Source organism: Akebia trifoliata, chromosome 3 (assembly GCF_017979445.1).
Source record: "Akebia trifoliata isolate Shusen 1 chromosome 3, ASM1797944v1, whole genome shotgun sequence".
NCBI classification, from domain to species: Eukaryota; Viridiplantae; Streptophyta; class Magnoliopsida; order Ranunculales; family Lardizabalaceae; genus Akebia; species Akebia trifoliata.
The window spans coordinates 4202121-4267823 of record NC_141377.1 but is presented as its reverse complement, the minus strand read 5'-3'; the positions used below and the strand labels follow the sequence as shown (position 1 = coordinate 4267823).

The following is a 65703-nucleotide window of genomic DNA, read 5'->3' as shown; positions in this document are numbered from 1 at the left end:
TTTAAAAATATTAAACAAAATATTTATTGGGTCAGGTTCAAGGGACATATGAGAAAACATATGTAAAAACAATGTAACATTAATAAATTTTCAAAATATGGGTTAAAAGTTTTGGATTGAGCTGATTTTTTGTGAGGATGATCTCTATGATGGGAAGATCATCCGAAAATCTGAAACTTCTAACCCCATTAAAAGTGATTTAGAATGTGGACCGTCGATTTTTTGTCAATTTTGTCAATAATTTGTAAATCACTTTTGATGGATTTAGAAGTTTCTGATTGAGCTGATTTTTTGTGAGGATGATCTTCTCATCATAGTGACCATCCTTACAAAAAATCAGCTCAATCCAAAACCTCTAACTCATATTTTGAAAAACCATTGTTTTTTCATATGTTTTTACATATGGCCCTTGAACCGCCCCCATATTTATTATCTATAAATTTTTATTTGACTTATCCACAACTCGTGAGCCATTCAAACCAACGCGTGAGTCATCAACTTGACTTGATTTAGTGGACATTCGAGTTTTAAAACTACATATATATGATGTGGACATCTTAATTCTTAATCATCTATTAATATTTTACATATTTTTTTCCTTGATTTCTATTAATTATACACATTTAGAAGTATTTTCTTTGGAGCATGGTTTTATGTTCGTGGAGTATGATATATGCAAAGGGATTAAAAATTAAGAATAATAAAAAAGTCTGTGATTAAATTAAGGACGGAAATTACGTCACGTTGACAACGTAAATAAAATATTGTCAAACCCTTAACATGGATTATTTATTACTAAAATCTACTAAATAAAACCAAAATGATGGAATAAAATTAAACAACCATTAATTTAATATAAAACTTCAGAGGTACACATGAAATAAGGGTTGTCAAGGGATTGGATTGGACCCGAAATTCAATTTGTTCTGATACGATAATTTTGGATTTGGATGAATGATTTAGTTTTAATAAGGATTCGAATGGATATATAATCTATCGGATTGGTTCTTGATCAACCATGTCCGGATACTTTAGGACCCAATCCAATAGAATGAGAGAAAGAAGAACGTAAATTATATTATATATTTTGATTGGATATATAAAGATTATATATATTTTGTATATCAAAATGGATTCATTCAGTATTCCTGACTCGATCCAACTATTATCGAAGGATTGGGTTAGGATTTGATTAAAATAATTTACATTTAAACTCATTAAAAATTGTTAATTATATTTTAATAATTTACAATCAATAGTAACATTAAAATTGATTTCTTTCGGGACATTGTTGATGTGGAGGTGTCTATAGAACCATAGATGATTTTCATTGAGATACGAGAGGGAAGTATGTATGGTTTTGCGCACACCAATGTCCCAAACGACGTCAATTTCAATGTTACTCCAGCATGACTCTTTTGAAGTATAAATATTTTTATGATTATAATTTGATTAATAGGATACTTAAATTTCTTTATCAGACAATGTAATGGGGTTAGCAGAGGTGAATGTGGATTCAACGGCATTTGAACCTAAGTCGTGGGATCAACTCTCCTCAAGTCTTAACAATTTGAATTATTATTATTATTTTTTTTCTATTTTGACAGGGGTTTCAAACCCATAGACCCAACTAGGGATGAGTTTTGGAAATTAAAATGAACAATATTGAAACTAGAATTTGGACATAAGTTGTGCACATTTGAAGAAAAATCCCTAGAGAAAATAAGTGAAGAGCTGAAAATAAATAAAAGTTGGGGTGTCAATAGAAACTCTTCATTTTTTATTATTAGATTTCTATTTTTTGGCCCTAGGGTTTAATATGAGCCAAATCATAATTGTAAATAACTATTAAAATTGTTTGAATGAGTGTTATAATGTTTTGCAACGTTGAGATTATAATTGAGTCCTGCAATTCGTGCCCACCAAATATGCCTCCGTGTCCACTGACTTTCCACTAATACCCTCATCAAATTACTTTCCACACCCACCTTCTCCATGGCCCATCAAACAAAAAACCCACTTCATCTCCTCCTTCTACTCCTCCCTCTTCTTCTCTCTCTTTTCATATTTATCTCTTTTTGAATTTTGTGAGAGATAGAATTTAGATTTTTTTTTTCTTTCAATTTTTTTTTTTTTTTAATACTTTTGTTGCATTTAATCATCAATGAAGATGTAAAAATCATTATTAAAATCTTCATAAACGAAGATTTCGAATTGAAGAACTCAAAGTATTTTTACAGTTCTGTTCGACAGGTTCAAACTGAACTTGTTTTAGCAAATTCAATAGATAATATTGAATATAACTTCCTATCGATCATTATAAAACCGTTTCATTAGGTACGTATCGAATTTGTTACAATATATTCAGTCTAAATCTATCAAATAGAATTGTAAAAAACAATTCAAGTTCTTCGATTTGAAATCATCGTTTTTGAAGGTCTTAATGGTGATTTTTTCATTTTTTTGATAATTAAATACAAAAACTCAAAAGGAGATGAATCTGAAGTAGAAGAACAAGAAGATTGCGGGGGGGGGGGGAGAGAGAGAGAGAGAGATGGTGGAGAAGGAGAGAGTGGATAGAGAAGATGGTTTAGTTTTTTTTCTTTTTTTTCAATCGATAGATGGAGAAGGGTTAAAATGTGACTTTCTATTTATCTTTTTTATTTTGTAACTTAAGTGGGTGTGGAGAGCATATTTGGTGGTCATTAGGAGCATGACTCATTATACTTTGAGCCAAACTTATGTAACGTTTGAAGAGGTGTGTTTTAATCCTGGAGAAGTCATAAAGGAATGTACATCCAGAACCATGTTATGTGCCCACAAAGTTTGGAGTGGACACATAACCGAAGGGAAATTGGGGTGTGATCAATAATTTAAGAAAGTGGAGTGTAATAAATAAAAGTTGGGGTGCCAATAGCAGTTCTCTAAACTAAGGGGGAGAAACTAAAAATCCCTAAATTTTATTTTATTTTTAATTTTTCTGAAGACCTTACTATTGTCCTGTCTCCTGACTCCTGACCTGTCCAATAGAATCTTTCCCCACATATACCCCATTTAAAAAATAAAATAATCCCTTCCAACGCCATCTATAAGTTCTCTTAACAAAAAAAAAAAAAAAAAAAAAAAAAAAAAAACATAACCACCCCACTTGTAAGAGTTGCAAATCACAAGTTTCTCTAAACCCTGTAATGTCACAAAGGGAACCACCTCTGTTCTAAATTTGAGAATTTTTATTTTTATTTTTTTCTATATGTTTTCATGGTTTTTTCTTTCCCCCCTTGTTTGGTATTCTATTTGAGTGGTTTTTTTCTCTAGTGTCTGCAAACATTTGTGATGAGAAACGAAGTTGTGGGTATTGTAGTACAAATCATGGTGATGGCAATTGTAATATCTGTGATTCTATTATTTGTGGGTATTGGAGTTCTAGTCTTTATTCATGTTTGTATTGTTGGTAGAGCTTTTACAAATATGGTTAATAGAAACAATTCTAGAAGCAAAAGCATGTCCCATGATGATCTAGAGAAGCTTCCATGCTTTGATTTTAAGGTTGAAGAGAAGGATAGTAGGAGTCCTCTTGAGTGTGCTGTTTGTTTGGAGAACTTCAAGTTGGGTGAGAAGTGTAGATTATTGCCAATATGTAAGCATAGTTTTCATGCTCAATGTGTTGATTCATGGTTGTTGATGACACCCGTTTGTCCAATTTGTCGAACAAGTGCCGATTCTACGAAGAGAAACGACGAAATTAATCGTTCAGATGAGGTTGGATTTGAATTAAGAGAGATTCAATCAGTTGTAGTTGGGACTTAATAAATCAGTTCCCATTCATCTTTTGTGCATATGAGCATGTTTGAATTGTGAGTTATAGTTATGATTAAGCGAAGAAGATCATGTTTATAGTATTTGTGTTAATTATTTTATCTTTTCTTGTTTTTGAGATTTGATCTAGTGTTTTGTGTTCACGTTTCAACACTAAATTAGCTCAATGGGTTTGCAAATTTCCATGATTTTGAGGAAATTAAGTATGATTATATTCATCAGTTTTACTTTTAGTTCTAAAAATTAGGACTACTTAACACCTTAAATTTAAATTCATATCATACGAATTGTTTATGGCTTAAAATGGGTTGGATTTTTTTTCGAAATCCAAGTGATCCCAATATGAATTTATTTGGTCCGGACAAATCCGGATATGGATTTGGTAAAAACAAAATAGTTCGGATATGGTTTTAGTCAGTAGGTTTCGAGTCAAATCTGGATCTAGATCCGAATAAAAATTTCAAATATGGATATACTCAATTTATGTTTGACCCAAATCCACTAACTTCGTGTTGTTTTTCGCGGGTTGTGTTGTGATTGCCACCCTTAGTTTTGGGGTGGTTTTAGTATTGAAAACGAAAAATCAAGTCGATTTCAGGGCAGAGGTGATTTTAATATACCCCAATTTGCTAACTTGTGCTGTCAACTTAACCCGCCCCAATATATATACATTATAGTTATTAGCAGGAACTGCCACTTAATTTATTGATAAGGTGTGTGGAAAATTCTTCTTATGTTCTGGATTCAAATCTTCACCCATATAATTCTTATGCAACGGGGATCAAAATTATTAAGAGTGGGGATGGGTCAAAAAATATAATCGAGTCAAGGTTGGGGCAGATTCGGGGTAATCAATTGGCCTGCCCCGTTGCCATCCCTAGGTCACATGCCCTGAAATTTCCCGACACGCAACAAGGTAACAAATCCCTTCCACTAGTTCTACCAATGAGTTGGGGATATTAAAAAAAATAAAGACTGATGTTGGCATGACACAAACGAAGACACAAGAGAGACACAAATGACGTGGTGGTGTGCATATAACCGTAGATGTTTTTTACTCGTATCTCGTAAAAAAACATCTACGATTATGTGCAAGCCACCAGGTCATTGTGTCACCTTTGTGTCCCTCTTGTGTCAAGACTCAAAAACAAAAGTTAATTGTGGTGATCTTGAGAAGTCAAAATCAAATCAACTCGATAGTTGACCATGTACCGAGTCATCTCGTCTATGAGAGTAGCCAACATAACTGATCCAGATAGCGACAAACATCGGATTCCCTTATTTTCCTGAGAGGATCTACGACTATATTGACCTCATGATGGCAAGTAGATTGCTTTTAATATATTTTATTTTTCTTGCATGTTTATTAAGCATTTAAAAACAAAAATCGCAAATTGATTAGAAATAGATTAGAGGAAATTACTAAAACAGTTATACATATTTCCAAAATTATGGAACCATCTATGTGTTTTTAATATTTATGAAAATGGTAATATACCTAGTTTCATAATAATTATTTGATATATTTGTGAAAAAGTGATCAACGTTTGATGAATTTATGATTCCGGCCGATTGTTCGTATTAATTACCAAAATGTGAACGATAACGAATTTGGAGATTTTAAAAGTGACTATTTCATAGGTTTGAGGTGACAATTTCATTTTAAACCTACGAAATAATCACTTCGTTCTAAATTTTTATTATTATTATAAAAATGTGATTGTTCACGTTTTGGTAATTAAAATGAAAAGTGGCCAGAATCATAAATAACTCATTTTCAGCTCACGAAATAATAATTCACCCTAACTATTTTTATGAAAAATTTGACCTCTTGAATTGAGTGTAAGTTCCTATAAAGGGTAAATATGTGGATGACAAATGTGAGAGTAGAACATATAGCCATTTTGGTAAAAATACAAAATTACGAAATTTGATATGACCATTTTTATAAATATTAAAAAACTTAGGTGCTCAACAATTTTTGCAAAATATTGTATTGGGTTTGGGTAGAAATCCCAATAAATAAAGCAATAAACTAATTTTTTAGGGATTTCTGTAATACCCTCGGCAAAACCTGCAAGATTAGATGTGACTAATGATAATCGAACTCCCTTTTTTGTACATTCCCAGACCTGACTGTTAACAGAACCATAAATCTTTGTACTTGTGTATCTCAAGTAAAGAATCTACGATTCTATGAAGGATGCATACAAAGTGTGTACCAAAAAGGGAGTCAATTATCACAATTCATTAGATTTATCCTCTTTACCAAAACTTAATATATGTTTTTGATTGATGAATGAACGACCAGTTGAAAGTTACAACTAATTCATCAACAAAAAGAGACGTTGACTTTTGGTCAAGGATAACTTAATCTTGCACTTTGAATTGAGGTAAACCTTATATCGCCAATTTCACATAGGTATTATTAAAACTCCCAAACTTTTGTGTGATGGGTTGATTTTTAAGTAATTCAGACATACTCCTCTTTTCAATGAATATTTGAGATGCCCTTTGCATTTTCATATTGATAATTACACGCCCCTTCACCATGATTTATGGGATTTGGAGGACAAAAGACAATGACCTAAATGACCTTATCTTCAATCTCTCCTCAAAGTTCTTACTCTTTTTTTTCACCAACAATTTGTTGTCTTCAACCTTAAAGATATCCACATAAATTAAGGATTAAAAGACAATTGATACATAAGGAGAAAAAGTGAATTTTTAACCAAAAAAGATCAATGGCTACCAAATAAAGCAAAAGATTTTACTCTAAAGGTTGAACCGTGCGATTAGTCTTACTAACTTAGTAAGATTTTGACTCTTACTAAGGGTCATTGAGTTTACCTTAAACATGATTTAAAGTAATAAGGTTATAGAGGACAAAATTCTACGAACTTTGAATTATCAATTTTTTTTTTTAATTTATAAAAAAAGGTTATTTTTCAGCATTGAATTTTAATTTCAAATTGAGAGATCTGTAGAAGTCTGGTTGCCATCCATTTTCAGAACCTTGGTTTAATTTGAATATATCAATTTTTATTTTTTTCCTAACTATGCCATTCATTCATTTCAAAGCCTTATTTCTATCTGAAAGTTGATTGTTAACAGCATGATCGTTATTAATAAATTTTATCATGTTAATAAATTGAGCACAATAGATATGAGAATGTTGAGATGGATGATTTGAATGGTTAGAAAGGATTTTTTTTTAAGAAATAAATATATTTGAGAAAATGTAAGAATAATTTCTGTAGACGATAAACTAAGAGAAAATCGACAAAGACAATTTTTGGCACATGCAAGGAAGGTTTTTTATTTTTTTATTTTTTTTTTTTTTTTTTTTTTATTTTTATTTTTTATAGTATCAGTAAGTAGGGGCTATGAAGGGCCCCATCCTATTTATTCAAAAAGAGTTAAACTCTCAAAAATGTGCAGTACGAATCCTCTAACAAAATTCGAGATAGTTCGTGAGGAATTTTAGAAACATCTAAAACAACCAAGTCATTAAACAATAAAACACCCTTTTAGCTAATCAGTCTGCAGTCTGGTTCGATTCACGCCAAAAGAACTCAAAGTTGATCGTAGAGAATCGAGTTTTAAGCTCAATTATCAAAATAAAATAAAATGTTGAAAGTCTTTAAAAAACAATAGAAAGACAATGATTGTTTGACGCCCCGTCTAACATATGCTCTCTAACGTGGCAAATGCCAGAATTATAATTTTTTTCCTCGGGATACACAATTGCATATATTTATGGAGATGTGCACTTTTGTATCCCAAGGAAAAGATCTATGGTTCTGGCCCATGCCACGTGGGGGAGCTTATGGGGGCGTAAATCAAAGGGGTAGGTTATGTGAACTGTCATGCTAGAGAATGTACAAAAAATAGTGTCATATTATCAAAATTCATTGAGATAGGAGTGAAAAGTATCTATGGTCAGGGGTGGGGCTAGTAAGGAGCTACTGGGGCAATTGCCCCCACAGAACTTTGAGATACCCCTATATTTTTAACTAATTACATGCTCCCATTTGTCCCCACTCCCTCACCTCACCTCCCCATTGGAAATGACTTAAATATCATTTTCTTCAACTTCTAACCAAAAACCTTTGAATTTCTCCCTAAACCCATTTATCTTCAAGTTCTTCAACTACACAACTAACCATAATTTACCCCCACTATAAGAAAATCTTGGCTCTGCACTTGTCTATGGTTATGTGTGCACCACCTCATCATAATGTACAAACCGATATACATTTGAGTGTTACTTCAACATGACTCTTTTCAATTTCTCCTATTTCACAAGAGTCGTGCTGGGGTGGCACAATGGGAGACACAAAGGTGACACAATGATGTGGTGGTCCGCACATAACCATATATGCTTTTCCGTGAGATACGAGTAAAAAGCATCTATGGTTATGTGCATGCCACAGCATCATTTGTCACCTCATTCCAGCATTTTCCATTTTGCAATGATTAGAATGTCACTCTTTATCACCAAAGTTCAAATGCTTTGATAATTTTCAGGTGCCCCTTTGAGTTTTGGTGAATACATATCTGAGACACATCTGTTTCCAAATTAATGACATGCCCCCGTTAGACCTAGGTTTTCTCTAATAGATTAGTATAAAATGACTTAAATGCCCATGTCATCAACCTCAAGATTCTATCTACTTTAACCTTCAAATTTATTTTGCAGATCCTCTCCAACATTTGATTCTATCTAGTTGAGCCTTCAAACTTCAAGAACAAAGTAGGATTTTTGAAGTAAACGATGATGGAACTTTGGACTTAAAGATGGGGTTTGAAATGATTAAGTGGAGTTCAAAACAATGGATTGAAAATGGGGTTCAAAGGATTAAAAATAATCTACTGTAAAGGTTGAAGAACTTGAAGACGAATGGTTTTAGGAAGAAAATTGTAGTGCCCCAAGTCCACACCGATACAATATTTTGCCCTTTCGGGTTTTACTCCACACGACTTTAAAAGTTGTCGTAATAGATAGGGTCAAACTTTCCCTTATAACTCATGCTCCAAATTTTTACCCCATTGATGTGGACTAAAGTCACAACTCCTCTTACCATTCCATTCAGTGCACAAGACGATTCCAATTCAATCCCTCGATTTCAACAGTCCTTTCTCTTTCCTAGGTGTGGGTAGGAGCGTCGATAGCATCGTGGCATTCTTCCCACCCAACAAGATGAGCCATCATCAACTCTGATCTAATTGTAGCACCCCTTGGCCCACACTAATACGATATTGTCCGCTTTGAATTTTACCATGCACGACTTTAAAACACGTTGTACTAGATAAGGTGTTACTTTATAACCCAGACCCTGAACTTCTACCCCTTCAGTGTGGGACTAGACTCCCCTTCCATTCCATCCAATGAATAGTTCAGTTCGACTTCGATCCCTTGATTTCAATAGTCCTTACCTTGTCTTGGGTAGGTGCACTGGCATGATCATGACAAAATCAAGGGTCATTATTACAAATTGTCCATTTAGGTCATTTCTCATTAATCTATATGAGAAGACCTAGGTCAAGGGAGCATGTCAGCAATTTGAAAGAGGGAGGGGGGCATGTCTAAATCACCTAGTTACATTCTTGCATTGGCCGGCAAAATATCCAGAAGAGCTAATATTTATTTTTATTTGATTCTTCTTGGACGATGCATCCAAAAGCCAAACCAAAATTTCCAATCACTTACATTAAAAAAATGGCTTAAAATAATAAAACTGAAACCCAAAAAATGATCTTCAAATGCAAAAAAAACAAATTTAACATCATAATCACCTCTAACAACCAAAAAAAGGTGAAATTCAACCAAAACCCACAATTAAAGTTATATTTTCTTTTGTAAAACTCACCTTATATATCATCTAGGATCGCTCAACAAGCCAAAATTTCATTCTTCATGTTTCTTAATGTGTTTTATGCAAAAATAGATTAAATAGAATTGTATCCACAATTCTTTTCCATGGCTAACATGATCTTACCTTCTCAAAAATGCCCAACACTCTCTTTAATCTCCATCTTTTTCTTGTTGTTCCTCATCAAAACCATGAGTTTTTCAGTTTCTGACCCTTCTGTGACTGTCTGTAATCTTGATTTTCAAGTTTCTTCTTTTGGGAACATTTCAAATTGTGAAAATGGTGATTGGGGAGGCTTTCTACACTCAAATTGTTGCAGAGTAGCCTTCAGTGGGTACCTATATGCATTGGGTCAAAGGGTGAGTCAAAATGGCAAAATTTACTTGAATTTAACTGAGCAAAGAAACTGTTTGATTTCATTGAAGAGTTTTGAAGGAGATGTTATAGGTTGTGGAATTGAGAGACTTACAAGTGGTGGCGGTGGTTGTTCGGACTTTTCCGTTGGTGATGTTGCAAGTAAATTGGGGGGTGAACTTAGAAGTTTAGGGGAAGATTGCAAGTTTTTGGGGAGAAATGAAGAATGGGATGAGGTGTGTGGTAGGTGTTTAATGAGGTGGGAGGAGATGAGAAGATTATTATTATCCGAAAGAAGGGAATTCGATAAGAATGAAATCGATGTTTGTAGATTTGCTGTTTTGGTTTCATTAACAAGTAGTAGAATTGAAGATGTGAGATGGGTTGAAACAGTTTATAAGTGCCTTGGAGAGGAAAGTCTCAATTTAGGTAAGTAGTTTGAGAATAACTTCTCTTAGTAATTTGAATTGGCTCATCTGAAAATGCACATTTTTTCACATAATTACAAAATTGGGTATAAACCCATTTACTTATATATGAATTAGGGCGTAAGTTTTGATTCAGACATCGGTTTTATTATTATTATATATGCTTTTGTCTAGCCCACAAAGATAAATTTTTTTTTTGGCATTTAAAGATTATTTTTGTAGTTTTTGAGCTTAATTTTTCAATTATCCAATCTAGTTTCAAGTCCAAAAAAGAAAAGCAACGAATTCACCGTTTTACCCATTTTCATAATAATAAAAAAGTTTTCTACGAATGGCTAAATACCATTTTATTTTTGTAATTAATGAAATAAATTAAAGTTCAGACCCGTTATTTTAAAACAACCTTTTTATTTTTCTTGCAAAGAAGAAGAAACCAATGTTAAAAAGGGGTATAAACCCATTTACTTATATATGAATTATGATGTAATTTTTTTATTCAGAAGTCCGTTTGGCTATTATTATATATGCTTTTGGGTAGGTCACAAAGATAAATTATTTTCCTTTTGCATTTAAAGATTAATTTAGTAGTTTTTTACCGTAATTTTTCGATTCTCCAATCTAGTTTCAAGTCAAAAAAAAAAAAAAAAGCAGCGAATTCACCATTTTACCCATTTTTGTTAAAAAAAGTACGAACGGCAAAAATCTATTTTTGTAATTAACTATTTGACATACATTCTGTAATTTTTACAAAGCTCATAGCCATTATCGTAAAACACCCTCTTTTTTTTTTTTTTTTTCTTGCAGTGGAAGAAGAAACCAATGTTAAAAAGAAGAAAATAAGCACAGGTGACAGCTCTTTTTTAATTCTAATTTGTGCCCAATTTTGATGTTGTGTTCTTTGTCTCAACTTGGGAATGTTTATACATGGAAACAGGTTTGTGGATTCTAATTGGAGGCCTCACAGGAACTATAATTGTAGTACTTATCATCATATCATGGATGTTGTTGAGAAGGAGAACTAAATCAAGTTTTACATCTAAGAAAGAATATGGTATTTGATCTTTATTACCTGTAATCATACACCGTGATTTTTAGTATGCCAATAGTTCTAAATTGATTTTCTTGTTAATTTGTTTACTTGGACAGCGTCGAAGGATTTGATGTTAACCGAGGAATATGGGTGTCAGAAAATCCCAATTAAGGATATATATACTGCTACAAACAATTTAGATGCATTGAACTTCATCGGTGAAGGCATAACGGGTAAGTGTTTATGTACGACATCAGTGCAACTAGTCTTGTTCATTCATTCAAGTTAGAAATTTACTCACCAAACATCTTGGGAATTATTCAATGGGTTTGGGGAATTACTTAATCTGTGGAAGAATCACTCTCAGTTGTACTCTTGTCGTTATTTTCATGTAATTAGGTGAATTATAAATGTTGTGTTAGATGTCTTGAATTAATTTCCTGGTGGGTATTATTAATCAAATACCTGATATGTGTTTCGATAATTCTCAAACATAGTGAAGCTTTCCCATCACTCATCTGTGGACGTAAGCTTAGCCAAACCACGTAAATCTTGTAAATTCGCATGCAATTACAATATACTTCTGATATTTTTAGATTATTTCATACCATCTTTAAACTTGTAAAGTAAAAAACTTTATGAATCTAGAATTAATTAAATCGAATCCTATTCCTTATGATTTTATGATCCAATTCGATTCTAACAACATTGTTTATAGATTTAATCCCCAAGACCACACACACAAACATCTATTGATATTGGGTTCTGATGCAAAATTCTTTCATTATGTCAGGAAAAGTGTATCGAGGGGTGTTATCAAATGGTCAGCAAGTCGCGGTTAAGCACATAATCAATGACGAGTACGAGGAAACATTTGTAAGGGAAGTTACAAGCATGTCACACGTTAGACATCCAAACCTTGTGGCTTTGTTGGGATATTGTGAGGAAGAAGACGAGTGTTTCCTTGTTTACGAGCTTTGCTCGAATGGTAACTTATCAGAGTGGCTATTTGGTATTCTCTCTCTTTCTTTTCGTGAAGTTCTTCCATTCTTGTGTTTCATTGTATTTGAAGCCAATTTGCAAATTTGCACAGTAACTTAGTAACATAATGATTAGAATAGGGTTTGATTTATTCGCCTAGTTATTTATTACAAGAGCCTTAATAGGATTTATATAGAAAAATAATAGAAGCAAATTGTAATCAATCTAATACTATATATCTTAATGTATATAAAAACATGAGTCCATGTATCACAATAGGTACACCTTATTACAATTCTTCATATCTAATATTAATTCTAACACATAACAGGTAAAATCAAAGTTCTTTCATGGATTAAAAGATTGGAGATTGCGATTGATAGTGCTCGAGGTCTTTGGTTTCTTCACACATATCCCGAAGGTTGTATTGTTCATCGTGATGTCAAGGTAGGTTCCAATAACATAACCTCTTATTCCTCATACTTAATGATCAATATAGTCTTAATACATTAGAATAATGCTGAAGTAACCTCAAGATTGGACCTCACATCGCACATTCTGACGTGAAAGTGTATGGGAACCATAGACTTTTCCTCGAGATACGAGTGAAAAAGCATCTATGGTTCCTACCCACTTTCACGTCAAGATGTTCGATATGAGGTCCATGTGGTCACTCCAGCACGACTCTACATTTATGTGCATGTCATGTATTGTGGAGATTAACCATTCTTATTTGTTTAGCATTTTGGGGTAATTTTAATAGTTATTGGGGAACAATTTCTTAGTTATCCAGTTTAGTTTCAAGTTCAAAAAACTACTAGAGTAACCCCGAAAAGCAAAAATAATCATGGTTGAACCACTTGGTTACTGATTAGATATTTACAATTACCCCAAAACCACATATTATAATAGTCAAACGGATGCTTGGATCGAAAGTTATGCCTTGTTTAGAGTTGGATTTTGTTGCTTTAATAAACAAAAGAAGAAACAAATTTTTCTCTTTACCCATTTTCGTAAAAATGTAATTTAAGAAAATGGATATATACCCATTTTGTAATTTTTAATACCCTGCTCTGTAATTTAAACAAAATTGATACCTGTTTTTGTAAAACACCCTTGTTTATATATGGAACTTTAAGATATTTGAAATCTATAAAATACTATACTAAGATGGTTATTTCTACTACGAGCAAATTTCCTTGATCCTTATTCTGACTTGAGATATAAGGCCATTAATCAAAGAAAAACCTTCTACTAGCTAGAAAGTAGTTATGGAGGACAAATATACTAACAGTTCTTGCTCATCATAGTGGCCGAGTTTATAAAAAGTGTCTTCGTTTAATCGATTAAACGAGCTCTGCAAATACTTTAATGGACACAAATATTTGTGCAGCTTCAATGTTACTTCCTTGAAATCTTTCAAATCATGCATCTCAAGTCCAGCTTACCCATTAAAAAAAAAAAAATGTCTTCATGAGAAGGGGAGAAAGAACTATGAATATAAGAGGGTCATAAGACTTAATTGAAATATGACACACATGAGAGTGGAGGAAAATATACACTCAACACTCTCACTCATAAGGGTGGAAATAATCGAACCCATGACCTATACGAACCGAACGCTCTGATACCATATTAACGAACCAACTATTCCAAAAGACCGATTTGTTTGAGAAGGGGAGAATAATGAATATAAGAGGGTCACAAGACTTAATTGGGGTATGACACACCCCAAGAGTGGAAGAAAATATACACTCAACACTAGCAAAGAAAAAAGTATTTCCTTCTCAATAATAGAATAATTAGTTTTCGACAAAAATATAATGGATGAACATGATTCATTTAGCTAAACCCAAATCCTTTTGATTAAGGCTTTTTTGTTGTTGTTGTTGTTGTTGTAATAAAGAAGAAACCATTATATTTGTTTTCTTATATATCAAAATTCAAGAAAGAATTGAACGGTTTTTGAGATATTGTTTTTCGTCGTTTGAAATTACAAATGCCTATTTCTTTTGCAGCCAACCAATATTCTTCTTGGGACTAACTTTGAAGCTAAACTTTCGGACTTCGGTTTATCTAAGGTTATTGAATTGGATCATTCTTATGTGAGCTCAGAAGTTAGAGGAACTTTTGGTTATGTCGACCCCGAATACCAATTGAATCACCATGTGAATTCGTCAGGCGATGTATATAGTTTTGGAATTGTTCTTTTACAAATCCTCTCTGGCAGAGGAGTTATTAATCTAAAACTGAAGAAACCAATGCCATTGGATAAAATGGTGAGGAACTATACTACCCATCATTCTTTTATGAGTCGTGATAATATGACGCCCCCGTCATAGAACGGTAGATCATTTGTCTCGGGATACATAAGAAAAGAGTCTTGGTTATGCGTATCCCAAGGCAAATGATTTACAGTTCTGTGATGGGGGTGTAGGAAAATCATTACATTTCCTTTATATATTCCACTTTTATTTCAAAAATTAATTTCTTACTTAGAAAAAAGCAAGGGCTTATTGTCATTATGAAATGGCATTTTTGTAATATTTATGTTACTGTCATTAAATGATGGTGAAAATTATTTGTCATTATTATTTTTAAAGGGTTTTTTTTTTTTTTTTTAAATGTAAAAAAGAGTTAATGGATATTGCTATTTCAACATTACGAAATATATCTTATAATATGATCGATGAGATACTCTAATAATGTACCACAGAACAAAATTAACTTACTTTCTTTCATGCAAAAATATTATTCTTTTCAGGCCAAATTGCTTACTAAAGGTGGAAATATAACAGAATTCGCCGATCCTAAACTGAATGGAGAATACTCAATCGAAGCTTTTGAACTTGTACTCAAGTTAGCGCTCTCATGCACATCACATAAACAGCAGCGGCCATCGATGGAGCAAGTCGTTCGAAGACTAGAAAATGCTCTTGATATATCAACAACGGAGATCGCTCTTACTCCTCGTGATACACCAACTCGGGACTCAACTTCCTAAGAGACATCTTTTCTGTTTTATTGTTTATGAAATGTTGTAAATACTTTAAAAAAATATAATATTCATACTTAATTATGTAATCTACATTTTACTTCACAAACAAAATAAATTAAGGGTGTTTTTGAAAAGAAAACCTACTTTTATTGATCCCTAAAACCTTATCATGGCCCCCACCAACTAGGAGTGTGAAAAAAATTAGTTTGATTGATGATTTTTAGCCATTGGATTCGATAATTTCTCATCTAAAGCTTGAAATCTTTTTTTCTTTTTTAAGAAAAAAAATGTTTTACTGGTGTGCAACGACGAAAAATCCAATAAACTATGCTCTGCTGGTTATGTTCGGTAAAGCACAACTGTACTTGTACTTCGCTTTCGAGAAAGGCTTTGATGATGAGGAAAAATTTGCAGAAGTTTAACCACATATATATGGATTTAGTACTGTTGTAAAAAACATTGTATCAAAAAATCGTCCCCTGATCCGGTGACCCTATATATACATTGAATCGCCCTAACATGACAAGTTCGGGAGCTGTAGATGAGAACTCCTCGGGATACACGGCACACTTTCCCATTTAAAAAAGAAAGTGTATCTCAAGGGAACTGTGTACCCCAAGGAGTGTAGATCTTAGGTTCGAACTTGTCACATCAGGTAGTCGATTGAGTATGCCACGACTCATAAATTTTGCCTGGTGAGCAAGATCAGTGGCCAATAATTAGTAGGTGAACACAAGATCAACACTAACAAACTTTAACCAAACATAGCAAGGCCTCCACCTTCCGCATCATTTCATTACATAATCATTAACAAAGTGGGAAACATAACCCAAATATTATTCGAATATGAAGTCCGACGACAGCAAGAAATTACAACTTTTATTGTTCGATCACATACATAATTGACATCGTGGTGCAAGAAGAGAAACTAAGAGCGCGCCATTAGATCATAACCATGCCGGATTCTTCAAAGGTGTAACAATAGCCTTCACTTGCAGATAATTATTAAGGCTATAGATTCCTTTCTCTCTTCCTTGCCCACTCATCTTGTATCCACCGAAAGGAATAGCTGCATCAAACACATCGAAGCAATTAATCCAAACTGTTCCAGCTCTCAATGCGCGCATCAAGGTGTTTGCGGTATCTATATTCTGAGTGAAGACTCCTGCAGCTAACCCATATCGAGTTGTATTTGCCCTTTTAATCACCTCATCAAGATCCCTGTTATCCCATCAAACATTAAAATTAAAATTTTTTTTCTTTAAAAAAAAGAAAAAGAACAGCACTTTGACGACACAATGGATGGTTCATAGCTCACTTGAATTTCAAGATGGATTGCACAGGTCCAAAGATTTCATCCTTCGCTATTGGCATCTCATCCTAATTTTGATAAGAGTGGAAATCATGTCAATCCAACTAAAAGATGCATGCGTGCATATGTGCGTGACATACATACACAAAATGGTGTGGTGCAGTAGACAGTACCTTGACATTTGAGAAGACGGTCGGTTGAATAAAGTAGCCCTTGTCACCAAACCTTCCTCCTCCAGTTTCAAGGGTAGCCCCAGTTTCGATACCTGATCTTATATACCTCATGACCTTCTCAAACTGTTCTGAATCGATCTGCGATTTACAAAAGGGCGATGGAACAATATCACTAAACAGTCCAAATGACTTGTGGAGGTTACAATATTTTCAAAAGACGGGGACATTTAACGACATAAATCAGAAGCATGGTTTCAAATCTCGTCTGAGAACGAGAGGATAGACATGGCGTCTCCACTGTGCCGTATCTTGCGAGATAAACGAGATGACTAGGATGAAATTTTCGGTAAAACTTGGCCGAGTCAACAGGGCTTTTGTATATTTTACATAAAATAATTATTTTTTCAGTATTTAAGCTCATATTATCTTAAATAAGATATGATGTTATAACTAAACATCTTCTAATCTAAACTATTTTATATAAAAAAAAATTATAATTACTTACAAATAAATATATATGAATAAATAATTGGAAACTGAGTTAAATGGTTTATCTCATCTGAGATGAGTTTGAATCGTCCAAGATAACTCGGTCTCCTCCATGAACAAGACGACATCAAACCTATTTTTAATGGGTGCCGATTGTGAGGAAGGAAAGTTAGATTAGATTAGATTACCTGGGGACCTTGTTCTACACCCTTCTTGAAAGGATCACCGACGACTCGTCTCAGGGCACGAGCTTTTGCTTTCTCTGTGAACTCATCATATATGCCCTCATGCACAAAAGTGCGAGACCCGGCACAACAACATTGTCCCTGTAGGGGATACAACCTTCATGATTAATAAAGCCAATTAAAAAAAAACAATTACTACATAAACCCATTTATTGTTATGGGGAAAAAATTATGGGACAAATATACCTGGTTAAAAAACAGGGCAAAATGTGCAACCTCCACAGCCTTATCAACATCAGCATCTTCACATACAATGAAAGGAGATTTCCCTCCAAGCTCTAATGTCACCGGTTTAAGGTTGCTTTTCGCAGCCAATTCAAGTACAACCTTTCCTGTATCAGTTGATCCAGTGAAAGCAAGCTGCACGGAAGGAGTACAAACAATTTCAAGAGAGGTACAAGTGTCAAAAGTCACAAAATCTATTTGTTGATATATCTGATGTGTCATGTGTAGATTGGGTCCCTCGAGTTCTATCTCATGTGACCCAATGGACCCCATTAATGTGTGGATCTAAAAGCTTATGTTGTGCTTCTCTTTTCAGTTTGTATATGGTGAAAGCTATCGATCATTGTAGTCCATAGGCCCCAATGGTGAATCACACATGTGTCTTGCGTGCGATTGTTTTATGTAGTTTCTCTGTTTTGTTTCTTTGTAATTGCCATTAAACATGATCGATCCTCAATTCTGCAATATGTTGCAACTAAAACTAGCACTTACCTACATTTCAAGGGTCAAAGATGCCTGTAACTGGTTTGGTTGAAACTGATAAAAGATGCCAGACATGGAAATGAAGAAAACATAAACACTGACTGCAAGTTCAGTGGAAAATCTCTCTCTCACAGTTCTTGTACTTTTTTTTTATATTTATAAGTCAAAGATCTTTATTGAAAGAAACACAGTCGAGATGACGATGAAACTGTACAAAAACTGAAAAAGAAAAAAGAAAAAGATAAACCAAAATTACACTTCAATGCCACACACCCAACCCCACTTGGTTACAAAATCTTCAAAGAAGACCCCATTCAACTCCTCTAAAACCTTACTCCAAAGAAAAATAGATCCCAAAGTTGAGAATAAAATTCCTTGCAGAGAGGTCTCATTTCCCCCAAAAGTTCCAAGGTTTCTCTTTCTAGATCTCCCAACAAATTGCAAAAGGCGTCAAACTCCACAGTTTACTCTTGAAGGCCGAGAAACCCACTCCAATGGCTAACCACTCAACTACTAGGCCGAGAAAACTCCAAAGTTTACTCTCACTCACAATTCTCGAATTTGAAAAAAAATGTATTCTTCATTGGAGAACTTTCTCAGATGCATCTCAACACTGACTTCAGTAGCTAAGTCTCCAAACTCAACATACGTTAATACATTGTTCTAACTATTCTAACATGATAGACATCAAAAGCTGCTTTTCCAGTATTTTTTGTGTGGAAATTTTCTTAATAAATAAGCCCTGTATGGAAGCTTAGAAATTGTTTGTTAAAAAAGAAATTCTTACTGTTTTGGCAGTCCCTTTGGGAAAATTTTTTGCTCACAGAAATCTGGGATCCACCAATCACATGTACCCACGTGTATTGAATGGCATTCCTAATTTACAAACGTACCCTTGTTAGATACAAAACTACCCTTGTATGCTTGATGTGGCAAGCACTGAGGAGTCTGTGAGCAAAAAAAGACTCATCCCTTTGGTATCACTAAACTACCTTCACCCAATATATTTTGATGAAATTTTTTAACCATTATTCCTATCCAAGAATCAATTACTTCAAACATGACTTGCTATGTCCTAGGTGTCCATATTTATGTTACCAAACCCTGCAACTGAGAAGTATTTCACGAACCAAGTTCACTTATTTTATACTGTATTGCCTTTTTATCACCTTGGACTCTCTAGGAGTTACATGGCTTAAGAATATAGGTTAGATGGATCAGATAGGGGAAAAGTAATCAAGACGGCCTAATTGGCCTGAAAAATGCTCTATAATCTGTTGAGCCCAAGTTTTTTTTTCTAGCAAGGTTGATTGGAGTCCAAATTCGTAACTTTTCAGAGATCTAGAAGCAAATTGCACAATTAAACTATAGAGACACAAAACAGCCTGCAAGTTACTCTTATAGATACCTTGTCCACATCCATATGACAAGCAAGAGCTGCACCAGCAGTTGGACCGTACCCAGAAACCACATTTAGAACACCAGGAGGAAGCCCAGCCTACATGAATAATACACATAAGTATGCAAGATTGTCCCATAGAGATATTGTACTACTACTACTACTCTGCGTGAAATTTTCATTGAAAGTAAAAGGAATCAAACTATCAAAAGAACAATACAATACAAAAAGAAACTAAAACTAAAAGAATAAAAATAGTAACTTGTCTACTTTTAGCACCCCCACCCCCCAGGAGCGGATCCTCTATAGTACGTTTTCCCTGCAGTTCCTTGTAGTGGCATTTGACGGTTGAGGGAGAACCACGTCACATATCCACAAAAATCCACTTTGTTAAAAAATTGGAGGTCATGGATTGTCCATTTTCAAAGCCTTAATCAGACTTGAAGAAATGTGTTTATTTTTCAATTTATTCATTTTTAAATCTGATCTACACCCTGATCCATACAAGGTTGACGTGTTATATTTTGGTTTCAAGACTTCAATTACTACTTAAATGTCACTATAGGAAGAACGTACTACAAAGGATCCGCTCCCCCACCCCCCACCTACACTTAAAAAAAAGTAGTATTTACTTATGGTTGGATTATTTGCACCCACTTTTTTGCTCGTCTCACCCACTTAAACGCTATTTCTAATAAATAGCGAAATTACTCACCACACCTACTTAAAAAAAGGCTAATTTTTGGTTCGGTAGGAAGCTACTGAAAATTTACATTGCGACTTGGTAGGATCATACCGAATCCCTAAAAGGACTTGGTAGGAACCCACTGATTGGCACACTGTAGGAACCTACTGAATCCTTTTAGGTGGATTCGATAGGTTCTTACTGAATCAATGTTGGCAAATTCTATACTGACCTACCGAATTAAGCTTCACTTGAATTCATTTTTTTTTTTTGCTACCGAGATTTTCTAACAACTACTAGATTAGGAGTTGAGGTTTCCACGGTCATTGCTAATCTATTTTACAAGCTCTAAGGTTATTGCTTCTGGTACCACAAAACCCTAGTTGAAATTTACGTAGGTTTGAAGAAGAATGAGAAAGAGGGAGAGGTGAATGAGAGAGAGGGGAAGAAAAGAAGAAGGAGGAGGAGGAGGAGACCGAATCACATCCGGTGGGGGATGGTGGGTGAAAGAAGTAAAGTGGGCGAGAGGAGCAAATAGGTGGGTGGAAATAGCGCGCCCCATTTACTTAGTACTTTTTAAACTAGCCATCTGCTTTCCTCAAATTCTTGTCTCTCACCAACAATATCTAGAAGTAGACATTAAAGCATCTAACCTCTCATTCTTGCAAGTCTTTAAAAGTATTTTTCACCCTGTTTGGTACCCAACCTACATTAAAAGTTAACAAACATACAACTCATGTCTTACTTCACGTACTACCTTCTTCGATTGCTTTTCAGAACTTGAACAATTTTCATGTAACATGTGCTAGAGGTATCAAACTTGAAAAGGAAATACAATTATGAACTCATATAGAACAGAAAACTACCTCATGGAGCAGCTTTGCCACATACAAAGCGGATAATGGAGTCTGCTCTGCAGTCTTTAAAACAATTGTGTTACCGGTAGCTAATGCGGGCCCCACCTTCCAAGCAAACATGAGAAGAGGGAAATTCCATGGAATAATCTGCCCGGCAACACCAATTGGCTCATGAAGGATTTGCACATGATGTGGTCCATCAGCTGGAACTATGAGACCATGAATCTTGTCTGCCCATCCTGAAGATTTTGCAATAAAAAGTCTTAGAAATTTCACTCGTTTACATATGACAACATGTATACAAGAAGACAGAAATATATTCCTTCTGTTTTCCTCACCAGCATAATATCGCATTAGACGTATAAAAATTGGCAATTCAGCATTAGCAGCTTGTTCATAAATCTTCCCATTGTCCCAAGTCTCAAGTGCTGCAAGTTCATCGCTGTGCTTTTCAAGCAAATCAGCAAAGCGGGAAATTATCCGTGATCTTTCCTGGAAAAAAAATACAATAGAGAGAACAAATAAAGGATTTTAAAATAACCCAGTTAACGTAAATGTAATATCCAGTATCATGTTTGCCTCACTAAAGAAAGAACCTACATAAGGGGTCATCCTTGGCCATGGTCCCTCATCAAATGCCTTGCGAGCAGCAGCAACAGCCCGGTTGATATCTTCTGCCTCACCTTCAGCAACATAAGCTATTACTTCTCCTGTCCTAGGGTCCAAAGTGGGAAACGTTTTTCCTGAGGCCAATTGAATTTCAGACGTCAGTTCCACCAAATGATTTAGGAAAAATTTTCCTTACTTCGTAAGATTCGAAATCTTACTAAGGGTCATTGAGATCAAATGGATAACCAAATGGGCAATCCAACACCACAGCCCCCTAGATTTCATGGAAAAACTATGCATGCAACGTGCATTGGGAGGTTACAAATCCTTTTCTCTATGGTCCTATCTATTGTGACAAGAAAACACTCTTAGTTCAGTTTGGTAGACCATGGGTCTCCAAAACCCGATGTCATAGGTTCAAATCCTACAGAACGTGATTTCATTCTTCTTATTTCTTAAGTCGAATTACAGATCGAAAATTTTCTTTTCAAAAAAACATTTTTTGGGCTTGATCCGACGTTTTGAAAATGGATGGCTACTAAACTCCCAAATTTAAAATCAAAATTTAATGGTGAAAAATAACCTTTTTATATGTATATTTATATAAGTTATCCCTGTGGCATCATATCATGTTTTTGGATGCCACAAGGTGAGTTCAATGACCCTTTTTAAGATTTGAAATCTTACTAAGTTAGTAAGGCTATCCTTAACAATTTATTGATAAAAGTACTGAAGCAGTGCTGTAAGGAGAACTGGAGAAGTAACTGGTTAGGTACTCAATCAGCATAAAGATACATACATGGATAATTGAGAATCAATGGCCTACCAAAAAATATAAGTATATATTTGAGAGACCAATGGAATTACATTCGTGATTATGAGTCTAAAATATGGTAAACCCACCTGAAGCTGAATCAACAAAATTTCCATTGATTAGAAGCTGTGTATGGTTTACTTGAACCGGTGGAGTGATTGGTTCTTCGATTTCCGCAGCAGTGCTAAATCTACAGATGCCTCTGCCCAAGGTAGAATTTCTGCCTGAAAATTACATTGTAATGTATCAAGTTTTGAGTGAATAAATATGCTAAAACACCCTATTAAACGAGAAAGGAAAACTCACAAACGGAATATCTGAGAACTAGAATGGCTTCAACTCATAGGATTTAAAACAATTGGATTATTTGAAAAACTAAGAATGGAAGAGTTTCAAAAGGGGAAGGAATCCACTGAAGTTGTTTGATCTTAAAACATATGGATCAGTGCGAAAATCCTTCGTAAGACACTACAACATGCTTCCTTGGTCTCTTTCAACATAAATCAAGAAACGAAGAAAAGATGCACTAGTCCACAAAGAGGGGATACCAAGTTCAAAAAACAATATTAATTATTTACTACAAAGAGACCACTTATTTTTCTCTTATCAAAATGAGAAACTTAACCAAAAAAAAAGGTATAAATGTTTGTGAATTTCATTGTTTATACTCTAAAGAAACATTAGCATATTGATATAATCTATCATTGAAAGGGAATCATGTAATATTTCTCTTCCTTCCAACATTGTTCTTGTTTCAATCCAATATTTCCCTACTTCTCACTGTTAATCCCTTTTTCAATTTCAAAACAAACACTAAAATTTGAAATAAATTGGTGTTTGAAATACACCAACAACTTCAATATGGGATAACTCACCATCTCTTAACAAGACAAAGAAATGAAATCTAGACGATAAACCACATGTGCTTCCCGAAGAAGTTGTATAGTTGATATCACAAAAATAAAATTGTTAGACTACACCCTATGATCTTAAGTATAAATCAAACAAGAACACAAGAATCTCACACGACACAAGATATACATGGTTCAGTTAAAGCATCGACCTACGTCCACGGGTGAAAAACGGCAATTTCACTATATTAACCAAAGAAGAACTAGTTTCTCTCTGTCTCTTGTATATCTCTCACAACCCTTTTGGGTTTCATCTCTTACCCTTTATATACTTTACAAAGAGAATAAACGGGTCGGATCCAAAACCAAACCAAATGGGCCCAATATTTTTCCCGAGGGCGAATTAAATGGTTCATGCGGGTCGCTAACGGATCATCAAAAGATCTGGTTTGAATCCACGACAATCTCCCTATACAAGAATAGAAGACATAACCCAACAAAAATAAAAAGAAGGAACTAAACATCTGGTTTTTTTAATCCCCATAACATAAAAGAAAGGAAATAACTTGTAAAATCAATTCTCTTATGGTAGTTTACTCATGTCCATTACGATCATCACACTATTATTTTGTTGGACAGTTTTTCTCTTATGTGTTTAATTTTCTCAGATTTCAATCTACCATAAGGGAAATAGTAAAAATCTGCATAGTATAAATTGAACATGTGGAACTTCGATATACACAATCACAAAAGTCCCTGATAAATCTGATTATCATGGCTCAATATTTGATTTAAGCCTAAAAGCTTTCAGCTACCCAATCTCAAGTTTGAATGGAGCCGAGAAGCTACATTTGAGATACATTCAAAGTATTTTACAAGATATTGTGAACTTTTAAAGACAAAATAATGTGACAAGGCAAAGTGACAATCTACCAACTCTTCGATATGACTGCTTACTTGAAAAAGAATATTAAAAGACACACTGTTTTGATGTATTACTTGCCCCACCAACCTCTTGTATGATAAAGGGTGAATTACTATTTCGTGAGCTGAAAATGAGTTATTTGCGATTCCGGCCACTTTTCATTTTAATTATCAAAACGTGAACAATTATGTTTTTGTTAAAAAAAATTCAGAACGAAGTGACTATTATGCAGGTTTAAAGTGACAATTTCACAGGTTTAAAGTGAAATTGTCACTTCAAACCAGCGAAATAGTCACTTTAAAAACCTCCGAATTCGTTATCATTCACATTTTGGTAATTAATATGAACAGTGAGCGGGAATTGTAAATTCGTCAAAAGTTGATCACTTTTTCGTAAATATCTCTATAAAAAAGGGGACCTTAGTCTCCAGGGAAAAAGGGGTGGATCTATATCAAATGTAATAGAAAAAATTATTGCAATTTAATACCATAATAATAGATCAACGCAGCACAATCGTCGTAGCTGTCGGGAACATAGCCAGCCTTATGCAGCCAAGCATATCAACATCTCTTTGTTTTCTTTGCATTCTTCTCATTTTTAGTTATTTCTTCATGATATATGATTTTCTATGACCATCAGATTTAGAGAGATGTTATTGGAACCCCAACTTTTACTCATTACACCCGAATTTCTTAAATTATTTATCACCCCCTAATTGAAGATTAAAACATGCCCTTCAAACGTTACAAAAATTTGGTTCAAGTTATTACCTCAACATTACAAAGAACTATAACAAATTCAAACAACTTCAGCAATTGTTCATAAAAAATCCTAAATTGAATAGATAAAAATCTTAAAAAAAAAAAAAAGAGTTTCTATTGGCACCCCAACTTTTACCATTTCTCAACCATTGACTTATTTATTTTAATTGGGATGTGAATCATGTGATAAGTAAAACAAGGAAAATATACAATTAGAAAACAGACTTCGTTATCCAGCTTTGTAAACTACACACTGATCTCTAAATTCCTTAATTCAAAACAAGATCAGATCACCCAAATCAAGAACTACACATCAAGTAACAAAAAATTAAAACAGAACATCAAAATCCATTCCACTTTCAAAAAAAAAAAAAAACGACATATTATTGCAAATCTAGCTTTAAATCCTTAAAAAAAAAAAAAACTCGAAAACGATCGAAAACAAGATGAAATCAACACCAACAAATGAAGAACTATAAGAACAGAATCCAAAACTACAGAGACCTCTGAGTATCGTTACCTCGTGAAAGAAACGAAGCAGGGAAGGATCGAGAGAGAATCGATGAGATTCTTCGAGCCGCCATAAACAGAAGTGGAGAAAAAAAACTCGAGCTTGAGAGAGAGAGAGAGAGCTTTCGATCTGTGTCACTGTGTGTGTCTGAATGTTGTCTGATAAACTGTATCGTCCCCTCCTTTTATCTTGTTTATCTCTTCGTAAGAAATAATAATTAAAGGAAATATAATAATAAATGAGTCAAGTTCGTGTGCACGCTCGCGGGACGAATGAAACCCTCCTCTCATAACTCAATACATGCCACGTAAGCCTCTATCCAAGACTTTAATTTTTTAAGATGAGAGACCTATCTGACACAATTTTATTAAACAATCTCCCTTGCTTTTCTCGCAGATTTTATCAACAACATCATATGTAAAGGTGCCTACGGGCACATCTATAAAAGAATGTAAGGGCCTTCTTTTTTCTTGTTGGGTCTACTTAATTTTTTTTAAAAAATCTTATTTTATAAATAATACTATCATAACTAAATTAGTAAAATTTCAAATCTTATTAAGGGCCATTTATCTCGCATGGATTATTAAATTAACAATCCAACACACATCCTTATAAGTTTCATGGAAAATCTTAGATTTAAAAAAAAAAAAAATCTTTTTGAGTTTGGTGATAAGTATTGAAAATGAAAAACTATCAAATTCATAAATTTAAAATTAAAATTCAATGATAAAAATTAATTTTTTTTTAAATTTCTTGTAAAGTTCTTAGAATTTTTTCATTAATGATCTTGGGACATCAGATCATGTTTTAGATGACATAATTTACATGGTTAGAATCCACTCCAAGGTATGTTATGTAATAAATTATCTGCATAAATTTGAATTTTATGAGGTTTATCACTTCAGATTTTGATTGATAACAAACTTGATAAAATGAGATTTGGATTGTTAGAGCTCTAAGGGAGTTTTTGTAATAAAACTGTAACAGGTGGGATTATCGGGTAAATCTCTATTTTAAGATTGTGACTTACGTGGCATTTATTGAGATGTGGGAGGAGGGTTTCTCCCTCTACCCTGGTTGCATTGGATCGAAACTCAAATTTCAAGACTAGAAAGTACTAACCATTGAGTTGGACTTTTAAGTGGGCTATCCAACATTTTGGAGAAAATCTCTCCTTTACACGACACGTGGATTTTTATATTTTTTTAAATTAATACGTGTCCTAAGGCACTAGTTAAAGTGCAATAAATGGGCTTTTGGAATTGGGAATATGCATCTGATGGCATGTCATTGACCTTGACTTTGGTCTTATTTTATTTACTAATGAAAATGATCTTAATGCCCCGTAGCATCGTCTTCTCATCGTTAGCGTAAACGTTATCAACTTCATCATCATAGCCTTCATTGTCAAAGCATTTACATCATGATCATGTTATTCAAGAAATTAAAATGACCGATTGCCAAAAAGAAAAATAAAGGGTTTATAGGTCATTTTCTTATTATTAATTTATAAAAGGAAATCAAGGTCAAGGGCATATTATCGTTTTGAAAATAATTGGTATTTCAAATAATTACCAAAACGAAAAGAGGTCAAATGTCATTTAAATGAGATAATTCTTTCAATTATAGTTTTAATAATTTTAACTTATATATAACCAAAATATATGTGACTATTTAAATAAATAAATAATCATAATCATAAAAGGTTTAAATGACTATTAATCAAGTTTTAACTAGAACTACTTGTATTTGAAAATCATAAATAAATAAATAAATAATGTAAATGTTGATTTATTGATTGAAAATAATCAAGTACAATTTTTAAAGAGATTCTATAAGCATGCCAACTTTTACTTGCGACACACCAATCCCATGTGACATTGCCATGCGTTTATGACAGTCTGGTACATATATTTATTTTTTTAAAAATAAATCTATTATCGATCCTGGCCATTTTTTTTAATGAAAATATCAAAATATAACAAAAAGCGTCGGGATACATAGACACGTGAAAAGTAAACCCGTACATTCACGAACATTCTCACTTGTGTATATGTGAGATCTAATGGTTGGAGGTAAAAGATGTATTCTAAGAATACATTGCAAATCTCTAAGATAAATCCTAACTATTGGATTTCTCATATACATGGTCAAGATTGTGTATGAACATATGAGTTCACTTCCACTGGTCTACAGATCCCAACCCAATAAAAAATTGAAAGAGCTTATTGGTACGCCAACTTTTACTTATGACACATTGACACATTGGTGGGTTAATAGAAACTTTATATATAAAAAATGTCCTTAATTATTTCTTTTTTTTATATACACTAAAATGTGGCATGTGCAAATGCACACGGATCAGAAGGATTTATTTGTAATTTAAAATATTAGTTAAAGGATTTTATAAGTTACATTGTAATTTTTAAAACTAATCAACGATATTATAGGATCGGGGGAGTGTACTTTTTTAGTTTGACCCAAATTACCTTGATTATATTAACTTTAAATGTAAAAGTGGGGGTATTTGTAAAATTCAAATTTTGGTGTCAAATCACTTCTACTCTCGCTTTTCTCGTTATATTAGTAACTAGAAGGTGGCATATGCAAATGCACATGGCTATGAAGCGCTTATTTGCAATTTAAAAATTAATGAAAAAATCGTTTTGAAGATTATATGGATATTTTTGTAATAATATTTGAAGTGCTTATTTGCAATTTAAAAAGTAACTAAAGGGTAATTTTAAAGATTAGATGGATATTTTTGTAATTTTGAAAAATAATCAACGTGATTTCAAGGACTATGTGATTGTAGCCTTGTAAGTTTTTTTTTTTTTTAATAACCCAAATGACCTTGATTATGTTAAGTTTAAATGTTAAGAATGGAACATTTTTAAAATTTAAAATTTGGATATTTTTATAATTTTGAAAACTAACAAATATGACTATGGGGGCATATCATAGTCATTTTCTTTGTTTTTACTAAAATGACTTTTATTATAATAATTTTAAATATTAAGATGGGGGTAGTTCTGCTTTCTCTCATTATAATAGTAAGAGTTGTGATAATCTAACATGCGCCCCCTCTCTGACATAAGCTCCTGTCATAGAACCGTAGATCATTTGCCTCAAGATACACAATAAAAAGATTTATGATTCTACGCATCCCGAGACTAATGATCTACAATTTTGTGATGGGGGCATCAAAAAATCATTATACTAACAATAATAGTAAAGAACATGTAATCAAAGTTCTAAAACGACTTTGTTAATGTGTGCTCTAAGGGCGCACCTTAAAGTGCAATAAATACACTTTCAAAATTTATTTATTTTATTATAAAAAATACCCTCAGATTTTAATTTTCAAGGTGTATTTATTGTACTTTAACGTGTGCCCTTAATAAGATCCGTCAAATAAATATGTTGTACTTTAAATTCATAGATTTTATTGTTATACATTCATAAGTTTGGTGCATGTGAGTTCTAGCACTCCACCAACCCAAAATAAATCGGTTTGCGGTTCAATCTTAGTGGTCCTGTACTTCTGGCACTGTTTGGGATATTGCTGACGTGGATGTGTTTATATAATCATAGATGATTTTCGTCGAGATACAAGTCACATCATTTATGATTATGTGCACACCAATGTTTCAAACGATGTCGATTTTAATGTTATTCCAGCACGACTCAAAAAACAATTCCAATTATTATAAGATAAAAATAAAAAAACACAAACCGTTTATTTACATGTGGAGCTCAACAAACCCATAGTCATAGTCAGTACATTTCCTTTTATAGGAAAAATCCTAACCATCTAATAATTGACAATTTAATAAAAGCTAAAAAAAAAAAAAAAGTAACAAAATTAGCAAATTTTCTTGGAAAGGAAGTTTTTCCAAAGAGGGTAAAAGACACGTGGACAATGACCTAACACAATTGAAGGTACACTGTCAACATTTCACTTTAAAATGAAAAGCTTCTTTCTTATTTTTAAGTTTTTTTTTTTTTTCTTGGATAATGATTTTTTAACTAAAAAGTCTTCACTCGATCAATTCTTGGTGTATGTATTAGATACACGAATCATAAATCTATTTTTTCAGGATACACAAATGCAAATCCTTGTAAAAGATGTGCATTTGTGTATCCCTAAAGAAATAGATCTTTGGTACCGTGTCTGTAACATGATCAGCCGAGTGAAGATTTTCTAGTTAGGATAACAACATTTTTTTTTTTTTTTTTTTGTGACATATGATATCTATATGTCTAGCTGACTGAGCATGGTCCATTGGATTTTTCCCAACCCATGGGACAATCTTATCCATTATAACTAATCTCTGAGTGTCATGTCCCATTTAATTTCTAGTTAGGATAACAACATTTTTTTTTTTTTTTGTGACATATGATATTTATATGTCTAGCTGACTGATCATGGTCCATTGGATTTTTTCCAACCCATGAGACAATCTTATCCATTATAACTAATCTCTGAGTGTCATGTCCCATTTAATACTTTGTCACGTGACATCATTTACGAAGTCACATTACTATGGAAGGACATATAAAGACTCGAAGTTAGGACATGGGAAGCATACCCAGTCCCCCCTTACCATCTCAGTTAACCCTCGATGGGTATCTTATCTTTAAGTTGTTATAATAAATGAGACATTGAGAGAAGGTTGGGCATCAAAGGGTGGAGCCACGTAAAGAGACATTGAGAGGGGGCATAAATGAATTTTTTAATTAACTTTTTTATTCCATATTATTATTATGACTTGTGACAATTAGTTAATATTAATGTGAACTTTTGTTTAGTATTCGTTTGTCTAAATATTCTCTCAATGATGGATTTGAAGGTTGTATGTGAATTTATTTAATAATTGTTTTGTTTTTTATTTTGTATATCTTTTTTTTTTTTTTTTAAATATCAAATTTATTTGCTAATCAAAATGAAATTATGATTATTTAATGAGCCCAACCTGACCAAACCAGCTAAAACTATTTACACTTGGGCTAACTTGAATTCAACCCAATTTTATAATATTAAGCTCAGATTGAGCTTGGGTTAGTGAGCGTAGGCCTGATGATCAGGTTGAGTTGAGCTCGGGTTGAGGGTTCTACTACTTGGGTTAAGCTTGGGTTTACCTTACAACCCACCCAAGTTACAATCCTAACTGGATGGACTTCAAAGTGTTCACTCTTACATTTTATAATTAAAATGCCTTTGGAGTTCTAACAATTCCAAGAGAAACCTTCCTTTATCAATTTTGCTACAAATGTTGGATCGATATTCATATCCTCTTAAAGGATTAAAGAGTAAGGTTAGCCTTACTAACCTAGTAATATTTGAAATCTTACTAAGGTGGTTGACCTCACCTTATACATGGAAAAGTATGATTCAGTGCTATAAGGATTTAGAGGAAAAAATTCTTTGAGTTTTGGAAAAAAAAAAACTTATTATTCACCATTGAATTTTAAATTTGGGAGTTCGGTAGGAAATAATTTTAAAATCCTTGGATCAAGCACAAAAAATTGTTGTTTGTTTTAAATTTTTTTTTAATTTCCTTCATGTTATAAGTTTTTCCATGAAATCTAGAGGGTTATGGTGTTGGATTGCCAATGTGGCAATCCATTTGAACTCAACAATCCTTAGTAAGATTTAAAATCTTACCAAGTTAGTAAGAAAAATGCTTTTCAAGATTAAATACTTATAAATACCCTTATTCTTTAAATTATAAAAATACCTATAACATCATCTCTCCCCTCAACATCAATTATCTCTCCCAAAATAATCATTAGGCCACATTCAAAGATTTTATGATAAAACTCTTATTAAAGAAAAAAACTTCTTAAGTTTGATTCATAATTTTAGGAGAGAATAGATGTTGAGATATATATATGGTGGCGTTCGGAAGTTTTAAAGAGAGCCAAACATTTTTTTAATGTATAGGTTAGAAGTTTCAGAATGGGCTGATTTTTTGTAAGGATGATCTCTATGATGAGAAAATCACCCTTACAAAAAATCAGCATATTCCGAAACTTCTAACCCCATCAAAACTGGTTTACAAAAATAGATGGTCCATAATTCTTTAACTTGTAAATTAGGATTAAAAGTTTTGAAATGAGCTGATTTTTGGTAAAGAGATCATCCCTCACAAAAAATCAGCTCATTCTGAAAGTTCTAAGCCCTATTTTGAAAAATGTTTGACTTTCTTTAGGGCCTCCGAACACTTCCGATATATATATATATATGGGTGGCGTTCTTTTGACAAAATCCTAGACAACATTCTAGACAAAGTATTTTGTTTTATATGGGCTAAATTTTTTGGAATTGGCTGATTTTTTGTGAGGATAATCTCTATGATGAGAAAATCATCCTTACAAAAAATCAGCAAGTTTCGAAATTTCTAACCCTAGTTTATAAGACGAAGAATCGTGAATCATCAATTTTTACCATTAGTTTGTAACCACTTTTCATGGGGTTAGAAGTTTTATAATTGGTTGATTTTTTGTGAGGATGATAGACCGACTATAAGATCATCCTCACAAAAAAAAAACATTCCATTTCGAAACTTTTTAGCCATATAAGACAAAACTTTGTCTAGAATGTTGACTGTTAATATTTTAATATTTTAAAACGATGTCGTCTTTAAGGTATGTTGGGTAACACACTTGATAAAGTTTAAAAAAAATACCTTGAAGCAAAATGGAGTTTTTGTAATAAAAATGCAATAGTGAGGTTTGCCCGATAAATCTCACTAAAAAACCGTGATTTACCCCCCAAAATTTTAATCCACATTAAAGATGCTCCTATTTTTCAAAATTCAAACTTATAAAATGTATTCTTTGACCTTGAGCCATCCATAGTCTCCATCACTATAATGTAAAATTACTTTAGGGCCTTCATATTTTCAACTTCTATTAAGTTTTTTTGAAAAAAAAATCCCCACTGATTTATTGTGTTTAGTGGAAGAAGAGACCAATTCTTACCTTCCAAAAAAGATTTGGAATCTTTGTCACTCTCATAGAGATTATTGACTAACCACCATTTGTACTGACGAGCCCAATATTCACATATAAGGAAACCAAGATTAATCACTTAGCCCCCACTGACCAAAAGCCCTAACTCCGCCCCTTTATAGAATAATAAATTCTTTTCACTCGTATCTCAAGGAAAAGCATCTATGGTATTGTGCACAAATCTACGTCAACGCAATGTGAAACATAGTATCTTGCACAACCACTTTAGTATTTTCCAATCAAAAATAAATTTAATATGATCTTCAAAAAAATTTCTATCTTTTTATGAAAATTTTTCGAATTAATTGAATTAGACCCCTATCAAATAATTACTAGATCCAAACTTTGTTACTATGACTGCCACACCTAGAAATGGTTCACGATAGTACTTAAAATGATGAAATATGATTTTATTTTATTTTGAATGATAAGAGATAGTAGTCAAGAAAGCATCACACAATATATTTGACCTATTACTATTATTATTATTATTATTATTATTATTATTTTTCTTTGTAGTCATGAAGTCATGGTAAAAATATTTGACCTAATTTTTTTAATTATTAATAATTAAAAGAATTTTAGTGATTTTTCTTTGAAAATTTCCTTGTTCAGGTAAGAATTTGTGAGTGGTGAGGTAATGTAGTAGGTGATTCCATTATTCTTTCTTGTTTGTATGCTTGTGTTCTTTTATACTTGTAGACAATCTTCTTGGCCACTTTTGTTGATGTATGTGGCTCATATTGAGTGGAACACGTATATAAAGAATACAAGCAGATGCCGGAGTGGAGAGAGGAGAGTTTTATGTTCCGAACGAAGTGAAGAACGCATAAAGTATTGAACGACGGCATTTGCTAAAAACATATGTTTGCCAAGGACGAATTTTGTAGGTTGGGGTGCGGGAGCAACGCTTCCCCGATATGGTACAAGGGTATTATTAGAATTTTCTAATACCTATTGTACGACTAGGATTTATTATAAATTCTTATGATGTAATCCTAATTTGACTGTATAGTAAAAAATTTAATTTCTTGTTTTTATGGATGTAGGCACATCACCAAACCACGTTAAATCTGTGTGTTTATTTTTATTTCTTTCCTATTTTTCTCTTTCGTATTATTCATCAAAATTGCTGCACGTAGTACAACAACCTTTGTCTTTTGGCATGTCTTGGCTTTTATAAAGGGAAAGTGATTGAAAATACTAGTTTATTAAAATTCAAAATCTTCACTCAATTTGGATGCCTAACCAGGCTGAGTCATTAACTTATGATGAGTTTACTTGGACGAGTCAAATAAAATATATTGAACTTTCAAATATTTAGAAATACTTGTTTTTTTTCACAAAATTAATATATATTGACAAATAAATTGATCGTTGAGTTAACAAGTTGCTTGATGGTTTGTTTGATTTGGAAAGTTGATTCCATTGAGTTTTGGTCCGAATCACCTTGAAACCTAATCGAGTTCACTCACTCAACTTTCAAGTGGAGATGATAAGTTTTAAAACTAAGCTAAAAATTAAAAACTAACTCTCTTCTCTATGTTTTACTTGGTGCAATCTTTGTGGTAAATTAATTTTATCACAATTGTCTTCCCAAGGAATCTGTTTTCCCTTGAAAACGAATTCGCTACAATCATACAAACATAACTGACGTAAAAAAGAATTTAGACAACTGGAAATTTGGCATTAATTAAGAGAGCTGATATTGTCACACCAACTTTTACTAATGCCACACCAATTCCTATGTAAATCACCTAATTGTCCACAATTGGTGTGGCTTTAGTAAAAGTTGGTGTGGAAATAGTAACTCTCTTAATCAAGATGTGAAGTGTGAATCATTAAAAGACTAACGTTGTCTTTGGATTGTGAGAAATGGAGAGAAGAGAAGAAAAAATAAATGACTTTTTCTCCATTTTTCATATTTGGATTGTTAAGTGGGGGAGAGAAGAGAAGAGAAAAAAAAAAGGTGAGTTTTCTCTCTCTCCAGAAATGGAGAGTTGAGAAACCCTTTTAATATATTTTATAATGTCAATTCTACCCCTAGATCTTTTTTTAGATATTTTAAAATTCTAAAATTGTCCCAAGTTCTCTCCCGTCAATTCAAACATGATGGAAAGAAATTGAGTTTCTCTTCTCAATTCTCTCCACTTTTCTCAATCCAAACATAGTCTAGTGAAATCTACTAAAATTTAATTTAGGCAAAGATCCAATAACATTGAAAGAGAACATTTAGATAGATATCTAGGCAATTGGGGTTAAGAGAACTGCTATGCGGGTTGCATTTAATGGTGGATTTCATTCTCACTTGCATTGATCTTGTCGAAAAAAACTTTGAAGTGAACAGCCCGCTTCAAAATTTTGAAAAAACCCTCTCCATTGGATTACACATCTCATTCTAAGGAGGTGTTTAAAATTTTGACAGGAATATAAGGACGTGAAATAAATTAAAAACACCATGTGTCAAGTAACAAAGAGGGTTTCTTCGAAATTTGAAGCGGGCTGCCCCGCTTCAAAGTTTTATGTCTGCGGTAGTAGTGCCTCCTGATGTTATGGTGGTATTGTAGTTGCAAAATTGGTTATTTGGTAACTGTAGAGGGATAAATTATGCGTTTGTGCTGGAGTGACCTCATATGGCACCTCTTGACGTAAAAGTGGATAGGAACTATAAATGCTTTTTCACTGGTATCTCAATGAAAAGCATCCATGGTTTCCATATACTTCCAAGTCAAGAAGTGCCCTATGAGATTCCAGCTTGAGGTCACTTCAGTATTATTTATAAATTATGTGTCTTTGGATACGTGCATACTTCGATCAACTCATTCTTACCTCAATATGAATTATCTGTCCAAGTGTTGTGGGGATGTGTGAAAAAGTCACTCACTGCAATAGCAATTTAGGTGGTGTTTAATAACGTTTTTAAAAGCTTTTTATTTAGCTTTTGCATTTTAAAACCGTTTTTTCATTGGTGATTGTTGTTTGATAAGAAAAAGTGCATTAGAAATTTGCGTTTTTAAAAGCAAATATTAAAAGCGGATGAAGGTTGCTTTTACTATTTGCATTTGCGGGAGAAGCTATCAAAAAAAAGAAAACAACTTGTGAAAAATTACTGAAATGTCCCTGATCCATTTTTTACTCTCTTCTTCTTGATAGAACCTCACACAACCCACTATTCTTGTTGATAGAACCTCGCACAGCATGCAACTCTTCTTCTCGACGAAACCTCACACAACTCTTCTTCATTTGGATATTGAGATGACTCGGTTGCGACTCATGTGTGGAAAACTCTATGATTTAACTTGGATTTTCGTACGATTTGTGATTGCAATTTGTTGGATAAAACTCTTGATTCTTTGTGCAAGAATCTATCGTCCTTAAGTTTCTGAAGTTCATCTTCAATCTCTTGAAAATGGTCATATTTGTGGGATAACTCACCATCTCTTAACAAGACAAAGAAATGAAATCTAGACGATAAACCACATGTGCTTCCCGAGGAAGTTGTATAGTTGATATCACAAAAATAAAATTGTTAGACTAAACCCTATGATTTGAAGTATAAATCAAACAAGAACTCAAGAATTTCACACGACACAAGATATACGTGGTTCGGTCAAAGCGTCGACCTACGTCCACGGGCGAAAAACAGCGATTTCACTATATTAACCAAAGAAGAACTAGTTTCTCTCTGTCTCTCGTATATCTCTCACAACCCTTTCGGGTTTCATCTCTTACCCTTTATATACTTAGGGTAACAAAGAGATTAAACGGGTCAGATCCAAAACCAAACCAAATGGGCCCAATATTTTCCCCTGGGCAATTTAAACGGGTCATGTGGATCGTTAACGGATCATCAAAAGATTCGGTTTGAATCCACGACAATCTCCCTATACAAGAATAGAAGACATAACCCAACAAAAATAAAAAGAAGGAACTAAACATCTGGTTTTTTTAATCCCCATAACATAAAAGAAAGGAAATAACTTGTAAAATCAATTCTCTTATGATAGCTTACTCATGTCCATTACGATCATCACACTATCATTTTGTTGGACAGTTTTTTCTCTTATGTGTTTAATTTTCTCAGATTTCAATCTACCATAAGGGAAATAGTAAAAATCTGCATAGTTAAATTGAACATGTGGAACTTCGATATACACAATCACAAAAGTCCCTGATAAATCTGATTATCACGGCTCAATATTTGATTTAAGCCTAAAAGCTTTCAGCTACCCAATCTCAAGTTCAAACGGAGCCGAGAAGCTACATTTGAGATACATTCAAAGTATTTTACAAGATATCGCGAACTTTTAAAGACAAAATAATGTGACAAGGCAAAGTGACAATCTACCAACTCTTCGATTTGACTGCTTACTTGAAAAAGAATATTAAAAGACACACCATTTTGATGTATTACTTGCCCCCACCAACCTCTTGTATGATAAAGGGTGAATTACTATTTTGTGAGCTGAAAATGAGTAATTTATGATTCCGGCCTCTTTTCATTTTAATTATCAAAACGTGAACAATTACGTTTTCGTTAAAAAAAATTCAGAAAGAAGTAACTATTTTGCAGGTTTAAAGTGACAATTTCACAGGTTTAAAGTGAAATTGTCACTTCAAACCAGCGAAATAGTCACTTTAAAAACCTCCGAATTCGTTATCATTCACGTTTTGGTAATTAATATGAACAGTGAGCGGGAATCGTAAATTCGTCAAAAGTTGATCACTTTTTCGTAAATATCTCTATAAAAAAGGGGAGCTTAGTCTCCAAGGAAAAAGGGGTGGATCTATATCAAATGTAATAGAAAAAATTATTGCAATTTAATACCATAACAATAGATCAACACAGCACAATCGTCGTAGCGGTCGGGAACATAGCCAGCCTTATGCAGCCAAGCATATCAACATCTCTTTGTTTTCTTTGCATTCTTCTCATTTTTAGTTATTTCTTCATGATATATGATTTTCTATGACCATCAGATTTAGAGAGATGTTATTGGAACCCCAACTTTTACTCATTACACCCGAATTTCTTAAATTATTTATCACCCCCTAATTGAAGATTAAAACATGCCCTTCAAACGTTACAAAAATTTGGTTCAAGTTATTACCTCAACATTACAAAGAACTATAACAAATTCAAACAACTTCAGCAATTGTTCATAAAAAATCCTAAATTGAATAGATAAAAATCTTAAAAAAAAAAAAAAAAAGAGTTTCTATTGGCACCCCAACTTTTACTATTTCTCAACCATTGACTTATTTATTTTAATTGGGATGTGAATCATGTGATAAGTAAAACAAGGAAAATATACAATTAGAAAACAGACTTCGTTATCCAGCTTTGTAAACTACACACTGATCTCTAAATTCCTTAATTCAAAACAAGATCAGATCACCCAAATCAAGAACTACACATCAAGTAACAAAAAATTAAAACAGAACATCAAAATCCATTCCACTTTCAAAAAAAAAAAAAACGACATATTATTGCAAATCTAGCTTTAAATCCTTTAAAAAAAAAAAAAAACTCGAAAACGATCGAAAACAAGATGAAATCAACACCAACAAATGAAGAACTATAAGAACAGAATCCAAAACTACAGAGACCTCTGAGTATCGTTACCTCGTGAAAGAAACGAAGCAGGGAAGGATCGAGAGAGAATCGATGAGATTCTTCGAGCCGCCATGAACAGAAGTGGAGAAAAAAAACTCGAGCTTGAGAGAGAGAGAGAGAGCTTTCGATCTGTGTCACTGTGTGTGTCTGAATGTAGTCTGATAAACTGTATCGTCCCCTCCTTTTATCTTGTTTATCTCTTCGTAAGAAATAATAATTAAAGGAAATATAATAATAAATGAGTCAAGTTCGTGTGCACGCTCGCGGGACGAATGAAACCCTCCTCTCATAACTCAATACATGCCACGTAAGCCTCTATCCAAGACTTTAATTTTTTAAGATGAGAGACCTATCTGACACAATTTTATTAAACAATCTCCCTTGCTTTTCTCGCAGATTTTATCAACAACATCATATGTAAAGGTGCCTACGGGCACATCTATAAAAGAATGTAAGGGCTTTCTTTTTTCTTGTTGGGTCTACTTAATTTTAAAAAAAAAATCTTATTTTATAAATAATGCTATCATAACTAAATTAGTAAGATTTCAAATCTTATTAAGGGTCATTTACCTCGCATGAATTATTAAATTAACAATCCAACACACATCCTTCTAAGTTTTATGGAAAAACTTAGATTAAAAAAAAAAATCGTTCTGAATTTGGTGGTAAGTGTTGAAAATGAAAAGTTATCAAATTCCTAAATTTAAAATTAAAATTCACTGGTGAAGATTAAATTCTTTTTCTAAATTTCTTGTAAAGTTCTTAGAATTTTTTCATTTATGATCTTGGGACATCAGATCATGTTTTAGATGACATAATTTACATGGTTAGAATCCACTCCAAGGTATGCTATGTAACAAATTATCTGCATAAATTTGAATTTTATGAGGTTTATCACTTCAGATTTTGATTGATAACAAATTTGATAAAATGAGATTTGGATTGTTAGAGCTCTAAGGGAGTTTTTGTAATAAAACTGTAACGGGTGGGATTATCGGGTAAATCTCTATTTTAAGATTGTGACTTACGTGGCATTTATTGAGATGTGGGAGGAGGGTTTCTCCCTCTACCCTGGTTGCATTGGATCGAAACTCAAATTTCAAGACTAGAAAGTACTAACCATTGAGTTGGACTTTTAAGTGGGCTATCCAACATTTTGGAGAAAATCTCTCCTTTACACGACACGTGGATTTTTATATTTTTTTAAATTAATACGTGTCCTAAGGCACTAGTTAAAGTGCAATAAATGGGCTTTTGGAATTGGGAATATGCATCTGATGGCATGTCATTGACCTTGACTTTGGTCTTCTTTTATTTACTAATGAAAATGATCTTAATGCCCCGTAGCATCGTCTTCTCATCGTTAGCGTAAACGTTATCAACTTCATCATCATAGCCTTCGTTGTCAAAGCATTTACATCATGATCATGTTATTCAAGAAATTAAAATGACCGATTGTCAAAAAGAAAAATAAAGGGTTTATAGGTCATTTTCTTATTATTATTATTAATTTATAAAAGGAAATCAAGGTCAAGGGCATATTATCGTTTTGAAAATAATTGGTATTTCAAATAATCACAAAAACGAAAAGAGGTCAAATGTCATTTAAATGAGATAATTCTTTCAATTATAGTTTTAATAATTTTAACTTATAGATAACCAAAATATATGTGACTATTTAAATAAATAAATAATCATAATCATAAAAGGTTTAAATGACTATTAATCAAGTTTTAACTAGAACTACTTGTATTTGAAAATCATAAATAAATAAATAAATAATGTAAATGTTGATTTATTGATTGAAAATAATCAAGTACAATTTTTAAAGAGATTCTATAAGCACGCCAACTTTTACTTGCGACACACCAATCCCATGTGAAATTGCCATGCATTTCTAAAGGTCTGGTACATTTAGTTTTTTTAAAAATAAATCTATTATCGATCCTACCCATTTTTTTTAATGAAAATATCAAAATATAACAAAAAGCGTCGGGATACATAGACACGTGAAAGTAAACCCGTACATTCACAAACATTCTCAGTTGTGTATATGTGAGATCTAACGGTTGGAGGTAAAAAAATGTATTCTAAGAATACATTACAAATCTTTAAGATAAATATTAGCTGTTGGATTTCTCATATACATGGTCAAGATTGTGTGTGAACATATGAGTTCACTTCCACTAGTCTACAAATCCCAACCCAATAAAAAATTGAAAGAGTTTATTGGTAAGCCAACTTTTACTTATGACACATTGACACATTGGTGGGTTAATAGAAACTTTATATATAAAAAATGTCCTTAATTATTTCTTTTTTTTTATGTACACTAAAAGGTGGTATGTGCAAATGCACATGAATCAGAAGGATATATTTGTAATTTAAAATATTAGTTAAAGGATTTTTATAAATTATATTATAATTTTTAAAACTAATCAACGAGATTATAGGATCGGGTGAGTGTACTTTTTTAGTTTGACCAAAATGAACTTTGATTATATTTACTTTAAATGTAAAAGTAAGGGCATTTGTAAAATTCAAATTTTGGTGTCGAATCACTTCTACTATGCCTTCTCTCGTTATAATAGTAACTAGAAGGTGGCATATGCAAATGCACATGGCTATGAAGCGCTTATTTGCAATTTAAAAATTAATGAAAAAATCGTTTTGAAGATTATATGGATATTTTTGTAATTTTGAAAAATAATCAACGTGATTTTAAAGACTATGTGATTATAGCCTTGTAAGTTTTTTTTTTTAAATAACCCAAATGACCTTGATTATGTTAAGTTTAAATGTTAAGAATGGAACATTTTTAAAATTTAAAATTTGGATATTTTTATAATTTTGAAAACTAACAAATATGACTATGGGGGCATATCATAGTCATTTTCTTTGTTTTTACTAAAATGACTCTTATTATAATAATTTTAAATATTAAGATGGGGGTAGTTCTGAAATCTAAAATTTGGTGTGGAACCATCTTTATTCCGCTTTCTCTCATTATAATAGTAAGAGTTGTGATAATCTAACATGCGCCCCCTCTCTGACATAAGCTCCTGTCATAGAACTGTAGATCATTTGCCTCAAGATACAAAATAAAAAGATTTATGATTCTACGCATCCCGAGACTAATGATCTACAATTTTGTGATGGGGGCATCAAAAAATCATTATACTAACAATAATAGTAAAGAACATGTAATCAAAGTTTTAAAAACGACTTTGTTAATGTGTGCTCTAAGGGCGCACCTTAAAGTGCAATAAATACACTTTCAAAATTTATTTATTTTATTATAAAAAATACCCTCAGATTTTAATTTTCAAGGTGTATTTATTGTACTTTAACGTGTGCCCTTAATAAGATCCGTCAAATAAATATGTTGTACTTTAAATTCATAGATTTTATTGTTATACATTCATAAGTTTGGTGCACGTGAGTTCTAGCACTCCACCAACCCAAAATAAATCGGTTTGCAGTTCAATCTTAGTGGTCCTGTACTTCTGGCACTGTTTGGGCACTGTTTGGGATATTGCTGACGTGGATGTGTTTATATAATCATAGATGATTTTCATCGAGATACAAGTCACATCATTTATGATTATGTGCACACCAATGTCTCAAACGATGTCGATTTTAATGTTATTCCAGCACGACTCAAAAAACAATTCCAATTATTATAAGATAAAAATAAAAAAACACAAACCGTTTATTTACATGTGGAGCTCAACAAACCCATAGTCATAGTCAGTACATTTCCTTTTATAGGAAAAATCCTAACCATCTAATAATTGACAATTTAATAAAAGCAAAAAAAAAAAAAATTAACAAAATTAGCAAATTTTCTTGGAAAGGAAGTTTTTCCAAAGAGGGTAAAAGACACGTGGACAATGACCTAACACAATTGAAGGTACACCGTCAACATTTCACTTTAATAAGCTTCTTTCTTATTTTTAAGTTTTTTTTTTTTCTTGGATAATGATTTTTTAACTAGAAAGTCTTCACTCGATCAATTCTTGGCGTATGTATTAGATACACGAATCATAAATCTATTTTTTCAGGATACACAAATGCAAATCCTTGTAAAAGATGTGCATTTGTGTATCCCTAAAGAAATAGATCTTTGGTACCGTGTTTGTAACATGATCAGCCGAGTGAAGATTTTCTAGTTAGGATAACAACATTTTTTTTTTTTTTTGTGACATATGATATCTATATGTCTAGCTGACTGAGCATGGTCCATTGGATTTTTCCCAACCCATGGGACAATCTTATCCATTATAACTAATCTCTGAGTGTCATGTCCCATTTAATTTCTAGTTAGGATAACAACATTTTTTTTTTTTTTTGTGACATATGATATCTATATGTCTAGCTGACTGATCATGATCCATTGGATTTTTCCCAACCCATGAGACAATCTTATCAATTATAACTAATCTCTGAGTGTCATGTCCCATTTAATACTTTGTCACGTGACATCATTTACGAAGCCACATTACTATGGAAGGACATATAAAGACTTGAAGTTAGGACATGGGAAGCATACCCAGTCCCCCCTTACCATCTCAGTTAACCTTCGATGGGTATCTTATCTTTAAGTTGTTATAATAAATGAGACATTGAGAGAAGGTTGGGCATCGAAGGGTGGAGCCACGTAAAGAGACATTGAGAGGGGGCATAAATGAATTTTTTAATTAACTTTTTTATTCCATATTATTATTATGACTTGTGACAATTAGTTAATATTAATGTGAACTTTGGTTTAGTATTCGTTTGTCTAAATATTCTCTCAATGATGGATTTGAAGGTTGTATGTGAATTTATTTAATAATTGTTTTGTTTTTTTATTTTGTATATCTTTTTTTTTTTTTTTTTTAAATATCAAATTTATTTGCTAATCAAAATGAAATTATGATTATTTAATGAGCCCAACCTGACCAAACCAGCTAAAACTATTTACACTTGGGCTAACCTGAATTCAACCCAATTTTATAATATTAAGCTCAGATTGAGCTTGGGTTAGTGAGCATAGGCCTGATGATCAGGTTGAGTTGAGCTCGGGTTGAGAGTTCTACTACTTGGGTTAAGCTTGGGTTTACCTTACAACCCACCCAAGTTACAATCCTAACTGGATGGACTTCAAAGTGTTCACTCTTACATTTTATAATTAAAATGCTTTTGGAGTTCTAACAATTCCAAGAGAAACCTTCCTTTATCAATTTTGCTACAAATGTTGGATCGATATTCATATCCTCTTAAAGGATTAAAGAGTAAGGTTAGCCTTACTAACCTAGTAATATTTGAAATCTTACTAAGGTGGTTGACCTCACCTTATACATGGAAAAGTATGATACAGTGCTATAAGGATTTAGAGGAAAAAATTCTTTGAGCTTTGGAAAAAAAAAACTTATTATTCACCATTGAATTTTAAATTTGGGAGTTCGGTAGGCAATCGTTTTAAAATCCTTGGATCAAGCACAAAAAATTGTTGTTTGTTTTAAATTTTTTTTTAATTTCCTTCATGTTCTAAGTTTTTCCATGAAATCTAGAGGGTTATGGTGTTGGATTGCCAATGTGGCAATCCATTTGAACTCAACAATCCTTAGTAAGATTTAAAATCTTACCAAGTTAGTAAGAAAAATGCTTTTCAAGATTAAATACTTATAAATACCCTTATTCTTTAAATTATAAAAATACCTATAACATCATCTCTCCCCTCAACATCAATTATCTCTCCCAAAATAATCATTAGGCCACATTCAAAGATTTTATGATAAAACTCTTATTAAAGAAAAAAACTTCTTAAGTTTGATTCATAATTTTAGGAGAGAATAGATGTTGAGATATATATATGGTGGCGTTCGGAGGCTTTAAAAAGAGTCAAACATTTTTTTAATGTATAGGTTAGAAGTTTCAAAATGGGCTGATTTTTTGTAAGGATGATCTCTATGATGAGAAAATCACCCTTACAAAAAATCAGCATATTCTGAAACTTCTAACCCCATCAAAACTGGTTTACAAAAATGGATGGTCCATAATTCTTCAACTTGTAAATTAGGTTTAAAAGTTTTGAAATGAGCTGATTTTTGGTAAAGAGATCATCCCTCACAAAAAATCAGCTCATTATGAAAGTTCTAAGCCCTATTTTGAAAAATGTTTGACTTTCTTTAGGGCCTCCGAACACTTCCGATATATATATATATATATATATATATATATATATATATATATATATATATATATGGGTAGCGTTCTTTTGACAAAATCCTAGACAACATTCTAGACAAAGTATTTTGTCTTATATGGGCTAAAATTTTTGGAATGGGCTGATTTTTTGTGAGGATAATCTCTATGATGAGAAAATCATCCTTACAAAAAATCAGCAAGTTCCGAAATTTCTAACCCTAGTTTATAAGACGAAGAATCGTGAATCGTCAATTTTTACCATTAGTTTGTAACCACTTTTCATGGGGTTAGAAGTTTTATAATTGGTTGATTTTTTGTGAGGATGATTGATAAGGTCCCAATAACTTGACTTTGGGACCGTAATTTCTCGGATTCTATCACATTATAAATGCTAGTTCCTTTAAATAATTATAAAATTAAATTATTTATCCAAATTAATAGAGCTAATGAGATTTTATTGTTAATTGTAGATAAATAAAGCGCACGTGGAAGTTATCAAATCGCGAAACAATTACGGTTACAATACGCGGGCCGAAAGGAAGTTTTCAGAAAAATCTCGATCAATTTGGGCGCCACGTCACCGCGTCGCGGCTAGCCAAGATCGCGCCGCGGTCATTTCGAGGAATTTGTCCTCGAGATTTTTACAGAAGCTTCGGTGGTTGTAACTAATTGGGCCATTCGAATCGAATTATCCGCCAAATCATCCCGATTACCCGAATACGAACATTATAAATTTGAGGGTTGATTTCAAAGAAGGGGTCCCCTCTTGGGTTCCTCTTAGGCTCTTTTCTTCTATAATTTTCTTTAGTTTCTTCTTTTAATTCTCTGTAATTTTTCCTTTTGGTGAGCTTTTGAGAGGAGTGAGAACATCAAGAGTAATCCATTAGCTTAATTGTAACTCTTTTGGGAAATCATCAAGGAAGGAATTAAGTTGCAACACTATTCTACATTCTCTTCTCCATCTATCATCTTCTTACTTTTATTATTGTTGCAATATGATCATTGCGATGATCGGCTAGATCCTCTTTAGAGAGATCAAGGATGCCGAAGCAAGTTTATCCTTCTAATGTAGTTTTAATTCCTTATTTTGCTTACATGTTCACTATTCTAGAAATTCTACTTTGATTAGATGATCTACTTATATTTCTGATTCAAACTTTGATAGCCATTACTTAGATAAGTTCAAGAACGGCTATGCTCTGTGAAGAATCTGAATATAAACTAGGCAATCTCAATTAAATCTGAATTTTCATGAATGTCTCTTGGTTACCTTTGATAATTAAACCGCTCTACCTTCCGATCCATGAGCAATGACTTGCTACATGGATTGAGTTATTCTTGGAATTGATCTGCATTATGGATAGTTTGCAAAAGCTGATTTGATTTCTCTAAACCTCCTTTCTTATATCTTCAATCTCTACTTTCTGTTTTTATTTCAAATTGCAAGTTAATTTCCATTTCATTTGTGCAACAAATCTGTTTTGTTTTTAAGAAAAATCTGTTTTCCAATTCTGTTTTGGACTTTTATCCGATTGAATTTTTGAATCCAAACTGTTCCTGTGGAACGAATTCGACTTGCCCAAAGTCTTAGTTCAAATCTCTATTTCTGCATTTATTTAGCAAGTCTACAACTGATCAATGATAGACCGACTATAAGATCATCCTCACAAAACAAACATTCCATTTCGAAACTTTTTAGCCATATAAGACAAAACTTTGTCTAGAATGTTGACTGTTAATATTTTAATATTTTAAAATGATGTCGTCTTTAAGGTATGTTGGGTAACACACTTGATAAAGTTTAAAAAAAATACCTTGAAGCAAAATGGAGTTTTTGTAATAAAAATGCAATAGTGAGGTTTGCCCGATAAATCTCACTAAAAAACCGTGATTTACCCCCCAAAATTTTAATCCACATTAAAGATTCTCCTATTTTTCAAAATTCAAACTTATAAAATGTATTCTTTGACCTTGAGCCATCCATAGTCTCCATCACTATAATGTAAAATTACTTTAGGGCCTTCATATTTTCAACTTCTATTAAGTTTTTTTGAAAAAAAAATCCCCACTGATTTATTGTGTTTAGCGGAAGAAGAGACCAATTCTTACCTTCCAAAAAAGATTGGGAATCTTTGTCACTCTCATAGAGATTATTGACTAACCACCATTTGTACTGACGAGCCCAATATTCACATATAAGGAAACCAAGATTAATCACTTAGCCCCCACTGACCAAAAGCCCTAACTCCGCCCCTTTATAGAATAATAAATTCTTTTCACTCGTATCTCAAGGAAAAGCATCTATGGTATTGTACACAAATCTACGTCAACGCAATGTGAAACATAGTATCTTGCACAACCACTTTAGTATTTTCCAATCCAAAATAAATTTAATATAATCTTCAAAAAAATTTCTATCTTTTTATGAAAATTTTTCGAATTAATTGAATTAGACCCCTATCAAATAATTACTAGATCCAAACTTTGTTACTATGACTGCCACACCTAGAAATGGTTCACGATAGTACTTAAAATGATGAAATATGATTTTATTTTATTTTGAATGATAAGAGATAGTAGTCAAGAAAGCATCACACAATATATTTGACCTATTACTATTATTATTATTATTATTATTATTTTTCTTTGTAGTCATGAAGTCATGGTAAAAATATTTGACCTAATTTTTTTAATTATTAATAATTAAAAGAATTTTAGTGATTTTTCTTTGAAAATTTCCTTGTTCAGGTAAGAATTTGTGAGTGGTGAGGTAATGTAGTAGGTGATTCCATTATTCTTTCTTGTTTGTATGCTTGTGTTCTTTTATACTTGTAGACAATCTTCTTGGCCACTTTTGTTGATGTATGTGGCTCATATTGAGTGGAACACGTATATAAAGAATACAAGCAGATGCCGGAGTGGAGAGAGGAGAGTTTTATGTTCCGAACGAAGTGAAGAACGCATAAAGTATTGAACGACGACATTTGCTAAAAACATATGTTTGCCAAAGACGAATTTTGTAGGTTGGGGTGCGGGAGCAACGCTTCCCCGGTATGGTACAGGGGTATTATTAGAATTTTCTAATACCTATTGTACGACTATGATTTATTATAAATTCTTATGATGTAATCCTAATTTGACTGTATAGTAAAAAATTTAATTTCTTGTTTTTATGGATGTAGGCACATCACCAAACCACGTTAAATCTGTGTGTTTATTTTTGTTTCTTTCCTATTTTTCTCTTTCGTATTATTCATCAAAATTGCTGCACGTAGTACAACAACCTTTGTCTTTTGGCATGTCTTGGCTTTTATAAAGGGAAAGTGATTGAAAATACTAGTTTATTAAAATTCAAAATCTTCACTCAATTTGGATGCCTAACCAGGCCGAGTCATTAACTTATGATGAGTTTACTTGGACGAGTCAAATAAAATATATTGAACTTTCAAATATTTAGAAATACTTGTTTTTTTTCACAAAATTAATATATATTGACAAATAAATTGATCGTTGAGTTAACAAGTTGCTTGATGGTTTGTTTGATTTGGAAAGTTGATTCCATTGAGTTTTGGTCCGAATCACCTTGAAACCTAATCGAGTTCACTCACTCAACTTTCAAGTGGAGTCGATAAGTTTTAAAACTAAGCTAAAAATTAAAAACTAACTCTCTTCTCTATGTTTTACTTGGTGCAATCTTTGTGGTAAATTAATTTTATCACAATTGTCTTCCCAAGGAATCTGTTTTCCCTTGAAAACGAATTCGCTACAATCATGCAAACATAACTGACGTAAAAAAGAATTTAGACAACTGGAAATTTGGCATTAATTAAGAGAGCTGATATTGTCACACCAACTTTTACTAATGCCACACCAATTCCTATGTAAATCACCTAATTGTCCACAATTGGTGTGGCTTTAGTAAAAGTTGGTGTGGAAATAGTAACTCTCTTAATCAAGATGTGAAGTGTGAATCATTAAAAGACTAACGTTGTCTTTGGATTGTGAGAAATGGAGAGAAGAGAAGAAAAAATAAATGACTTTTTCTCCATTTTTCATATTTGGATTGTTAAGTGGGGGAGAGAAGAGAAGAGAAAAAAAAAAGGTGAGTTTTCTCTCTCTCCAGAAATGGAGAGTTGAGAAACCCTTTTAATATATTTTATAATGTCAATTCTACCCCTAGATCTTTTTTAAGATATTTTAAAATTCTAAAATTGTCCCAAGTTCTCTCCCGTCAATCCAAACATGATGGAAAGAAATTGAGTTTCTCTTCTCAATTCTCTCCACTTTTCTCAATCCAAACATTGTCTAGTGAAATCTACTAAAATTTAATTTAGGCAAAGATCCAATAACATTGAAAGAGAACATTTAGATAGATATTTAGGCAATTGGGGTTAAGAGAACTGCTATGCGGGTTGCATTTAATGGTGGATTTCATTCTCACTTGCATTGATCTTGTCGAAAAAAACTTTGAAGTGAACAGCCCGCTTCAAAATTTTGAAGAAACCCTCTCCATTGGATTACACATCTCATTCTAAGGAGGTGTTTAAAATTTTGACAGGAATATAAGGACGTGAAATAAATTAAAAACACCATGTGTCAAGTAACAAAGAGGGTTTCTTCGAAATTTGAAGCGGGCTGCCCCGCTTCAAAGTTTTATGTCTGCGGTAGTAGTGCCTCCTGATGTTATGGTGGTATTGTAGTTGCAAAATTGGTTATTTGGTAACTGTAGAGGGATAAATTATGCGTTTGTGCTGGAGTGACCTCATATGGCATCTCTTGACGTAAAAGTGGATAGGAACTATAAATGCTTTTTCACTGGTATCTTAATGAAAAGCATCCATGGTTTCCATATACTTCCAAGTCAAGAAGTGCCCTATGAGATTCCAGCTTGAGGTCACTTCAGTATTATTTATAAATTATGTGTCTTTGGATACGTGCATACTTCGATCAACTCATTCTTACCTCAATATGAATTATCTGTCCAAGTGTTGTGGGGATGTGTGAAAAAGTCACTCACTGCAATAGCAATTTAGGTGGTGTTTAATAACGTTTTTAAAAGCTTTTTATTTAGCTTTTGCATTTTAAAACCGTTTTTTCATTGGTGATTGTTGTTTGATAAGAAAAAGTGCATTAGAAATTTGCGTTTTTAAAAGCAAATATTAAAAGCGGATGAAGGTTGCTTTTACTATTTGCATTTGCGGGAGAAGCTATCAAAAAAAAAAAAAACAACTTGTGCAAAATTACTGAAATGTCCCTGATCCATTTTTTACTCTCTTCTTCTTGATAGAACCTCACACAACCCACTATTCTTGTTGATAGAACCTCGCACAGCATGCAACTCTTCTTCTCGACGAAACCTCACACAACTCTTCTTCATTTGGATATTGAGATGACTCGGTTGCGACTCATGTGTGGAAAACTCTATGATTTAACTTGGATTTTCGTACGATTTGTGATTGCAATTTGTTGGATAAAACTCTTGATTCTTTGTGCAAGAATCTATCGTCCTTAAGTTTCTGAAGTTCATCTTCAATCTCTTGAAAATGGTCATATTCTACCTAAAATTCTATTGCCTTCTACTGCCTTAGAAAACCATTATTATTTGTGAGGTAAAGAAGGGGAATATCAAGATTAAAAAAAAGAAATTGGGAAGGGATGACTGGTTTTGGTGAGAGCTAGAACGATTTTGTTTGGCTGGGACAATGAAAATGAAGGCATACATGTGATGCACATAAGGTCTTGACCTTACTCATTAAATAATCTTCAAGCTTCACTTCACACTTCACATAGGACATGATTTTAAATGTCATTATTATTATCATTTTATAGGTTGAAGACATCATCATGCCTAAATCTATAGCTTAGTGCCTAAATCTATTGCTTAGATGACTCATCCTGATAGCTTTAATAAATTTAGGGAAAATTATTAAAAAAAATCGAATAAAAATATTATTTCTAAAAAAAAATCAAATTTATTTAAAATTATGAAAAAGGTAAAAAACCGGCCATTGATTGGCCGGTTGTAGTCTCTCTCCTCTATTTAAAAAAAAAACGATTTTTTTAAAAAAACAGGTCATTAAATGACCGGTTTTTTGTTCTCTCTCCTCCTTCTCTCTCTTCACTTTCTCTCTCTTAATTATTTAAAAAAAAAATCAATTAAAAAAAAAAAAAAGGTCATTGAATGACCAGTTTTTTATTTCTCTCTCATCTTTTTCTCTCTACACCTTCTCTCTCTTAATTATTTAAAGAAAAAAATCGAATTTTAAAAAAAAATCATTAAATAACAGATTTTTTTCTCTCTCTTGAAAAGAGCAATTACAAATAAACCCTTAAAAAACTTATGATATTTCACTTGCCACCTTCTAATTAATTAAAATTAATATTGTACGTATAAGATTACTTTATGACCTAAACTAGGGGTGCACATTGGATTGGATAAATCCGAGAACCGAACCAATCCGAAGCTTTTGGATTGGATTGGTTCGGATTAAATACACCCACGGTTCGGGTACGGTTTGAAAAAAAAATCCGGTTATTTCGATTCGGTTCCGGATTAAGAATATAACAAACCGAACCAATCCGAAATCCGAACCGTAATATATATATATATATATATATATATATAATTATATATATAATGATTTTAAAAAAAAATTATTTTCTTTATTTCTCTCTTCTCCTTTGAATCGAATTTGGGGGAAATCTGTAAATTGAGAAACCTAGCCGTCGTCTTCCCGATCGTCTCCCTCGCTCCACCTCGTCGGAAAACATAGAGGACTCTCTCTCTCTCTCTCAACCTCGCCGCCGTCTCCTTCGCTCACCTCGTCGGAAAACACAGAGATCTCTCTATCTCTCTCTTAAAACCTCGCCGCCGTTCTCGGTCGTCTCTCACCCTTACCTCACCTTGTCGGAAAAACAGAGGTAACTCTCTTCTCTCTCTCTCTCTTGTTGCCGTTGTTCTCGCTTGTTTCGAAAACGACTTCGTTTTCGCTTGGATGTTCCCTTCGAACATAAATTTAACTGTGTGTGAGTTTCGCTCGGATTTTCTGTGTGAAATTCAAGAATATAAATTTCTGATGTATTCGAACAGAAATTTTTGAATACTAGAAAATTCAGAACAGAAAATTTATTTTTAATTTTATTCGAACATAAATTTTTAATTAAAATTTCTAATGTTCCTGTTTATTCGAACATAAATAATAGATTAGAAATTTTAAACATAAATTTTTAATTCTATATTTTCGATGAATCAGAGAAATGGAGAGGTGGAATAAAATAGAAACTTTCTGATGTTCATTTTTATTCGAACAAAAATTTTAGAATAGAAATTTTATAACAGAAATTTCAAAACAGAAATTTCATAACAAAAATTTCAGAACAGAAATAGAAATTTGAAAATAGAAATAGAAATTTTCTCTTATTGTTTTCATGATTTTTATTTTTAATGTGTTAAAAATAATAAGTATTTTGGATTGATTCATGATTTTTATTACTATTAGATTAGTTCATTATTTTTTAATGATTTTTATTACTATTGAAAATATTAAGTATGAGAACCGAGAACCGATTCGAAGCAATCCGAACCAAGATTGGATTGGATTCGAAGCAATCCGAAATAACCGGATTTTTTTTTCAAACCGTACCCGAACCGTGGGTGTATTTAATCCGAACCAATCCAATCCAAAAGCTTCGGATTGGTTCGGTTCTCGGATTTATCCAATCCAATGTGCACCCCTAGTTTACGTCATAAAGTAATCTTATACGTACAATATTAATTTTAATTAATTAGAAGGTGGCAAGTGAAATATCATAAGTTTTTTAAGGGTTTATTTGTAATTGCTCTTTTCAAGAGAGAGAAAAAATCTGTTATTTAATGATTTTTTTTTTAAATTCGATTTTTTCTTTAAATAATTAAGAGAGAGAAGGGTGTGTAGAGAGAAAAAGATGAGAGAGAAATAAAAAACCGGTCATTCAATGACCTTTTTTTTTTTTTAAATTGATTTTTTTTTTTAAATAATTAAGAGAGAGAAAGTGAAGAGAGAGAAGGAGGAGAGAGAACAAAAAACCGGTCATTTAATGACCTGTTTTTTTTAAAAAAATCGTTTTTTTTTTAATAGAGGAGAGAGACTACAACCGGCCAATCAATGGCCGGTTTTTTACCTTTTTCATAATTTTAAATAAATTTGGTTTTTTTTTAGAAATAATATTTTATTCGGTTTTTTTTTTAATAATTTTCCCATAAATTTAAATGGGGAGGCTGTCTTCCTGATTTTGAGAACATTCTTTTGTTCTTTTATGGAAATGACTTCCACAACATGGCCATGTTAAAGGATGTCATAGTTGGGCCTAGGCCTATTTTTATTCAGTTGGATCATACAAGTTTATTAACTCCAAGCTCATTAAAAAAAAAAAAAACAAAACAAAAAAAAAAGCACGTAACATGTGTTGTCCATTGTCTTTGAGATGACACCACAAACTGAAAAATATCATTTTGTACACAAAATGGAAGTCTCGTAAATTCTAAAAAAAAAAAAAAAAATAGAAGAAGAACGAGTTTGGATCCATAGCTCAATTGGATTGAAACATTGCAAATTTGAACGCGTGAGCTCAAGTTATCTTAAAATAATTATAAAATTTATTTATAAAATTATAATTATAAAAACGGGTTCGATAAAATTTATAAATTTATTTAAATTAATATATATATATATTCTGATCATTTTACCGTAATACAGTAAAATCCAATAGTTATATTAAACAATGATTATCAAATTTTGATAAACAGCATAACACTTTTACAAGACTATCAAACAAACTTTTCAATGTTCCAACTATTTACAACTGTTTTCTTACAACAGAATTTGACAGTAAAAATTGACAACATTATTAAACAGGACCTTAGGTTCTAACCTCGATTTGTAATTTTGCCTAATCCTTAGAGTTGGTTATTGGCTGATGCGCCCCCAGCTAACTCCGTCCGATCTCAACTCCTATATTTGAAGGGTTGGGGCCAGACATTGGCGTTGGTCTTTAGTACCCGACTCCAACCTCGTCTCGTATGTCTAAGTGACGTGAAACATGAAAATGGATGCCAATTTATACCCCCATTGTAACCATCTCAAGAAGTACTATTGGGTTCAAGAATAAACATGAACGAAGTAATGTAAATTTGGATATTTTTTTATAAAATTCAAGATGATAACAACAACAACAACAACGTTTAGCTCACATTGGGAACCAAATGTGGTATAAAAAAATCATAGAGAACATTAGCACATTTTGGATTCCTATATATGATTTGAATGACCCTCTAGTAGAATATCTTTTCAACAACATTAGCCATTAAACCCAAACACGTAACATTTTTCAGATCATCATAATAATAATTGGAACATAGAAGCTAATAAACTTACAGACAGAAAACTAGCTAGCAAATCAAATACACATAAAAAAGAAAAGCTTTACATCATCCCACAAAGAAATAAGATGTTGCAGAGCTCTTCCTTCAGCCTATATATATATGCCATTGTATCTTCTCAGCTCTGTAAACCCAAATTTCTTGAAATCAAATCTCTTAACAAGGTTCGATTCTTTCAAGGTCCTCGGTACTTACGGAAGCATAGACAACCTTGAGGCTGATCATGAGGGATCATACCTCCACCCTTTGACGTGTCGATGGCCTCTAACATGGTTACCACCTCATCCATCTCTGGTCGCTTGTCGGGATTCGCATCCCAGCATCGTTTCATTACGTTTGCCAGAGAGCTAGGGCAACAACGGGGCATATCCGGTCTCAGATTCTGCAGTTTCATGATTAGTTTTACCAGTTATCTTGCATGTGACCAGCACAAATAGTTGGGGGTAGGGCTGTCAATGGATCATGTTCACAGATCGGATCCAGAATTTATCTGATAAGTATCGGATTGGGCTCTTAAGGGGATCAGGTTTTTATCAGATGTCAAATACTGAGATCCAAACCTAATTCAATTACAATCAGATCAGGTCTAGATTGGATCAAACCTGATTTGATGGAAAAAATCTAAATAAACTTCATATATTTAAATAAATTTATACTATAATTTATTTAAGGGTTGGGACCCGTTGACTCATGACATATGACTCGAGGAAAAAATACATGATCTCAACTGTGTGAACACAAAATCCAATGGTTGAGATTTATCCTAAAAATAAATATCATCGAGATTTGTGTTATCTGGATACTTATAAATCCCAACCGTTGTCATGTTTACACGGTTGAGATCATGTCTTTTTCTCATGAGTCATTCTTCATGAGTCACTGGAACCTGATCCTTTATATAATTTCTGACATTTTATCGAACGGGTCCTTATCGGATCGGGACATGGTCAATCCAGATCTGAACCTTATCAGATCCATACCTGAAGTTATCGAATCATAACGAATCAGATTTCAGGTCTGATCCGATCCATTGACAGTCCTAGGTTAGGGGATGAGGAGGAGAATTTGTACCTGGCGGACAACAGCGGACGTCACTTCCGAGAAACTGAGATCAGGATACGGCATGTCACAGCAATATATCTCCCACAAACAGATACCGAAACTGTACACGTCACATTTCCTATTGTATGGGCTGCCGTTGAGTACCTGTGATCATCCACCCGTTCACCCGCGTCACTGATGATCGGTTACAATTAACAAGGGCCCAAACCAGTGGATTCTTTAAAAAAATGTACCAAACCATCTAAAAAAACAAAGTAATTCAAGTGGTTGCGTTGTAAATATTATTTAGAGAGATTCTATTGCTACACCCAACTTATGCTAATGCCACCCTAATTCATATGTATTATGTAAATCACCAAAGAATTAGTACATATTTTGGGATGGTGTTAGCAAAAGTTGGAGTGGCAATAGAAGCTCTCATTATTTAATAGCAGATTGATTTAGTACCTCAGGTGCCATGTAACCGAGAGTCCCAGTCTCGCCTGTCATATCATTAGGATTCTGAGCCTCAACACGAGCAACCCCAAAGTCGGCTATTTTTACAGTGCGGCTTTTATCCAAAAGCATGTTCTCTGTCTTCACATCTCGGTGAACGATCTTCTTAGAGTGAAGGTAACTCAACCTACAGAAGAAGAGAATACTTCAATAAATTACAGGTTTTAGATTATTGTTGACTTGCAAAGCGATCTAATCTTAGAAATAACTAGAGTTTGTCTGTGCCTATGGCACAAGCATCATCTTTGGGGTTAAGGGGGTGACAAAGGAAAAATAATAAATTTGGAAGGGTAGTCTTGGAAAAAGGGGAAAAGTAATATAGAAAGTTGTAGGAGTGTTTTTGGAAAGAGGTACAAGAGAAAAGACAATAAAGTTTGGGGGTATTTTTGGGAAGGAGAAGAAAAGAGAAGACAAAGGAAAATGGACAAATATCCTTGAGATACATTGTTAATGGGGTATAAATCTTGAGAAAAAGGAGTGGGGTCCACCATTGTGTTTTATTATATAAAAGATTTGTGAAACCAAATGATTTGCTAAAATAAATATAGATGCGATAGAGGAGTTAGACCCTCGGGAGAGATCTAGTGCCAGTTGGACGACAACTTTGAAAGCTAGTTTCCTTCTCCGGTTCTTTATGAGGTAAGATTTGAGTGCACCCCCAGGAAGATATTCAACAACAACGCAACAAATATTGCTTGGCATGCCAATTCGGCCGTTTTCCGTTTGTATGCTTAGCTCTGAATTGCCCATTGTTGCTCCTATAAACTGCAAAGCGAGTTCAGTATGATTGTAAGAACCAGCATCCAACGAAAGAAATCAAGGCATGTGTAGATGCTTACCATGCATAAGAAATGTTATCACAATAAGCAAGGTTTAAAATATATGAATGTATCCGCCGAGACATATCAGTATCAGGCAAGATCGATACGAAACATTGAATGTTTTAGGTATGTATCAGCCGATACAGTATCGATTTTTTCATTAATCAAAATATTCAATCGATGCAACATTTTATACCTTGACTATAAGACAATAATTACGACAAGTTTTCCAGGACACTATGTCTATGAGCCCCCCCTACGTCAATCATGTAAGTTACATAAAACATGAATATTTTCAATCTAAATCTCAGGGTGAGGAAACTAGAAATTCTACCAGAATTTCTGGACTGGCAAAAAAAATGTGATAAACTAGAACAATACTTCCATATTTCAACAAGGCAATTTGAAAGAAGAATGTAGGGAAAGACATTGCAAGGAGAATCCAATGGGTTGGAGACAGAAACGAAATTGGGAGGGGGTTACAATTCTTGAGCCACCAAGGCATATGATATCATGGTTTAAAATATCGGAATGTATCAGTCGTTACGTATCGGTATCGGCCAGGACCTATATGAAACATTGAATGTTTCTAGAATGTATCAGTTTGTATCGAATGTATTGACCAATACCGTATCAGTTTTTTCATTAACTAAAATATTCAATCGATACAATATTTTAAACCATGTATGATATGATATAATTGAAACATAGCATTCAAATAAAAAATAAAAAAATCTAGTGCCTTTGAAAAATGGAATGGGTAAAAGCCAAATAGGCACTTTTTTTTCCTTTGAAAAGAAAAGAATGTTCAATATGTCAAGATTGTAGTTGAAAACAAAAACGGCCCAAGATAAGGAGAAAATGCTATTATTTTAGGAAAAAATGAGGGGAAGGAATATGGTACTTGAATGTGTAAACTACAGAGATATGGGATGAAATGAAAGACAGAATTAGAAGAGGGTGGGGGGGGAAGAAGTTCTAGTAGAATCTAAATGAAAGAAGTTACTCTCAAAAGAAACTTGGTGGTTAAGTGATGAGGTCAAAAAGGTTATTAGAGAAATGAGAATATGGTGCAAGACATGGCAACAAATTAGATATAAAGATAACTTTGAAAAATATAAAAGGGGTAAAAACAAGAAGTGAAGAAGATAGTAAGGGTTCAAAATATAAGGTGTATGGCGGTTTATTTAATAACTTAGAAAAAAGATAAAGTGAGAACAAATATTTATGAACTTGCAAAAATGAGAGAGAGGAGACTAGATATAGAGATCAATTTAGATGCATTTAAAGCAAAAAAATCAAGGTGCTTGGTGAAGGACAAGGAAACAAAATAATGGTCGAAGGTTTTTCCCCATAAATTACAAAATGAAGATCACGCGGGGAGCTTATAACTCAACGGAAAACGCTAACCATATAAGGACCATAACACATTTAAACGATCATATGATTAGGGTTATAGAAGTAAAAGAAACATTAACCAAGATAAAGTGAAGAAAAAATGTACTTATAAAAGAAGAGAGTCCTCAACTAGGTTTGGTATCTCTCATATCTAACATCACCTTATCCCTTGTCCTTGACAACAATAGACTCTGGCAAAAAGTTGGGATGGAACAATGTTGGTTAAATTGTTATTCGATATTTTAGGGAATAAAGTCGGTGTTCTCCATCATTTTAGGGGTTCAAAATTCTGTCTAAACTGCACTTTTTTTGTCTAGTCCGCTGCTTTGGAAAAAACAAATATTAATTCAAGGATATTTATTTGCATGTAAACAAGTTACCATTCTCAATACTGTGCAAGGAGAATGGTGAGAGCGTAAACCACCTATCTATCCATTGTCAACAGCCAACAGGATAAAAGCTTGTGGTCTCCAAAAAAATTTCTTCCTTTTTGACATTTATTGGACTCTTTTCTTAGCTTCATCTCTATTTGTCAAAAAAAAAAAAAAAAGGTCGGAGAGAGAGAACAAAAACAAAGGTTACCTTAGTTACATTAGGATGATCAAGCTTATGCCAAACGACGACTTCTTGGGTAAAAGCAGCCCTAAGTGAAGCAATTTCGGCTTCAGTCCTGTGGCCCTCTTCACCCCAATCAAGCAGTTTAACTGAATATGAGAAAGAAAGGAGACATAGTGTATGCAAAATTAGAAATCCAGTGTTGTATCAATTTAGAAACAAAATAAATAAAACCAACATAATTGCAACCTTGGCAATATCAAAGCTATTTGTTTCATACAAAATTGAACCGAAGAAAAAGGAAATATAAAATCTCTTCTTGACTCGAGGCAATGTTTTGATCAGGAGAAAAACTGATACTTTCTTGACTGAAACATTACCATATAGTCCGATACATTCCGAATCATTCCCAAAACAATTTTTTTTTTTTCGGGGTCAATGTTTTGTATCAGTCTCGCCGAAACCAACACATATCAGCCGATACATTCCAATAATTTCAAACGATGGTTATATCTTGTAAGTAAATATCCATGGTGAGATTGCTTGTAAGTAAAGATAAATTACTTTGTTTATGTTGGATGGTTGTTATGAATTCAACCCGGATTCTTGATGACCTGTTAACGATCCATATGACCCATTTGGTTTGGGTTTTGATCCGACCCATTTTATCCTCTTTGTAACCCTAAGTATTTAGGATTCATTCTTATGTATGAGAAAAGAGAGCCTGTCATATCCTCTTTGTAACTGCAAGAGAGAGCTTCAAAATGGGTGTAACAGGAGACTAGGGTTTTCTGATGAACTTTGTAGAAATCTCGTTGTTGATAGAATGGATTGATCATTGCTGCCCGTGGACGTAGGCAACTTGCCAAACCATGTAAATCGTGTCTTCTGTTCTGTTTTTTTTTTCCTATTTCGTTTGGCTTACGATTTCCTGCTCGAAATTTGTTCTGTTTGTTGCACACTTTCGCACAACACTTTGTTCTATCGAATGTATACATTAGCTTTTCATCAACTTATTTTCATGGGATTACAACACTAAATCTCATATACAAAACAAGTATGAAACAGATGATAGCTAAGATCACATGAAAGTGCAGGAAAAGAAGCCCAATACACCAACATTGTGGAAATAACAATCACTTTGCCTGCAAACACAACCCCTTCCTGTGAAATTCAGATTTTGTAAGATTAGATTCACAAGGACCAATTATCAATCATCCCACGAGAACCAATAAAGATAGAGTAACCAATTTCCTTTAACCAACACTTCAGGTTCTCCCAACCAGATCAACCACAAAATGCTACTCTTAATGATACAAATAACTTAACCTTATATTGACACATAAAACCCATCTGGGTATCCAAAAAACTGCTAAATTTAGGGGGGAAACCCTAATTGAGAATCCAAAATAAAATATATATAAATTTAGAATTAGTCCAAATGGGTAACCACAACTTTAATTTTTATGGTAAAAACCCCAAAAGTTAGCTTAAAATAAACCTAAAAAACTCAAGGAAAAATAAAAATAAAACAAAAATGGGTATCGATAAAAACGATTGGGAATTCCCCTAAAACCCCCAAATAAAATACATAAATGGAGAATTAGTTCAAAAAGGTACCCAAAAAAATTAATTTTTACAGTAAAAGCCCAGTGGTTAGCTTAAAATAAACCTAAAAAATATAGGGGAAAACAAAACAAATAAAACACAAAATGGGTATCCATAAAAACGATTGGGCGTTCCCCTAAAACCACCCAAAAAGAAAAAATAAATGGAGAATTAGCCAAATGGGTACCAAAAAACCCAAATTTTTATAGTAAAACCCCAATGGTTAGCTTAAAATAAACCTAAATAATCAAGAAAAATAACAAATAAAACAAAAAATGGGTATCAACGAAAAAGATTTGAGTACTCCCTTAAAACCCCCAAATAAATTACATAAATGGAGAATTAGTCCAAATGGGTACCAAAAAAACTAAATTTTTATAGTAAAAACCCCAATGGTTAGCTTAAAAATCAAGAAAAATGACAAATAAAACATAAAATGGGTATCTATAAAAACGATTGGGCAATACCTTAAAACCCCCAAATAAAATACATAAACGTAAAATTCGTCCAAATGGGAACCCAAAAACTAAAATTTTATGCTAGAAACCCCAACTGTTAGCTTAAAATTAACCTTAAAAAATCAATGAAAATTTGAAAAAAAAAAAAAATTTACAAAAAAGATTGGGTATTCCCTTAAAACCCCTAAAATTAGAAGAAAAATGAAAACAAAAATAAAAGTATACCCTAAGAAGAACAGAACAGAGATCATGGAAAACAAAGGAGAAATCAAAATAAAGAGGGAAAAAAAAATTCCACTATGTTTGTATTACCAGCAACATCTTGGCCATCATAAACTCCTCTATGAACTGTGCCAAAGGTTCCACGAGCAATAACACCCTTTATAATAAGCTTTGAGGGATCGATCTCCCAATCTTCTCTACTAACCCTCTCTCTCTCCTTCACTCCTCCACTCTCCTCTCTCTTCTTCTCCATAGTCCATGCTCGACTAAGATGCCTTTCAAGTTGTTCATCTAAGCTCTTCAGATCAATCTGATCTGCTCTAACAAACCCATCACTGCCCTCCCTCATCTCTCCTTCTCTAATTCTCTCAATCAATCACTCTCTATGACTATCTCTGCAACAACAACAACAAAGGCAAAAGAAACTGTTTGTTTACGAACCAAATGTGAAAAGGGTTGGTGGGCTTTTTGGGGGGTTATTTGTTCTTCTTGTTCTCTTCTTCTTCTACTTCTTCTCTCTTCTTGTCTATCATCCATGTGAGCACATGGATTGCCTGAACACAACGTATGTTTCTGACCCACTTTGGTCTCCTCTCTCTCTCTCTCTTTTTTTTTTTTTTTCTTTCTTTTAAAATCTTTCTTTGTTTGAGTTGTTTTTCTCTGACCTAGGGAGGTTGATGTGGCTTCACGGTCAATGTACTTTTCCACAAGAAACCAATCTCCTTAAAAAGCTTACAACACAATGCGTTGATTTCGGAACAATAAAGTGCATAAGTTTATATACATCATAATATATATTTACATTATTACCTTAATATATACATTAATACATGTGTATATATAATATATATATATATATATATATAGGGAAATGTTCAGCAGCCTAAGTTTTACCACACACTTTAACAACGTTTTTTGTCCTACATGGGTTAGAAGTTTTGGAATGAGCTGAATTTTGGTGAGGATGATCTCTATGATTAGAAGATCATCCTCCCCAAAAATCAGCCCATTCCGAAATGTTAGCCCCATGTTTACACGTTGAAAAATCGTGGACCGTCCATTTTTTGTATATCATTTTGATGGGGTTAGAAGTTTTGGAATGAGCTGATTTTTGGTGAGGATGATCTCCTCACCATAGAGATCATCCTCACCAAAAATCAACTCATTCTGAAACTTCTAACCCATGTAAGACAAAACGCGTTTGTTAAAGTGTGTGGTAAAACTTAGGGTGCCGAACGGGACCCATATATATATATATATACATATCTTTTGAATTTTAAAGGAGGGCAGTTCTGGACAGAACTGTATCCAAGGAGAGAAGATCTACGGTTCTCGAACGTGTAATTTTATAACATGCAACGCTCGCACATCACACGCATCAGGTAAATGAGGGTATACCCTTACGGGTGGTACTTGAGGACTTAATGCTCAGGTTGAGTATAGAACTCATGACTTACGGGAATTAATTGTTTATTGGTTTAAAATTGCCATTGAGCCAATTGCTCGAGGTTTATACATACATATCTAATAAATTATTAAATTAGATATAAAGTTTTGAATTGAGTTAGTGTTATTAGAGATGTCAAATGGTGTTTGAATAGAAGGTTCATCTGGGTAAGGCTTAAGAGTATTATCTATTATAACATTGGACTTGATATCCATATACAATGTAGTTTAAATATATTGGTCAATCCTCGAGTTAGAATATAAAGTCATAAAGCGATAATGATGTTGAGTTCCTCAAGATTTGTATGATTGCAGGGATTTTTTTTCAAGGAAATATGAATTCCTTGGAAAGTAAATTCTATCATTTGTTTGACCTACCAAAATGTCAAGATAGTTGGTTTTTTTTTAAGAGAGGGGGGGGGGGGGGGGGGTTCGGCATAATAGTACTAAAGTAACGTTAAGAGGAAGGAAAATCATTTTTTCCTATGAGTTGGGGTGGGAATTTTTTCCCTAGGAGTTCCGAAATCATTTTTCTAGAGCATTGCTTGGTGGATAAGGAGCTTTGGGACCATTTCCTTTCTCTTGGATGTGTTTAGTTGTGCCTCGAGATTTGTTAGAAATGTCTTTGAGGAATGGATTTAACTAAGGTCAAGCTTTTGCTCTTTGAATAAGTTGATTTGGAATTTACTCCTTTTACGATTACATGGGATATTTGGAAGGAAAGAAATTCTAGAACTTTTGAAAGAAAGACATTTTCAAGTCATGATCTCTTTATTTTTGTCCTTGATTTTTTTTGTTTTCCTTCTGGTGTAAGATTTATAAGGAGTTCAAATGGTTGTTCTTTAGGGACTTCGTAGTTCATTGGGATAAAATTTGTATTCAATGTTGTCTTAATTTTCTTTTTCTTGGGTTGGTCTTCTTGGCCATCCTTTTGCTCTTTATAATTTTAATGGAAAAAAAAATTTTGAATTCTAAGGAAATGCACAATCATACACTTGAAAATCACATTTTCCAAGCAAAAACATGTAGATCAAAAGCCTTCTTTTATTTTCTTTACACTACGTGGTACAAGAGTTGGGTGCTTGATAAATGAAAGAGAACTAACATTTACTAATTTTGGATACTAGTGCACTTATCATAGTAGGATACTGCTGAAGTAACATTAAAATGTACATCAATTGTACATTTTGATGTGGTGGTAACCATAGATGCTTGAAAAGCATCTATGATTATGCGTGTACCACCACGTTAAAATGTCAGAATTTATGTACATTTCAATGTTAGTAGAGCACAACTCATTATTATATTGGACTTGATGGGAACCATAAACTTAAGTGATACAAATTAGCACACATCATGATACCGAGGTCATCGAATTCTTCTAAAAAATCCATTTTTTTCTCCATTTCTTTTTCTTAAATATATTTTTTTATATATATAATTATCAACACATTGATTCCCACATTAAAATGGGCTCATTGATACCCTAAGGTATGTGATACAATGGCATAGTGTTTGAAAGTAGCGCTTAAAATGGAACAGATTTTATCTATAGTCCAAGTGATCTGAATCCGAATTTAGTGGGTTTGGTTCCATTAAGTATATCCAAATTAAAATATGGTTCGGATATGGGTTGATATCCCTTGACCTGAGCCGGATCCAGATTAAATATAAATCCATTCCTATATAAATCAAGATCCGAATGATATATTTTTTATAAATTGTATTTTTATATTTTTTAAGTTATCTTTTGTCAGTCAATAACAGTTGGGTGTAGTGATCAAGGCATATCTTAAAAATGTAAAGGTATTATGCTTAAGTCACCATTTGATTACGATTGAATTTTATCATACTCGAATCAATTAATTCAATCGGATCATATCAAGATATATGATTGTAGCAATTAGAATCCTAGTTGGATTCAAATTAGGATCTGGATAAAATTTTTTGGATATGGATATGGACATACACATATCTGGCCTGAACCTAATCCATTTTAAACCTTTGCTGAAAGGTAAGAGTTTTGGGATAATGACAATGCAGAGAGAGAGAGAGAGAAAGAGAGAGAGAGAGAGAGAGAGAGAGAGAGAGAGAGACGAGGGTTTGTATATTTTTGCCATATTTGGGAAATTCATGACAAGACCCTAAAATAATGGAATGAGTTTATAGTAAAGTGAAGATATAATAGATGTGGGGAAGGGAGAAATCTTATTTAGGTGTGAGATGTGATGGATGTGGGAAGGAAGGAATCATGTATAGGTAATACCTTTCCTTCTTGTACTAGCTTGAAGCTTTGTGTCCCCACTTTGTCAATGACACAAGCTATCAAAATTAAAATCCAAGACCAACAAGCATACTCCCTCACACTCTTGGGGACAAACGAGAAAGTAGAATGAAACTTACATTTAAAGTGTTTTTTATTATTATTATAAATAACGGGGTGTTTAGACTTAAATTCGACTAGGAGGATCGGATGAGCCAGAGGCATAGCCAGAACCAATCCATATGAGAACCTCCCCTAGGCACGTGCAACCCCTACACATCACACACACACACCAGGCAAGTGAGGGAACAACCTTACAGGTGGCCCCGAGGAAATATTATTCATACTGGGTATCAACCTATAGACTCTTACCACTTATTGGGTTTGAAATTGCCATTGAGCCACTCCCTCAGAGTTTCATTTAAGTTTCTTTTACATGTTTGTATGTAATTGAAGCCATGGCTTGGTTTCTCCATGAAAATGTAATATTAAAAGTTGTTGAGGAAATTTTGGGTTGTTTGACTTGAAATCTAGAATCCGAATTAGAAATCGATAAAATAAAAAATAAGTCATGGCCCATTTCTTATGTTTTGGGGATTAGCTTCTTATGTTTTGTGTTTGATATACAACATTTTGTATCAAAACTATATAATATAATCAATTTTCATAAATGATAAAGTCAAACGAGATTTTGGATTCTGGAAATTAATTTCCATGACATGATTCTAAAATTCCAAAGTTAAAATCTAAAATCAAAATTTTGCAACAATGGGCATTATAGTCACATTCCACTAAAGATTCTTGACTCTATAAAATACAGTCTTGGCAATGTCACCTTCCTTTTTTAAAATGGAAGAAAAGATGATTTAGAAAACCTTATCCACAAGTAAGAAAGGGTTTGGTTGACCTTGGAACTTGGAAATCGATTTGAAGATCATATTATAGTCTGATATATTATATAGTCTATAATTTGATGAATATGGGTATCATCTATGAATATTTTAATACATCAGTTGATCAAATTATTTTCCCATATAAATATTTCTAACATTTATATATCCCAACTTTGTTCCATTAATTCTAGAACAATAATTAGTCAAGAGAGATTCTATTACCACACCAACTTTACTTAGAGCACCCCAAGATGTGTGCGCTATTTCTCTGGATTTTTATTTATTTATTTTGTGGGCAAGGTGGGATTAGTTTGTGACATCATGGTTGTGGTGCAGATGTCAACCTATTTATCATGCAATGATGATTATATATGATGCTTAGCTTTCAAATTAAGAAAACTTAATGTTTATGTTAC

General features: G+C 33.0%; 4 protein-coding genes across 5 annotated transcripts; 2 read left to right on the top strand and 2 right to left on the bottom strand.

Annotated features, from left to right (window-relative positions):
* The first annotated feature begins 3369 nt into the window (after positions 1-3369).
* Positions 3370-3807, top strand: LOC147405623 (RING-H2 finger protein ATL32-like). The gene has a single exon (XM_086434163.1). It carries the CDS (start codon positions 3370-3372, stop codon positions 3805-3807), a length of 438 nt encoding a protein of 145 aa, XP_086290289.1.
* A 6076-nt stretch (positions 3808-9883) lies between these two features.
* On the top strand, positions 9884-15575 carry LOC147405622 (putative receptor-like serine/threonine-protein kinase At4g34500). The gene is made up of 8 exons (XM_086434153.1): positions 9884-10475; positions 11279-11320; positions 11409-11525; positions 11621-11737; positions 12298-12516; positions 12817-12932; positions 14504-14764; positions 15250-15575. The coding sequence occupies exons 1-8, from the start codon at positions 9884-9886 to the stop codon at positions 15487-15489; spliced, it is 1704 nt and encodes a 567-aa protein (XP_086290279.1). The 3' UTR covers positions 15490-15575.
* A 661-nt stretch (positions 15576-16236) lies between these two features.
* On the bottom strand, positions 16237-38640 carry LOC147405621 (benzaldehyde dehydrogenase, mitochondrial-like). 2 transcript variants are annotated; one of them, XM_086433418.1, is made up of 11 exons: positions 38466-38640; positions 22864-22998; positions 21952-22094; positions 21690-21843; positions 21361-21590; positions 19819-19908; positions 17889-18062; positions 17646-17783; positions 16969-17106; positions 16802-16863; positions 16237-16704 (listed from the first exon to the last, which is right to left on the bottom strand). In XM_086433418.1, exons 1-11 carry the CDS (start codon positions 38527-38529, stop codon positions 16431-16433), a joined length of 1602 nt encoding a protein of 533 aa, XP_086289544.1. In that variant the 5' UTR covers positions 38530-38640; the 3' UTR covers positions 16237-16430. The 2 variants fall into 2 exon arrangements, with proteins under 2 accessions (XP_086289544.1, XP_086289543.1); XM_086433417.1 differs by lacking the exon at positions 38466-38640 and adding an exon at positions 25832-26008.
* Positions 38641-53969: 15329 nt separating this feature from the next.
* Positions 53970-61310, bottom strand: LOC147405620 (serine/threonine-protein kinase 52-like). Its single transcript, XM_086433416.1, has 6 exons — positions 60776-61310; positions 58425-58546; positions 56192-56388; positions 55576-55750; positions 55138-55272; positions 53970-54448 (listed from the first exon to the last, which is right to left on the bottom strand). The coding sequence occupies exons 1-6, from the start codon at positions 61032-61034 to the stop codon at positions 54242-54244; spliced, it is 1095 nt and encodes a 364-aa protein (XP_086289542.1). The 5' UTR covers positions 61035-61310; the 3' UTR covers positions 53970-54241.
* Between the last annotated feature and the right edge of the window lie 4393 nt (positions 61311-65703).

Bases quoted from the DNA above. Each gene is read 5' to 3' on its own strand.
- LOC147405620 (XM_086433416.1), bottom strand. From the start codon at position 61,034: ATGAGGGAGGGCAGTGATGGGTTTGTTAGAGCAGATCAGATTGATCTG. The intron at 56,389-58,424 runs GTAACCTTTGTT...CTCGCTTTGCAG, and splicing joins ATCATCCTAATGTAACTAAG to TTTATAGGAGCAACAATGGG. The intron at 54,449-55,137 runs GTACAAATTCTC...ATGAAACTGCAG, and splicing joins CGTCCGCTGTTGTCCGCCAG to AATCTGAGACCGGATATGCC.
- LOC147405622 (XM_086434153.1), top strand. From the start codon at position 9,884: ATGAGTTTTTCAGTTTCTGACCCTTCTGTGACTGTCTGTAATCTTGAT. The intron at 11,738-12,297 runs GTAAGTGTTTAT...TCATTATGTCAG, and splicing joins CATCGGTGAAGGCATAACGG to GAAAAGTGTATCGAGGGGTG. The intron at 14,765-15,249 runs GTGAGGAACTAT...TATTCTTTTCAG, and splicing joins CAATGCCATTGGATAAAATG to GCCAAATTGCTTACTAAAGG.
- LOC147405621 (XM_086433418.1), bottom strand. From the start codon at position 38,529: ATGGCGGCTCGAAGAATCTCATCGATTCTCTCTCGATCCTTCCCTGCT. The intron at 22,095-22,863 runs GTGGGTTTACCA...AATTGGCCTCAG, and splicing joins TTTTGTTGATTCAGCTTCAG to GAAAAACGTTTCCCACTTTG. The intron at 17,784-17,888 runs GTATATTTGTCC...TATCCCCTACAG, and splicing joins TTGCCCTGTTTTTTAACCAG to GGACAATGTTGTTGTGCCGG.
- LOC147405623 (XM_086434163.1), top strand. From the start codon at position 3,370: ATGGTGATGGCAATTGTAATATCTGTGATTCTATTATTTGTGGGTATT.